The sequence below is a fragment of the Lepidothrix coronata genome, unplaced genomic scaffold (genome assembly GCF_001604755.1).
Source record: "Lepidothrix coronata isolate B3197 unplaced genomic scaffold, Lepidothrix_coronata-1.0 Scaffold228, whole genome shotgun sequence".
Lineage (NCBI taxonomy): Eukaryota > Metazoa > Chordata > Aves > Passeriformes > Pipridae > Lepidothrix > Lepidothrix coronata.
In genome coordinates this window covers 805,164-877,252 of record NW_016690408.1, presented here as the reverse complement: position 1 = coordinate 877,252, position 72,089 = coordinate 805,164, and positions in this window count along the sequence as shown.

The following is a 72,089-nucleotide window of genomic DNA, read 5'->3' as shown; positions in this document are numbered from 1 at the left end:
AGAGAAAGATTTAGGAGCCTGGATTGGCAGAGGGATAGGGAAGACAACTGCCCCGGGGAGGAGATGAATTTCAGTTGTATTAATTTTGCCCCAAAGGGTCTAATTTAATTTTTCCCTCTGTGTTTTATCACTTCTTCTTGAAGCTACAGTGAGAGGTCAAGATTTAATTCCATCAAATCTTAAGGTTAGAAGGGTTATCCCAGATTTTGGAGTCTGTTCACCAGACCTATCTTTCTGATAGGTCTCATCTTGGCCAGGTTTTGATCTTATTTATGCCACTATAAAACTCAGAAATTCTTTATCCACGAATCTTTCGACGCTGGAGATACTAAAACCCAAGTCAGGGACATAAAGTGGGTTATCAGCTTCCCAGAGGTCACATTTCATGGAAGGTTTTGAAGATATTTGTTGGTTCTTTTAGGTGTTAAATCTGATGTTCCACTTAAAACACAAAGTTACTTTCTGTCCATTATTGTTGCAAGCAGAAATGAAAAAGTTGTTTTCTATTTCTGTCACGAGCCAGGACAAACCCAACAGGACAAGACACAAGGAGGGAGAAGAAAAGCGGGGAAAAGCTCAAACTCCTGAGCTGGGGAGGCATTGCAATTGCTGCCTGGGAAAATTATGGGATCTTCTGGGACACGGGAGTGACAAGGATTGAGCACCTGCTGCTTCTTAAAGGAGATTTTCCCACATGCTCAAGGCTTTTTCAGCAGTGCCCACGGATGGTGGCACAGCTCAGCTCCCAGAGTGAAAGTTTCTTCTTCAGGAAGGGCAGAAAAGGGCCTCCTTAGCAGCCAAAAATAAAATAGGCAATGGTTTTATGAGAGCTGGGAGGCAAAGGGCAGAACAGCAAAGGGCAGGCTGAGGTCACCTGGTGCCTTGTGGTGAAGCAGATGAAGCCTCAGGATCTCTTCTAGGTTTTGTATTTCCAGCTGAAAAGACTCACACGGTTTAAAGTTTCTCAGTTAAAACACAGTTGTGGGATTTAAAGAGTGTTTAATGATTAAGAAGTTGAATTCCAGTTAATTTAAAGAACTGTTACAATCCAGACTGGGCTCAGTATCTCTCAGGACCAGGATGTATTTGACACATGGGCGATAATTTCTGGCCAATATAGGGAGGGGGAAAGCTGACCATTTAATTCTACTTTCATTGTATTTTCTACATTTTCAAGTAAAAGACTTGACAGCTTCACTCATCCCAAAATCACCCTTCAATGGGCAAAATAACGTTTTCAGGGATTCAAAGCTCTTTCAAGTTTGTGCACAGAGCTCCAGGCACACAGTCCCAAAGGGGCTGCTCACCTGCCCTTACCACTGTTCACCTCTGGAATACCCTGAAATGTTGAATATCTGGGATATTTAGCTGATTGCTCTGTTTGGTTTCTGTCAAAACTACATGTCTGGGTGAAGGGGGGGATTGGGCACAGGGGGAAACCATGGGCCAGGAGGGCTTTTCCAACCTCAGGGATTCTGGGAGTCTGTGACTCTGGGATTCCGTGACTCTGGGATTCTGGGATTCTGTGAAGCACAGAAGCCTGGGATGAGGCTTCTCCCAGCAAATTCTCCAGCAGCAATCCTCACTAAAGCCTGATGCAAAATTATTTAGCTCAGGCAGACACCTGAGACACCTACGAATGTAGAAATTAGTTAGGTGATAATAAATATTAGTCCTAAACCCTAAGGAGTGTACTGAAATAGTGCACATGGCAACAGTGCCACGGGGCTGAGTTCCCACTTGCTGTCACTGTGAGGGCTCAGTCATTTCTGAGGTCTAAGACATTTGCAGAAGTGAGCAATGAGATGGCAAAGGCAGACATGCCTGTGAGGAGCATGACACTTTGAAGGGGCAGCACATTCTGCCAAGTACTCCAGGCCACTGACTGATGAAAAAACACAAATCCAAAATAACCTGGATCAGCAGATGAGATTCCCTTCTGAGGAGGGTTCAGTATGAAACACTAAGGACAACTGAGGAATGATGCAGAAAGAGAAAGGGCAGCCTGTGTGATCCTCAGCCTGTCTCATCAGAAGCTCACAAGCCCGAGCATCTTGACCTCTGTGACCAAGGCCATCAGTGCAAACTACAGGACAGCAGCTGCACAGTGTTGAATCCTCGCTGGAACAGTTTCTGACATGTAGTGATGAGGTGTAAGAAGAAATTGTCAGCATAAAGTGTGCAGTTAATGAACTACTGCAGCAAAGTTTAATTCTACAGTTTTAAACTGGCTTAAAATATCCAGCTCTCCTAAATGCTCCCATGACACGACCCCTGTGCATCCCTTCAGCTGCCAGTCTCAGTAGTTTAAAAACAAATCTGATTTTTGACATAAAAGATAAATCCATCTTTCACCTTCTGGAACCCGCACACATGTACATTGTACATCACATGTGCATTGTGGCCACAGATATGCTGTCTGTGCTCTTAGTCCCCTTTGCTGAGATTTCTGAAATCACTGGCAATGTTTTATTAAAAGGAATTTACAGGATTTAGCTCTATGGGAGCACTTCTGCACTTCCCATTTCTTTTCTGTTTTGTGAAATGACTGCATTTAGCTGATGTTTAGACCACAAAGACAAACAGGATTGCCCTTTCAAAGAGCCTTGACTGTGACAAGTGAAAGAGCTTCTTATAAAGCCCCAGGTCTGGAATAGAAAAGGTGAGGATTAAAGAAAGAAAAATAAAAAAAGCCTTCAGGAATGATCCTAATCTATAAGCAATATGAGTTGATGTGGCTCCTCATGGCATGGAAAATTAGCAAAATGAAAAAAAATTTTTGGAGGTAAAACAGGGAAAAAATTCCCGGAGAAATATTTGTCCCAACAGTTGCAGAATTATCCACCTGATCCACAGGCACAGGGAAGATGGACATGGCAAAAAGGACAGGAGCTGGGAATTAATCTTGAGCTTTTCCCCTGCTCTGACCTCCTCCCACCCAGCTCGAGCTGGCACTCACCCCTGGGAGGCAATTAACATCACTCTGATATCAGAAATATTTTCCTGCTAATTAATTTCATGGAGAAATGTCAAGATTTCTGCAATACCCAACACAACGTTTTTTTTTGTCCTGAATTACATCCAGCAGTTTGTTAAAATGGCACTTCAGGGTTTTGGAGAGAGATTTGCAAAGGCTCAAATGAGATATGACTGTTACTCTAAATGACTCTTTTTTTTTTTCCTTTTTCTTTTTTTTAGGTGCTTTTGAAAAATAACATTGTCTCTGCACAGAATCAATTAGTTTTCACTCTGCTACGAGTTCTGTTAAATTCATCTGAACATCCAGAAAAGCATTATTAGACATGTTGCTCAAAATATAAATTTCTTATTAAGCAAGTAACAGATGCAGGAAAGATTAAAAAAAAACGGGGTGCTTTTAATTGCAAGAAAATTAATCCTTCACTAAGGTTCTGCTGATTTTTAATTCCTGATCAACTGCAATGTTATGCTCGTCAAGGAAAGGTAAGCTGACTTTAATACTTTCAGAATGGCAATGTTCTAAAGACATAGTTATTTCCTTTCTCTCCCTTCCCAGCCTCAGGAAATCCTGTGGGTGATCTTTAAAATTGAGAGTCCTTGCTGTGTGAACCTGAAAGAGCTGGGAAAGAAGGAGTAACCATATCTCCCAAGCTTCTGGCACAGAAGGGTGTCAAATCAGCATATTATCCTGACCTGCATCTCCTGAGGAGCTCAGAGCCTTTTGTAGGGTTGGTAATGAGATTTAAAAGTGAGAGTTACTCACTGACTACCTTCCCATCAAAACCTTCAGGCTTAGATGAGTTAAACACCTTTGGGTTGGCCTGCAGAAGGTTGCATTTCTGCCCCAGTCCTGCTGGAACACCTCTGAGATGTTTTCTAGGAGAAGGGACTGAAATCACTTGAGGTTTTCAGAGTACTAAAGCTTTGGTTAATGGAATCTTCTTATCCCCATCTGCACAATGCAGACCCAAACCAGTATAAATAACAGCCAATATTTACTTGAAACTCCTCTGGAACTGCAATTTATCAGCCTTCAGCACTTTTATCTTCTAGCTCATATGAAGAAACAGTTTCTAGGTAATAGGCAAGAGAGGCATTGGGTTGGGGAAGGTGCAACACGAGACAGCAGTTCAAAACAGCTCAGCCTGTGTACTTGGAAATGATTGATAATTGTTTGGTTTAGCTATAATGTGATACTGAAAAACAGATTTGGAAAAGTCTCCTCACAATCTAATGATGCTGCTGTGATGAATGTTCCCTCAGTACATCTCTTTGGAGAAAGAATAATCCCCTGTTGTCCTGCTGGAACTACCCTGTTTTACTCTAATCAAGGAAGACAAACAATCCCATGAGCTGTGATGTCAACAAGGTTCTTTGTAATAAGAAAAGTTTCAGAGTGCTTAGGATCCAAAAAGTAGGACACTGTTAATTTAATTGCTGGGAGATAAGTTTGATCAAAGCTGAAGGATGTGGACTGCATCCTCCAGTATAAGAAGCTTCATTTAGAAAATGGACTTAAAAACAAGCACATTTATTCATTCCTGGAGACTTGTGATTATTAATATTTGATCCAAAGAATGCCTTATATTTAGGGCTCTTTCACTATTTACATTTATTATCCAGTTTTCTCCTGCCATTTCTTTCTGGCTTCGCTATTGCTAAGAAATAATGTAACCAAGATAATCACATTATCTGCCATCAGTGCTGCAATCTGCTTAACTGGAAAAGCCAAACACAATATTGCAGAGCTGCTGCTGACAGTGGATTTAACAAGAGCTGATTCTCCTCAGAGCAACTCGCCCTCCTGACTTCCAAAGGAAACGTGCTAAAAACCGGGAAGTTCACTGCACTCCAGAGGGCCGGAATTTGACTTCTGCTCCCAGCCCCAAAGAGCCACACAGGCTGAGGAAACTAAAATCCATTTCTGTCTGTGTCCTGTGCTGAGAGAAACATGGAATTGTCATGTTTGGAGAAGATCTCTGAGAGAAACATGGAATTGTCATGTTTGGAGAAGATCTCTGAGANCTGAGAGAAACATGGAATTGTCATGTTTGGAGAAGATCTCTGAGAGAAACATGGAATTGTCATGTTTGGAGAAGATCTCTGAGATCATCAGCCCAGCACCACCCTTTCTCTTCTGCTGAGACCCAGTTCCATCCCTCCCTGAGCACATCCTGGGACATTCTGAATTCATTATTAGCCCCAAACCCCTTTAACCCCTCGGCATGTCCCGTGCAGGGCCAGGAGTTGGACTCAACGATTCCTGTGGGTTCCTTCCAGCTCCGGATATTCCGGGATTCCATGATGTCCAACATGACTTCGGATATAATCTGTTACCTCTGAACTGGAGAAATCATTTATTGGCACTGGAATTAGTTTTCTCTGAGGGTTCCAGCTGTATTGAACACTCCTTGCTGCCAATAAGGACATGAATAATGAGTCAGGGCAGAACTGCTGCTCCCACCCAGCTCTGCCACCTCATCAAACCCTGATTGTGTTGGGAAGATCACAGGAAAATAGAGCCCAGTGCCTGCTTTTAGGAGTTCTAATAAAGAACCATATCTATATTACATATAGATGTATATGATGTATATATATATATAAAAGAATCATATATACGTGTATATATGATTCTTTTATATATATGATATATATGTATATATGATTCTTTTATATATGTTGTACATATATGATATATATAAAAGATTATATTATATATTTATGATATATATTATATCTATAAAAGAATCATATGTACTTGTATATATGTTTCTTTTATATATATGATATATATATTTATATGTGATTCTTTTATATATGTTGTACATATATGATGTATATAAAAGAATATATATTTATTATATATATTATATATATAAATGAATAATAATATAAAAATACATATTATAATAATATATAATATATAATATAATAATAATATATATAATATATAATATAATATATATTATATATTATATATAATAATAATAATAATAATATATAAATACACACTTTAAAGAAAACCAGTACCTTGACATTGTCCTTCCAACCTTATTCAATTCCTCACAATGTCCTGGAAAAAGGTTTTATCTGGTTTGTTACAATCTATACCTCAAAGCAGATGAAAAAATAGTTCCATTCACATGAATGCAGACTTTTCTTTACATTTGTTTTAAATTTGTTTTTCTACAGAGACCGTATATCTTTAAAAACACAACAAAGCTGAAGCCCACTGTGGGGAAATTCTCTGTCAGGAGGTAAAACACCATCAGCAAAGGCAGAGTTTCAGTGCAAGCATTATAACAGTTTGGTCCACAAGTGGACTAGAAGAGACAAACATAAATTCTGAAGCTGCCTGCACCAGCTTTGAAAAACTGTAATTAAGGAAAAGAAAGTCCAGGGGAACGATCTCTGAGGAAATAAAAATAATGAATGAAAGAAGAAACCATTTCTCCGAGTACATTATTCCACAATAACTAACATTTTTTTATCGCTGCATATATATCTCCAATTAGCTGTCTGCAGGCTGGGGTCTGAGTTAATTGATTCTGTTAGACTCGTGTAAATCCCAGCTAATTCCATGGGCTTCGGGAAAGCTGCTCTGGTGGAGCTGATGGCAGGGTCTGGTCAGACATATGGGCTGCCTTGATCACCCTAAGCTGCTCATTTGTGAGTGCACAGGAACTAAGACAGAGTGATACAAGTCTTTAGCTGCAAGAGAAGGAAAATCAAATGTTCCCTATCCAACTGCATGGAAAAAAAATCATTCTAATATATAGATCCATAATAACAAAGTGGAGGGATAAGTTTGGGTTTGGACATTTGTCCTTAAGCCAGCACACTTCCCTATCAGAGCTGACCATTTTTAATTTTATTTTTATTTTATTCTATTTATTTTACTTTATTTATTTTATTTTATTCTATTTATTTTACTTTATTCTATTTTATTTTATTTATTTTATTTTATTTTATTTTACTTTATTTATTTTCCTTTATTTATTTTATTTTCCTTTATTTTATTTTATTTTACTTTATTTCATTTTATCCTTTAATTTTTATTTTACTTTACATAAGGTTTTTGCCATTCCACTGTTTATTCTACATAGCAAAGACTGAGAAGAATACAGAAGATGGTACAACATAAGAAAAAAAAATATATATGCATACATATATACTGGCAAAACTTAGCAGAAAATATCAGGAATATGCTTTTTCAAGTTCAATCAATGAAGTAAAATTGACCTTGTCTTCAGCTGATACCGATGATTGATTACATTTCTTGGAATTCAGGAATTCCATCTGTTGCTCCTGAGAATGTGTGGTACGATGCTTTGATGTGGTTTTTCTCATCTTACAGGATTTTTAGATGCTTTATGAAACACAAACTGGACTCTTGTTTTCCTCCCAATTCTTTTTTCTTACATTACTTTTGCTGTTCTTTCCTGGGAAGAACCCTCCTTTTTGAACCCCCCCTAACCAGCAGCAGAATTGATTTAGAACTAATTTACAGCACTGGGCTTTGCCATAACTGGAATTTTGAAGCCAGATTTAGTAATAATCATCTGGGTTTATAAAGCTGCTCTTCAACATCTTGTTATACAAGTGCCTTTTCATGACACATATTCTTGCTGAGGATGATCCAGTTATGAAAACCCCTTTCTAATTTAGTAGGTTTTTTTCCATTTTAAAGGGAAAAATGCACTTGCTCATGTTTATTTCAGGAGAATGTATTACAGACGTGAAAAAAAAAATGTAGAGCTATGAAAGCAAAAATCTGACTGAGGGATTGCTTTTGAATAACTTGCATATGATATCAAAATAGACTCCCCAAAAAAATCTGCTGGAGGTTGTTTGGAAAATAAATAGAACAAAAGGTAGAAGCAACTTCCCAGGGAAGAGTTCTAGAGTGTTCCAGCTGGCAGGAAACCACACATTTATGGACCCACCAGAGACTACACTTTTCCAGGGTTATTTGCAGCTGGGAGTGGTTTGCCTGTTAAAAACCAGGCAGGTCTCTTCTCACAAAGCTCAAAGGAGAGGTTCAACAATAAGGAAGGATGCCAACATAGTTTTTTTCTCCTGTTTTTTAACAGTTCGGAAACTGTTTAATTTGACATTTTTGACTTTGTGGCATCCAGAGCTTTCAAAGCTCCAAAACTCGGGATTGCAAGCTCAGGGACGTGGATCCCTTGGACCAGGAGTCCAACGTGGCTTAGATAAGACGACAAACACATTCATGTAACGTCATAACACAATATTTTTCTTTTCTGTATAAGAAACAGCAAAACCCAAATGTTATCTGGCTTCCTAAAGCAGCCTCTGAAGGAGGTGACAGATTTCTGCTGTTCTCCTCCATGAGGAAATGGTCCTTTGACTGACAGAGTGCATTAAAAATTAACAGTCCTGTTAATTTGAGACCTGGTGTTTCAGATAAAGCTGGGATCCAAAACATGGGCCTCGGTGCGTGTTTGCTGAGTATCACTCTGGTATCTTTGTTCCCCTTGTCAGACTCTGTTGTACTTGGTCTTTCAATGAGAAAACTTCATGAATTATCTATGATTTTGACTTACCCTGTAGAAAAAATAAAAAGCACACCAACCCCCCCCCTCCTCCCCAAACCCAGCCTCTGTTTATTCCACAGGAATTCAAGTGTTGATCTGTCAAAGGCCAGGATGTATTTGCTGAATGTTTAATACATTCACAAAATGCATATATGCACAAGTTCCAGACCAAATACTGTGTTATTTATTTATTTATTTATTTATTTATTTATTTTTAATATGTACTAAGTCAGCATTTTCCCAGCAACAGTCAAAACTGAACTGAGCATCCTCCCTAAGCCAGGGGATGTTTGTGATCTTTAGGAAAGATGATACGATCCATCGGGAAGAAGAAATGTTTTGCAGATACAAGATCCTTCTTAATCCAAGCTGATCTATGGGATCTCAGTCCCTGGAAGTGTTCACAGCTCTCCAGGACAAGGATCCAACAGATCTGGGCCAGTTCTGGAGCTGGCTCTGCCCAGAACAGGAGGTTGGATTGGACAGGTCCTTCTGAGGTCACTGCCAGCCCCATTTATTTTGGAATGATGTGGTTATTTTTTAGAAATTAGAAATGATCGTTTTTGGAAATTAGAACACTACTTGTGAGCAATTTTAGGGTTTTTTTTCCAAACCCTCTTTTCACAGGTCTGTTGGAATTGATGGGCTGAATATTCTCTTGATAAAATCCACCAACTTTATCATGTTTGTGGTAGAAAGCAGGAGCTGATTTATACCAGCTGATGATTTCACCTTTTTGGTTTTTAATACAAAGGTGCCCTTTCCCCTTTGGGATGTGATCCTTACCTTAAAAGTGGGCTGTTTTATTTATTCACTGTGCTGGCCAGATGGCAGAATGTACCATGCCCACCTCCCTGTGTAGGTTAACTGCCAAATAAATGCCTACAGATCTGTTCCCTGGGGTTATTTTTCAATACATAAAGAATGCCCCAATTTTTACGCAGTTATTAAAAATTTACTGCTTTTGGGAGAAATATCAGGTCATCATTATCCACTTCTGTCATTGAGATATTCACAAGGAGTTGTGTTATGTCATGTTCAGCCACAAACCCTAAATTACCTCTCTTCTCCAGCTCCCTCTGTCCCCAGGTGTTCAACTGGGGCACTGCTGCACAAGAGAGAACAAGAGACAATTTCACACCAGGTTATTTAATCTATTCTTTTATTCTTTTCAGGGAATTATGCAAAATGAAGAGCAAACCTTACAGGCAGTGTGAAGTACAGAGAAGGAATTACACCCAACCCACCCAACTGCAATAACAGCTTGATCTTTTTCACCATTACAATTTTAGGGGTTGTTAGAAACTAAGATGTGAGGAACAGCTCCTGTCACGTTTTAGAGCTCGCCTGAGTTGTGGGTATGAAGAGGCTCATTTTAGACATGTTTTGGACGGACCAGGCTTCTCTCAGGTTACAAATGTGTCCAAAAATCCTCCCTGGAAAGCTTCTCTGAGCCCCTCCCAAAGTCTGACTCGTTTTTTCATGCTGGATTTATTCATCTCTCTGATCTGCTTGGTGAGTGTCCAACCTCACGATCACCCACAGCTGTGCCCTCGTTTCCACACCCCCCAAACCCTCCATCTCCACTTTTTGGGAATGCAACATTCTGTTTCCATTACACAGGGCCATTAACACTGGAATTATTTGTCAGTGCTTCCAGGAAGGAGATGATGGTAACACAGCCTCCTAAACACACACCTTGCAAAATTCACGGTCATAAACCCAACATCAAGATGCCCTTTTTCTCTTGGGCTTTTCAAAGTCATTTCTTGTTGCTTAAAGCACCCAAGGCTGTTCCAAAATGAATATCTGAAACTGTTCTCAGTCACTTGCAGTGGCAGCTCATGAACCTCGAAAACATCAGAAAGAATTCAATTTTATTTAATTATTTTCCCATAACTCTTTTCCCACATTGTATATTTTGAGGCAAGGAAATTAAAATAATATAAAAGAGGAAAGCAAGACTTTTTGATCTTTATTTTTCTTTTTTCATGGAGAAGAACTTATAAGCCAGGGAAAACAGAAAGCCTTTCTCGCCTTCAATTGCTTAAAGTATTTATCTTTGCTTTTTACCTAAAAAGAGAGGTGAAGAGTGGAAGGGGTCTTAATGGACCTAGACAACAAGAGCAAATTTCTTACTGCTCTGTGAAAACTAGGTATTAAAAACCAACATGCAAATTGGTTAATGACACCCTACCCTCAAAGCTGCCGTGTCCTTCTGCAAAAATCAATAGTCAGAAATAATTTATTGAAACTGTTTCGTCAAAATATTTCAACTACTCCACCTCCCTCTTGAATGCAGCAAGTTGTCATTTTACAGATGGAACTATTTAGTGGTCAGTTGGTCTGATGGAAGCTTATAGGAAGAGTTTCCACTCTAGTCCCCAGCACAGCAAGGACATGGAGCTGCTGGAGAGAGTCCAGGGGAGGCACCAAGATGAGCAGAGGGTGGAGCAGCTCTGCTGGGAGGAAAGGGGAGGGAATTGGGATTGTTCAGCTGGGAGAGGAGAAGCTTTGGGGTGACCTAAATGTGACTTTACAGGGTCTGAAGAAGCTCCAAGAAAGATGGAGAGAGACTATGGACAAGGGATGGAGGGACAGGACAAGAGGGAATGGCTTCAAACTGCCAGAGGGCAGGGTTAGATGGGATATTGGGAAAGAATTTTACTCTGTGAGGGTGGGGAGGCCCTGGCACAGGTTGCCCAGAGAAGCTGTGCCTGCCCCTGGATCCCTGGAAGTGTCCAAGGCCAGGTTGGACGGGGCTTGGAGCAACCTGGGCTGGTGGAAGGTGTCCCTGCCCATGGTAGGGGGTGGAACTGGATGGGCTTTGAGGTCCCTTCCCACCCAAACAATTCCATGATTCCTGCCCTCTTCATTTACCTCATCAAGGTGTCTCACACAGTTTTCTCTAAGACAATTTATTTCCCTTTCATTACTTGCACCAGAGTTTCTTAAAGTGGTTTCTTGCAGGAACTGCTGTCGCTCGTTGTGCTGAGGGACCTCCTTCTAGACAGAGGGGTAGAAAAGCAAATAATAAACAAACTGAATATTCTTTAGTAGAAACTGATAAAAACACACCCTTTTGTCACTTGTAAGTGAACATGAAGTTACATGTTTACAAAATAGAGAAAGTGATGTGCCTTTTCTGGGGTACAGGAACCACTGGCTTTGTTTTCCTCTTTGTTCTTCCCACAGAAAACCCCTTTGTGGGTTTGCATTTGGTGGCTGTTTCTGAGAACAGCCCAGACCCGTGTGATTTGTACATCCCTCACTCCTAAGCAGTTTTTAAGGAAGACCACAACTGGCAATATTAATATTAATTTTAACCTCACCTAATTTATAATTTCTCTCCAACTTCTGAACTATCTCCACAAGATTAAGTCAGATTGAAATACGATGCACAAGGCATTAATAATGAGGAAGTGTCCTATGTTTCTTTTACTCTATAATATAACCTTCTTAAACTCAATTTATGTGATAATCTTTCTAATACATCTCAAAGAAAATAAGAAATAAAAGCTTGAAAGCTAAATTGGAATTTTTACTGTTTTTAAAACCGTGTTCTATTTTAAGCCTGTAGTTCTCTTAAAATTGATGGCTCAATATTTTTTTTTTTTCATCTTGAGCAGTCCTTAATTACAGTCAGAAAAAATGGGAATTGAATGTATTCTACATAAGCAATGAAAATAGAGGACAAATTTGGGAGTATATTTGGACTAGAATTAAATTTATGGTATTCTAAATAAATCACTCCAATTTATCTTTAATTGTTTTGAAGGGAAATATGAGGGTATGTAGAAGTTTTGTGCTCTGGGTTTGGATAGTTTTCTTTTTATCATATCAGCCATCAATCCATCCTGAAGCTGCTGAGGGGAAACAGGAGGTGTGCCTAAACCAAAAGGCAAAATTTAATTTAGACCATGTTTCATCACAAAGTAATGATAATAATAATAATAATAATGATCATCATGATGATGAAAAATTTATAGTTACTGCTTGAGTTAACTTTTTTTGACATGGTTTGGAAAAGCAAAACATTTATACTGTGCTGGAATTGCAGTAACTCCTGAAAAAATTGGGATTGTGGAAGGAAAACAGACTCTGTGTGAATCCATATGCAGTTTATGACCTTATCTGTGAGGACATGGCAGAGATTCCGTAACTTTTCCACGCCCTGGGTCTGATTCTCCTGTTGCTGCAGTACTGTAAGGCAAAACCAAAAAGAATCTCGTCGTAGCTGAAAACATTCAGAGCTAAGAAACCAATCCTCCTACTCCAGAGAAACGAATATTGTTGTTAAAATTCAGGTGAAATTCAATGACCACCCACTAAACCCCAATGACTTTGTGAGAAAAAAAGGTTTTTGTCCTGCACATGGAGATCTTTTTTTAGGCAGATGAAGTTTTCAGACCATCTTTAGCCATGCCAAGGAAATTCAGAAAGCAGAACTCCACTTTATGCCACCTGCATATGCTGCACGTGCTGCAGCACGACTGCTTAGGCTGCTTTTGGGGATGAGAAGGTCTGGAAAGCAAAATTCCAGCTGAAGAGCTCTCAGAGCTCACTGTTTTCCAGGATAAAAGGTGAAATTTTCCATCTCCTCTTCCCATTTTGGAGGGCTGAGGCTCCATATGGCCTCACAGATTTGCAAATCTTGTCAATAATGACAAAACTGAATATTCTCTGTCCTGTCCCTCAGACCACCATCACATATGGGCTGCTTCAGAGGAGAAACAATGAATTATTTATTGGCATATTTTTTAAGCTGCCATGTGTGTTTAAAGCTGTTGGAAAGTCTGAAATGGCATAAGCAGCTCTGCAGGAGATGGATTGGTAGGCAGAATGTAAGCAAAGCTGCCCAAATTATGTGACGAATATGCTTTATTGCTAGCTACTGATTTATTGTATCATTTTCACCAGAACTGGCAGAAAATCCAGAGGGAAACTGGTTAGTGTGAATCATGATCTGGTCAAGAAAAGAAAAAATCAAAGCCACTCCTTCAACCCCAGCGTCCTGATAAATGTGTGGAGTGCAGAAGGACTGAAATTCTATTGGAGTATCTGGGTTTGCTTACCACAAAACCCCCTGAAACAGGCAAAAATGAAACAAAAAAAATAAAGCTAAGAAGGAAAGGAATGGATTTAGCAAAATGTTCTGTCTTGTTCTCCAGAGCAGTAACCCAGGAAGCAGCAGCATCTCCTGAAAGCTGAGCTTTGGGAAGTGTTTGCTGGCTCCCGGGTTTGAGGGCCAGGACATCCTGCAGGGCCACATTTCAGTAGCTCCCAACAATGCTAGAAATTAATATTTCATTGCTCATGAAGACAGTGAAGGACGTTGTGATACAACACTTGGAGTACAAATGGTTATGGGATCCCAGAACCAGAGAATATCCTGAGCTGGGAGGGACCCACAGAGACCATCCCATCCAACCCCCGGCCCTGCACAGACACCCCAACAATCCACCCTGTCCCTGGGAGTGTTGTCCAAACAATCACAGAATTAGAGGATTATAATACATAAAGTCTTGTTACAAAGGCTAAACTCCTTTTATAAATGCAGCTTTCAGGGGAAAGTTTGCTGAACACCCAGAGAGGAGAAAGTTTCTCTGCAGGTTCTTACTGAAGATAGTCCTTAGTGCTCATTTTTTTCCTTGACAATGTCCAAGGTTCACTGCAGGATTTATTTTGTCTTATCCAGCTGGGGGAATGTCAATAGTCACATTCCAACACTTTTTCCTGGAACTGCTACGTGAACTTCCTTAATTTTGCAGTTCAGAAGAGCAAATTGGTTTCATCCATTTGCAAGACACACATTTTACACCCAGTTCTTAGAGGAGCTTTTTATCTTTTACGTTCCAAGCTCTCATACGACCTTTCCTCAAACATGGGCAACTCCTGCTCTTTCTGAATTATTAAACTTGTAAAATAGGACATGTTCCATGAACAGGAAAATGTCAATTTGGGTTGAGACCTGATTTAAAGAAAAAAAAAAATCCCCTTTCACTGAGAATTTAGAACTTGGAAAACCAATTTTTATTATTTTTGGTATTTATTGCTGGTGGCAGATGCTTCCAAACCTACCCACACTTTCTCCTTATCATAGTGTTGTTAACACAGTGTGATCATTTTAAAATTCATTACCAAATATGTTAACTTTCCATTTTAATTTTCTTTAGTTGTCCCAAAATATTTAAACGAAGAAAGTATTGTAGATCCACAATTATAAACAATAACAAGAAGCTATGCAAGATAATTTCTTAGCCAGTAACCACAGTATATCTGTGTTTACTCCTCATACAGCCATACAAACAGTGTATGGGGAAAATGTTCAAAAATAAAATACACCTGAAATCTCTACAAGTAAATTATGCTACTTTGATGAAAAGGAGTTGTGATTTATTTATGAATCTTTCATCTCTGCTTGGGAAAAGAGAGTCTTCATGACAAGAGATTCTGACTTGTTCCACTGGACTCCAATTATTATTTTTAGAAGTGAGAGAAGCAGATACACAAATTAATCACACCTAAGGAGTTGAATACTTTGATTTTATGGTTTAATATAGAAATCTATAAATATAAATAATATATAAAAATCTAAAATATATAAATAATATATAAATAATATATAAATAATATACATAGATAGATATAATATATCTATATATAGATATAGATATAGATATAGATATACATAGATAGATATATAAATAGATATATAAATTTATATAGAATGAAAAAGGTAGGTAATGTAGGTGATTAAGGTTTTCCTAATAAGTCAGCCAGGTAGGGGGGTGGTTTGTGATCTGTGCTGCTCTAAACTCTGTAAAAGTCTCAGTTTCCTACAATCAAATCCACTTTTATCCAGTGCACCACATCCAAGAAGAGCTACTTGGATACAGTAGTAGGAATAAGAAAGGAAGGGATTGGATGACACTTCTGCTTAAAAAACACAGCCACAGTTCAGTGCTTTTCTGCTGATATCTAATTATTTTCTGCCAGTGAAGCATAAGCAGATCAAGTTTCATCTTCTCTGTGTGCTGAAAACGCCGTGAACTGTCTGCAAAGCTCTAAAAAATTAATTTTCTCATTTATATGAGAGGCCAAAGTTCTCTTAACTACTTGTAGTGGTGTAACATCTCTGTAAACAATCTTTCCACGAGTACATAAAAATGAGGGTTCCCAGAGTGCCCTGGTGAATTAGTAGGCAGGAATTTATTCCTACAGGCATTCAGAAATTGTAAAATTGTCTGGACAACGGGTTAGAAAAAAAGAAAGGACAGAAATCCTGCCACTTTGGCAGCAAAGGTTTGAACTAAAATGCTCTCCCCAGTCTGTTGTTATCTGAGGTTGGAGTGAGGTGGGGCTCAGGGAACGAGTGAGAGGCCCCAGGTTGTGCCTGGGCAGGTTTAAATTGGCTGTTGGGGGGAAAATCCTTCGTGGAAAGGGTTGCAAAGCCCTGGAAGAGACTCCCCAGGGCAGTGGTGGAATCACAGCCCCTGGAAGTGTTCAAACCACGTGTGTGGATGTGGCACCTGGGGACAGGGGTTAGTGGTGCCCGTGGGGGTGGTGGGTGGATGGTTGGACTTGGTTGGACTTGGTGATCTTAAAGGGCTTTTCCAACCCTGACAATTCCATGATTCCATGAGCGAGGGCTCACAGGGCCTCCCAACTCTGCTTTGGGACTCCCGGGCACTGCTGACAAATGCTCATTATTCTTGGCAAGACCCCTGAATTTTCTCCTTTCACAGCAGAAAAAGTTGTGAGCAAATCCCAGTTCTGCTCACATGTTATTTGCTTATGATTATCTGGCTTTATTAATAGAAAGGAGTTACCCTCCAAACTTCTCTCACCCACTAAATGAATCATTTAAATCTTGTGTTCTCTCCTGGCTGCCTCTACTTTATGTCTCTTTTGAAAGGCATCAACAGAGAATGGAATCTGAATCATTTTAGGGGATGTTTACAGCAAAACAGCCCCCAAAAATCTGGAAAAAAAAAAAAAAAGCTAACTCAGATAAAAACAGAGATAAGCAAAAGAAGGAGCAGAGAAAAATAACGTGTAAGGATCAAATGCTGCTAAGGAAACAAGGTGCTTTTTTTCTGAGTTATTTGTGCCTCCTTACTTTTTGACCCATAAGTTCTATAGAATTAAGGAAACAGGCATTTTTCACCACTTCTGTGGGGACAGAGGGATGTGGTATTTTACCAGAAGATGAAAATAATTAAGAAGATCTGCTGAAAAAGAAAATAGGGCTTTCAATATCGAGGTCAGAGAACTAACTTTGCTGGCAAAAACATAAATTCCAGCCTTTTATCTACTCTCTGTGAGTGCAGTGACAAAGCAAACAGACACTGATGCAGCTCTTCAAGCATCAGAGTTTCTATTTCACTTCTGTGGGTTAAAATTCATTGGCTGGCTAACGACCAAAACCTTTAAATAAACTAATAAATAAAATATGTTGTAAAAATAGAAATAATTGAATATAAAAGAGGGAAGGAGACACACGCTGTGTGTGAGGAAAAAAAAAACCCCACAATGTTTTCAAGATGGTTCAGGTTCCCCTGAATGAGAGATGAACAGACATAAAAAAGAAATAAGCAGTAGGCAAGAGCAAATGTGTTCTAGGAAATGCTATCATGAAACCCATGACTGTAGCAGTCACATATTGTGGGAGGCTGGGAAATTGTATTTGCAATTCTAAATGAACAAAATGCATATGAAGCAGTATAGAAGCCTCTTCTTTTCATCATGTTAGGCACTGTGAAATGAAATGAGGGCAGAATAACCATCATTTGAAAAAGATTGAAATAAAATAAAACCTGAAGAAATAGGTGGTGGTGGGGGGGGGAAAGTGTTCCAGGAAGAAAGATGGCATTCAATCATAAAAAGCATTTAACAGTAAGAAAGGAAGATAAAATGCTCGTGAAATGCACAGAGAGAACTAAAAAGGAGAAGGAAACCTAAAGTATGTTTGTTATTTGATGGGCAAAATGTCCACATCTGCAAATATTAGGAATTTGTGCCTCAGATAAGCAGGTGACAGGAAATACAAATTTTAATGAGATTAGGTTTTTTAAGTGCCCCTCAGCCAGGGCCACCTCCACCACTTATGTCTCCCTTGCTCCACACATTTCCTCCTCTCTCAGGAGCCTGGGCTACATAAAACTATGTTTTAAAATCGATGGATCAAAGAAGTCATTGCTCTAGAACAACTTCTTACTTTATCACAGCTCGTGCCAGCACAGCTCTACAGGATACCAATCAATAATTGGCAATTTGGACAATTGAAAGGGCTGTGCTTGCCCAGCCTGAAGAAGGGAAAGCTCAGGAAAGCTCAGACTTTCAAAGACCAACTAGATTGCACCAGATTTGCCATTTGTCACTATTATTTCCATGGAAATATTCAAAAACCTGTGATAGCCCAGATATATCCGAAGTCATGCGAACAGTTAAAACTCAGGAGCTGTATTTTCTAAAATAAATCAAGATATGCCAATCCAGGTATAAATTATATTTAATCCTTGCATTATGAACGTGTTTAAAGTCACGTTGCAACAACTCAAGCCTCGAAACCTTGGATCTCATGCTCTCATTTCATAGCCCCGAAGGTGAGTCTCGTCCTGTGAATATAACAGATTTTTAGGAAATTAAAGGGAACTTTTGCCATTAATTTTTATCAGAATTTTTTCCTCTTTTCTTTTTCAGTTCCTGCAAGCCAACACTCCAATATTGTTTTGTCTGGGTGGTGGAGAACAGAGGAGAGCAGAGGATGTGCCAGGCACCGGCTGGATTTAGGGCCGGAGCTGAGATAAGCCTGTCCCCTCCAAATGAAATGTAAGATTACAGCCCAATGCTTCACTGCAGCTGCAGATAAGAAGGGTCATTCAGCTTTTTCCTGTCCCATGTTAATGCCCATTTTTCACTTTCACTAAAGGCCAGCCTGGCCATAATGTAACAATTTGGAAACACACTGGCCCGGGGGAGTTTGAGTTACTGCTGTGCAAGGGGGTGTAAATCCAGAGATGGGAAGTATTGATGGCTGTGCTTGAGGAGAGGCTGCTGCAGCTCCTGGAGAGAACTGGGAGCAGTTCAATAACTCAGGGATCAACACTTCCTCCGTTCCTGTTTACTTTTATTTAGTTTCGATTTTAATTCCTTTTAAGTTTCATTCGACATTTTTTACCTTCTACACACATTAAAATGCCACTTCATCTCTTAGCACAATAACTTGGAAACAGCTACATGCATAAACTATATATGAACTACATATAGACTGCTTTATATCTTTTTGTTTTCCTTTTTGCAGGGAGGGGGGAAAGAGAAAAGGAAATGAGACAGAATTCGTGTTGTCATAATATTTATTTTCAAAGCCTTGCAAATAAACTTTATGTTTTGTAAACACAATGAAAAGTTCTGAATTCACATATATTTATTGTTCAGGAACTGCATGTTCTTTTACTTAGATGATTCTATTCAACTTGTTAAAAATATTGAAGTATTCAAAGACTAATTTAATAACATTAATGCTTGTTTAAATTTCAGTCCTAATATCAAAACAGTGACACAAACTACTTTAAACATTTTCAGGTAAGTTAAGCATCAAAAAGAATTCAACATCCCATCTTCACAGAGAAAGTTTTTTATCAAAATGACTTTTGGCTTGGAAAAGTGACCAAAGACCAATAGAATTCAAAATACAGAATTAGAAAGGAGACATAATAGTAATAATAATAATAGTCATAAACTCAGCACCCAAGAGACAAAAACAGAAGAATATAATACAACAGCAGACAACATTTCTGTGATATAAGAAATCCAACTGGGTTTATGGAAGCTTATTAGATTTTCTAGTAAAATACAAAATATAACAACTCCTAGAAATATGAAAAAAAAAATCTTTTCAGAAGGTCTTTTTATAAATTGATGTTGAGACATGACTTTGAATTCTAGACTTGGACTGAAAAGAGGTTAATTGAAGAACTGCTTTTGCACTCAGAGAGTTTGCTGGCTCCAGTGAGTCCCCACATTTCTCACCTGATCCCAAACCCTCTGAACCACAACAGAAAAGAAATGGTTGTTACTGCAGAAAATAAGGAGAGGCCAAAAGACAATGAGGAAGATTTTGTTACTTTCTCTTTGTTTCACAACCCAGTTAGGAAAGCTGAGAAGACACCAGAATAACAGCATGTGCTGTTGAACATAATAACTGAAATATCTGCACCTTTCCTCAGTTAATTGGGCTAATTCCTAAAACTTCATTTGACTAAACTCTTGTTTCAACAGTCATTGCTGCATTGCAGCCACTGATCCAACATTTGCTCCTGAACTGTTCTTTTCCTGACTCGACCTTTACAAATACGCAACATTTTGGCCATGCTTTCATTTTTAGTGGTGGCTACACCCTGGTGTGATATTTCAATTGAATATGACAGTTTTACTGTGTCTCCTTCTGCCCAGAAGTAGAGTTTATGGACACAGTACTAATAAAAATTGTATAATAAAGCAAAACCAAAACTGGGCAACTCTGTCAGTGAGATGCAGTAAATTGCTTAAGACAGCTCCTCTAAAAGACAAAACTGAACGGAGTAAGAAATTCTGTATTATGTATTTCTGGTGCTGTAATATTAATATTCTTTTTATTATCCCATACATATTCATGGCTGGAGCATCTTCAAGCACTTGCTGTTGCCACAAGTTGCAGCCTGTTAAAGACATAAAGGGGAATTCAACAAAAGTCAGAACACTGGTTTCAACAACCAGGAGTCAAAGGACACATCTCTCACATGGAGCTGCCTTAGAGCCAGTTTCTTCTCTCTTATTCCAACAAGACAATCATGGAATCATAGGGTGGCTTGGGTTGGAAGGGACCTTAAAGATCACCTTGTTCCAAGTCCTTTTGCATGGGCAGGGACACCTTCCACCAGCCCAGGGTGCTCCGAGCCCCGTCCAGCCTGGCCTTGGACACTTCCAGGGATCCAGGGGCAGCCACAGCTTCTCTGGGCAGCCTGTGCCAGGGCCTTACTACCATCACAGAGAAAAATTCTTTCCCAATATCCCATCTCTCCCTGCCCTCTGGCAGTGGGAAGCCATTCCCTGTGTCCTGTCCCTCCATCCCTTGTCCATAGTCTCTCTCCATGTTTCTTGGAGCCCCTTCAGGCCCCGCAAGGCCACAATCAGGTCACCCCAAAGCTTCTCCTCTGCAGGCTGAACAATCCCAGCTCTCTCCCCTTTCCTCCCAGCAGAGCTGCTCCACCCTCTGCTCATCTTGGTGCCTCCCCTGGACTCTCTCCAGCAGCTCCTGTGCTGTTCCCCAGGGTTGGATGCAGCACTGCAGGGTGTCCCACGGGATCTCCAGTGCCTGTTTCATGGAGCAGCTGAGGAGGTGATGCAGGTCAAAAAGAGAATACTCCTGGGCCAGACCTGCAGCAAACAGGACTGACATGACTCGAGTACTCCGTGGAGTTCCCATCCTGTGGGACAGAATGGATTCATGAGGCTCCACCATGGGAATCAGAGAACTGAAATATCTCTGCTCACCAACCACCCAGATCTCCCCAAAATTCTCTGCTCTGCTTTTGTCTGAATTCTGTCTGAATAAAGGGAATTTGTTGTAGCAAACACGGACTCCCTAGGGTTTTATAATGTCCCATTCTTATACTCCAGGCACATTGTTTTCTTCCAGGTCTCACTAATTCTGAGCTAATTTACACAGACAGATGGAATTTGCTCCATCTTCTCAGCCACCAAGTAAATCCCTTCACATTTCTGAGTCATTGCTGGGAGGTTCTCCTCGGTTATAAGAACAATCACAGAAAATTTATCAGTTGTCTGTGCTGATTAAAATCGAGATGACACTTACAAGGAGAAACTTTAGGTCTCAGAAAATTTAATAAATATGGTGATTATTAAGGGACTGATGCAATTTCCCAAAATGAATGACTGAATGGAAGTAAAAATTGTATTTAAAAGTTTATAATGCTAATTTAAAAAATAAGTAAAAGTGGTGAAAACCAGAGAAGTCACTTTAGATCCCTGTATTTATTAATAGAGAACAAGAACTCTTTTTGTGATATTAATTTTATCTTAATGTGTATGATCATTTACTGCAAAATGATTTCAGAATTAAATAGCAATAATCTCTGGCTGTTAGTTGGTTTTGAATGTCTCTTTATTAGAGAATCAGTGATACTTCCTTAAATAATGGATAAGAACACAGAAAAAAAGTTCTATAATCTTCTAGATATTGAGTTAGGTGTTTTTATTGTATGTTTTATGTGTTTCTTTACAAACAGCTCAATGGTAATGGCCAAGTACAAGATTAAATGGAATTTCTAAGTTGATGAGAGACTTCATAGTACTGAAAATGGGAAGTGTTCAGATCATCCACTGCTACACATTATGGGAAATATTTAGTGTTTTCCCCAAACTGAACATTTTCATTTTTCATTTAAATCAAATTTATATTTGTTCTATGGGTTGCACATTATCTTTCACCAAATATGAGAGACAGAAGTAAACCATTTGAAAATAAATGTGTTTTCACTGAATTTCAATTAAATCAAGAACAGCAGAGTCATTTTAGCTCTTGTTGCTAAGAAGAACCTCAATTTTTTTGTTGATAGATGGTTATTAGGCCAATATCTTTTCATATTTTAATGCTCTAAACTACCCTAAACTTTGCTCAGGAATACTCTTCAGGACAAGCAGGCTTTTGAGGTGGAGAGAGGAAATTTGGGAATGCCTGATATCTGTGCACCAACCACGTGCTCCTGGGGATCCCAGGGTACGTCATCCTGTGCCAAAGTGGTTTGCAATGGCAGCAAAAGGAATATCAAAAAGGGAGATGCAGAGTGAAAAGAATTTTAAAAGTATATTTCTTCATACAATTCTTTCCCTGAGCAGGATTTTTTTTCCCTTTTAATAGTGAATATCTTAAAAAAAACTAACAAAAGACTGCGTGGACGGGTTAAAATCGAAATCAGGCACTGATGAAACCAAAACTCAGCTAAAACCCCAAACAGAAACACCTGACAACTGATGTAATTATGAGATGGACACGTGAACAGGGCAAGGCCTGAATGCAGTGGGAAAAGCAGGATCAATAGAAACTGTCAGAATATTTAATATTTGCAATTACTGTTGTAATGGAAAGAGATCCAGCTACAACTCCAGCTATGACTGGATTGAAGAGAGACACTGCTGCCCTAAACATGGAAAGGATCTTTCCTTCTTCCCTTTTGGATTTTTATTGGAGGGAAAAGGGATTTGATCCAATGTAAATACTGCTTTACCATAGGAGAGACAGTTAGGGTTGTGTCTATAATGTATTATAATATTTATTTGGGTAATAATTGTAATATAATTCCCTTCCCCCCATATTGAGCCTTGTGTTGTGCCTGGAAAACCCCTCTCACGCTGGGGTGAGTTGTGGGAGGGGGGCTTGGGCTTGGGAATTGGATTTTTGGGAGTCTCAAAGCACCACAACTGTATTTGCATTTCAGATGCATTTGTTAACCATTAAAGCTTTTTTTACCTGCGTCGAACTTGTCCAGCTGCGGCTGCAGCAAAACGGAGGAATTGCAGTTTTGTGTTGGGGATAGCACCTTGCTGCTCTGGGAAAAGGCACACTGACATCTCACCACTGAGGAAAAGGGCTTGGAAGTGTTCCCTCTCCTCAAGAAACGCTCGTGTGAAGTGAAATGTGGCTGTGTTTGCGAAGCCTCCGTGACAAATTCTGCCCAGTGGCTGCATGTAAACTGCATTATTCACTCCCACCCCTCAGCAACCCACCCAGGCTGTCATCACTCAGCTCTCTTGCCCTTGGGGCTCATGTTAAAATTATTTTATGTCGAACCATTTCAATTAAGGGAATGGAAAACAGGTAAATCTCTCCCTGAGCAATGGATTTTGCATAACATCACGATGCATCATGGCTTCACTCTTCACCTGCAGAGAGTTTTCTCTCTGCAACTTAGGTTGGGAACTAAATTGAACACCTATTGACTGCCACAGACTTGATCTAGGAATTCATCGGTAAATGAGAATTACAAGTCTGATAGATCCAGAAAGGACCCCCTGGCTTTCCAAACTCCTCCTCAGAGAACAGTCTGGATGCAGCTGGATCCAGTCCCAGTCCCAGGCCTGGTCAGTGGTTTCTGTCTAAAGGATTTGTGCAGGTGTAATTGAGACTTTACACAACTTTGCCCCGCAGGATTAAGGATGGCAAATTAAACACATTGATATAAATAAAATAAACGATTTATTCAAATTCATGGTGATGATGATAGTGATTAGACCAAAAGATCTTAATCAGAATTATTTACTATACATCACAGGTAGCTCTAACTACCAGCACAGTGCACTGGTTATTGCAGCAAGGATATTAAAGCAAGCAGAATAATTATTAAGTAGAGACTGATGTTACTCAACCAAACCAACAACTGTGGGCAAATCTCTCTCTCTCAGCCTCCAGGAGTGACCCTGAGGGGTGTCCCCACTGCAGGAGGAATCTTCCCACGCTCCCAAAGGGGTGTCAGAAGTTCCCTTCCCAAAGCAGGGCTGTGCTGTTCCAGCCCCCAGAGCCCGAGGTCAGTCAGGCAGCTTTGGAGCAGGGACAGCACTGTCACCTTGGGTTCCTCTGGCAGGAGCTCAGGGAACACTGTTCATCCAGGGGGGATGGACTTTGGGCTGGGTGAGTCAGGGGGGCTCAGCTTCCTTCAACCCCAAAAGCAGCAGGACCCCCCTTCCCATCCCACAAACAGGGAATGCTGGAGCTGTTTTCCCCCACTCAGGCAGAACATCCTGGTCCAGCAGCTCTTAAACCAGCGTTAGACAGTTCTAATTGTTCTTTTAATTTGCATCAGGGAGCACTACCAAGGTGTTACCACCAGAGGAGAGGATGAAACGAGGACACAGTTCCAGCTCTGAGGCGAAAAAGAGATAAGGATTTTGTACAGGACACACCATCAATGGTGGATCTGGGAATAGCCTTCCTGTTCTTCCCCCAGCTCCATTTCTTTGCTGAATTTCTGTGCAAGCATTGTCTTTTCATGGCATAATGATGGAGTAGCATCCCTTTGCTGGGAGGAAGGGATTTTGGCTGCCAAGTGTTGGCAGTCAAGGTGTAATTTAAAAGCTGTAACAGCAACAGCACGGAACAGACACAGCATCTCCTGTGCTGATAGTTTTTATGCTTTTTAGGAATATTTTTGAACACTTCCAAGGTGGTGTTCACACCCAGGGCAGTGTTGGAGTCCCCATCCCTGGAAAAGTTTAAAAACCTTGTGTCTGTGGCTCTTGGGAACATGGTTCAGTGCTGAGCTGATGGTTGCACTTGGAGGTCTTTTCCAACCTTAACCTTCCTGTGACTTTGTAATTCCAAGGTGGTAGAAACTAGCCTTTTGCATCCGTTTTTATTTTAGTTACACTGATAAAAGATATTAATGTTAATCATGAATTCAGCAAAATAACTTCACATGTGATGTACAATTAGAAAGACTACTGCTGTTTTTTTTCAAGATACTTTCATATTCAAGTCTATGCTTGTGCTTATTTATAGACATTGATATGGAACAACTGCACAGCACAGTTCTTACTTTTTTTCATAAATCTGTGCCACCTCAAGAGAGTAGCACTGTAGGAGTCTAATTCTCTTACAGGAGCCACCACGTGAGCTGAATCAAAACCCAATTAAAATCCAGAAGAGGATGAATTCATGAGGAACATCACCTCATCAGATCTTCAGATCCCTGTTCTGGAATCCCTGAGCACCCAGAACCTCCTGGAAACACCTCTTTCCCAGTGAAGGAATGTAATTCCTGCCCCAGAGAATGTGCCTGTCAGGCAGGGAGTGTTTCCCAGCTCCACTCAGGGGACGTGTTTCTTAAACACTTGGGATTTACTACCTAAAGTGCTTCCCAAAAATCTCATTTTCTTTCCTCCTTTTCAAGATAAGCAAAGGAAATTCCCCAGAGAAATCTCCAGAGAAGGTCTAGATTACATATTAGGGGAAAAAAAATTCACTGAAAGGCTTGGAAAGCATTGGAAGGGGCTGCCCAGGGCAGTGCTGGAGTCCCCATCCCTGGAAGTGCTCAAAAAACATGTGGATGTGACACTTGAGGACACGGTTTGGGGGTGAACATGGTGGTGCTGGGCTGATTGATTGGAACTGATGATCCTAAAGGCCTTTTCCAACCTTAACAATTCTGGGGTTCTGCAATCTGTTACCTCAGAAGTTTTTTCACCTCCACATCTTTCAACTTGATCAATCAAATCCTGGTGCAAAATTAAAGTGCTTTGATCTCCGGAGTGAAAATCACTGGTCAGGGAATGCTGACAATGTCAACAGGTAAACAATGGGAAAAAAATAAACCCCCTTTTCCCCTCTCTAGTCCTGGGCCTTCCAAGTTTTTTCCCAGGTTAATGTCTGGAATGTGTACCTTGTGCTCTGCTGCAGAGATGCAATCAGAATTCCTGACCAAAGGCAAAGGAGAACCCCCCCTTTGCTAAAATGATGAATATTTCAGCAGCTCTAATAAGAAAAGGAACAAGTTATTCACAGAAGTCTGAACAAAGAGGAGCTGCAAAGCCCGGGTTGGTGCAAGTCATTTGAACAGAGAAATAATTTATTACTTGAGGGGACAAATGTAAAAGCAACAGGGTGTGAAATGCTCACTGCCATGTTCATCCAGTGTTCTGCTCTTCCAGGCCTGTCGGGGAACAACCAGGACTAATGATTTAACTCAAGATTAAAATACTTTCCCTTGCAAAGTGCCATGAGGAGGCTGCCCTGCGTGACCTGGTAAGAATGAGATTTTTCACTGCCCCCATGAAGTGTGTCACCAGACCAAATTTAATACATTAATTTCAATTACATGGTAATTTTATATAGGATACAGTGCAGTTACTTTGTGGAAGGATTGTTTTTTTGTTTGGTTCTTTTTTTTTTTTTTTAAATTAACTTAAATTCCCAGAACTGGAATTATATTTCTTTGACATATGCCTTTCATTTGGATTTGGTATTTTAATTTTTGAAATAACTGTTAGAATCGAGGTTACAGGACCAAGATTTCAATTCTACTTTATTTATTCCCAGTAATAGAATTGCTTTCTGGTCAAAGAGTATAATTGCAGAGTAACTACTCTGAAATTTCTATTTGCAGGTTACAGTGCTGAAGGGAATATTTTCACTGCTTACACAATTTTGGGTGGTGACAATAAGAGGCAAAAGAAGAAAAGTAATTTAAAACTGAGTAAATAAGAGATTATTTCCACCCCCACGTGCTCTACTGGTCCTTAAAGAATGAATGAACAGAATGCTCATTTGATCAAAAGTCTGTTGGAATTAATGTAATATAAGAACCTGCAGATTTATAGGCAAAAAGGAAGAGAGGGAAGGCTCTAAATGGCAGTGCCTGTCTTGGAATGGATTGGAAAATATTCCTCAGAGCGATTAAACTGTTGTGCATCCATTGGTTCTTGACACACAAAAACATTTTGATGCTAAAACCATCAAATCCCAGAATTGTTAACTCCCTGTGGCTTCCTGTGATATTAAGAGTTCATCTGACCTGAGGTTGGCCACTGGTTTTATCAGAAGTGACACAGGACAGAATTCTGTCCCCAGAATCACAGCCGGTCTGTTCTGTTAAAGAGCCCAAGTGGGGCTCAGGTCACTGTTTAAACCTGGGCCAAACAAGAGCAGCTGAAGTGGAAATCTGGAGTAAAGTCTGAGCTGCTTTGTCTGGATCCATACCAAGATATCCCTGGAACTGCAGTGTTCTGTCCTAAAATGAATTTTATTCCGTGGCTGAGCCAAAAGGCACCAAGATTGGCTATTTTGCAATTTGCAATGAGCATAGAAGAGGAGTCATTTCATTTTTCTATTAAAAAAAAAGACTTTATTAGTACCAAAATGCCTCTTTTCATTGTACAGATCCCATCAAAGTGGAAGCTGTGCCTGGGGCCTTCATCCCTATTTGCTCCTTGAGTGATAGAACACGTTTTAGGAACGTTATTAAGAAGTCTTCCTCCAAAAGTGTCACATCTGTCACATCTGTCTGACCTGTCTTTCCCTCTCTAGCTGGCTGTCATCTGCTTTTTGAAGTGTCAGCTCATGAGGCAGCTGCTTCCACGGGCTGATTTTCACACTGGAACGAGCAATGTGTAGCTAGATTTTATTTATTTATTTTTTTTCAATAAAATAAATTTTAATATCTTTTCTTTCTCCCCTTCATTTAAATAGTTATTCAGGTCACTGCAGATTTTCTGAAAACCAGGAGCAACTACATACATATATATATATATGTGCAGAAATTACCACAAAAAGAGGCACAATTTCCCAGTGTGGATCAGCAGAATTTCAGAATTTACTGGGAGAAGAGAAACTGTAGTAGGAAGGAAGAGGAGGAACAAGGAGTATGGTAAGGGTTGCCTGCAGTTATTTTTACATTATTTTCCAGTATGTTTTCTTGCAGACAATGTAATATAATAAGGTATTTAAACAATACTGTTGTCTTCCTTAAGAGCCCCCTTGGTTTCAGTTATTCATTATTACTCCTGTCTTTTCCTGTCATGTCATAAATCATGTTTTCTGCCTGCAAGCCAAGCAGAGCTGGCTGAGAGCTGCTTGGAGCCCAGGGCACACTTTGCAGTTGGATTTCACTGCTTCTGGCTTTGTTCCCAACACTGAAACCCAAAAATCTCCGACTCCCAGAACACCCTGAGCTGGGAGGGACCCAGTGGACGGCCCATGTGGGGATCCAAACCCCAGCTTCGGTGTTATCAACACATACATTGTGCTTGTAGGTGTATCTGTGTGAAGGCATCACCTGTGAAACCTGATAATAAAATTCCCCTTTAAATTTGAGTGGAAAGTCTCTTAACACCGTGAGACTTCACCTGTTGGTGCTCTTAGTTAGTCACAGGTCATAAATCACTGCAGGATCACTGACAGGCTCCATCACTAACATGCTGTACCTTGTTCTGGGGCTTAATTACACCAGCATCCAATGGCAACACCTCTGAAAGGGGTTTGTCAGCATTTTTCCTTTTTTTCCAAGGTGGACGAAAACTTAATATGTCAGTAATTCCAAACTTGTATCTGCTCCACCAGACACAAGAGTTGTCAGCCAGGATTTGATTTTACTAGCCCAGAATATGTTCTAGCTTTACTTATTTATTTTTTTTTTCCAGCAGGGCTTGAGAATCACACAGCAGCTCGTGGGAGTTTGGAAAAGTTCTTAGAAAAAACCTGCTGGGTATTTTTTCCCTTATTTCTAATTATAGGCGAGATAAATGGCTGCTGAATGAGGAAGTGTTAAATATATTCAGTGTACATACGGAAGTGCTCTAGGGTGGGAAAGAAAAAGTTATCAAAAATAATTACCTGCTAGCTCTGGCCTCCCGGGAGCAGTGTAAGGGAAATACCATTGTGATTTTTTAGAGAAATTTGAGACAGTGGTGAGAAACCCAGGAGTCTTTCCAGCCACATGCATTGATACAGCCCAAACTTCTTCAACGTTTGCACCTCAGGCTGTTATTCATTTTGGATTTCTCCCCTGCTAATTTTTTTTCCTGACATGTTGAGGAATTTATATTACTAGAATACATACTGTAGGTGGTTCTTGTTCTAGAAATTAGTATTTAAATTTTCACTGTGATTAAAAACTTCAACTATTTCCAGGTTGGCTCAATTTTTTTTTCCAAGTGTGACGATAGCTGCGGAAGAGAGGATGGATTAAATCAGGTAGCAGAGATTACTTTATTGCTAAAAATCAAATTAATCAAGGAGACTCATGATTTGACAGGTGGAAACAGCGCTGCTGGTGGTGAATAGTAATTGCTGTGTGGTGGTAGTCCAGGGAAAGTGTCACTTATGGCATCAGGAGTAATAAAAGGAATCATATGTTGGACATTTTGCTGCCATTTCATTCTGCAGCACCAAAGTCAATGAAAAGCATTGATGTAGTTAGCTCTTGGCTCGGGATAACATCCATCTGGAGCACTCTGGCTAACTCTGTTTTGTACCTGGGTTATGCTCCAAATTCAATTGAGCCAGAAAGACTTCTCAGCACATTTGGAATAACTGCTTCTGCCACCTTCCTCCATGAATTTGCCCTGTGTGCATCTCTGCACAGCTTTTCTTTCTGTGTATTTTGGGCTGTCAAGATATTTTCTTTCCTCACGATTGTCACACCATAGTAATGAAAATATTTCTGATCTTTTTTTTTTTTTTGTGTTGTATCTATTTCTTGTGAGAGTTGTGCTGCTCTTTGTCTCACTGAATTCTTCCCAATGTTGAATCACCTTTCTCGGTCCTCTTCTCACCATATATTTAGTATAAATTGGCAGAAATTAAAAGCTTGAGTGCTTATTGTGCAAACAGGCATTGCAGCACCTCAGTGCCTGTCCCTTGATGCTCAGGGTACCAGAATTTCCCAAATTCCCTCCAAATGCTGCCTAGGGTAGCCTCCAGGTTGAGCAGTGTCCAGAGCCAGGCAGGGACAAACAGTGTGTTGGGGGAAAGTCTCAGGTTCCTTCTTTCCTGGACCATTTTTCTTTGGATGAGCCCTGTTGAGGAGGCTGGAAGCAGATTTTCCAGAGCCACTAGAAGCAAACAATAAGTGTGAGAGCCATAATAACTCCTCAGGATGCAGAGACTGAACAAATGCAGGTTGCCTCTGGCTGCTGTGCCAATGCCCACCCCAACCCAGAACTCAGACACCCCCTGGATTCCCCAGTCTCTCCTGAAGAGAAAGCAGAGGTGCATTTGATGGCAAACTCATGCAAACACTATTTATCACTTCTGAACTGTTCTCTAGAATTAACTCCTTCCCTACATCCACAAAGGACAGAGTCAACAACATATTTTTACTCACCTCTTCACCACTGAGGTGCTAAGTGTGGGAGGAGTGCTCAGGCTCTTTATAACGTGCAGTTATTCCTCCTGGTGATATTTCCAATCCAGTCAAAGGGACACCCAAGTTCAATCTTACTCCAAATCTAATAAAATCCATCCCCAAGGCCTGCAGGTACCAATTTTCACCCCTCTCCAGCAGACAGCAGAGGTGATTTGCATCCACCCTAATGAGCTGGTCAAGGACCAGAAATAAACCCAAACCCATCCCATTTTAAACTTCACTTTCTGATAAAGGACACAGGAGTTGCCTTCACGATTCTGTGAACAACTCTTGTTTCTTGCTGGTGTGTGGAATTACTCCTTTCCTCCAACAGTAATTCCATTAGGGCAAAATATCACAGAATCCTACAGTGGTTTGGTTTGGAAGGGACCTTAAAGATCAAGAGTCTTTGGAGTGGAAACCATGAGTCAGGATCTGCCTTGACTTTCCCTTTGTACTCTGAAGAATTTCTGTCCTTCTTTTCCTGTTTGTTTGTTTGTTTGTTTGTTTTTGTTTTGTTTTGTTTTTGTTTTGTTGTTGTTGTTTTTTGTTTTTTTTGTTTTTGTTTTTGTTTGTTGGTTTGTTTTTTTGTTTTTGGTTTGGTTTGTTTTTTTGGTTTGTTTTTTTTTTGTTTGTTTGTTTGTTTGGTGGTTTTGGTTTTTTTTGCTGGCCCAACTTTCTTTCAGGGATGTTCGGTAAGCAAAAAAAAAAAAAATACTTTCCCCCATGTAACATATTTTTTCCATGCAGATGTGGCCTCAAAGATCCCAATTCTGCTCCAAGTCATACACTGTAAACTGGCAGCACTCTGGTGAACTGATGTGTTGATTCCAACTTCCTGCTGCAGCTTCCAAAGGCAGAATTCAGGGAAAGGATTCACTTTTTAAAATATTAAATATTTCCTTTAATATTTCTTCTCAAATGGGTAGCCATGTGACTTGATAATCCAGTTTAGTGGGTCAGTCAAATGTTGGACTTGATGATCTCAGAGGTCTTTCCCAACCTTAATTATTCTGTGATTCAATGATTTTAACCTCTCTTGGTTTCACAGGTATTAATTTTGTTCTCTTTTGCACTTATATTCACACAGGAGGCCATACATTGGCAATACTGTTGTCTTAGGGAAATTTATTCTGTTTGAGAGGCCTCACCTTGTCAGCCAGAATATTTCATATGTTAATATAAGGAAAGGTAGAGCAGCTTTCCAAAAAAATGAAACTGTGACAAAGATTTCAGCTACCCAGCTCCAACCAGGCTTCCTGTAGTTTTCCTCCCTGGCAGTAATCAGCCTCCTGAGGAGGTCTGGGAAACTTTGGCAACACATTGAGAGCCCAAGTAAATCCAAATCTTGACAAACCACGAGGGATCTCGTTGCAAGGCTTGTTACAACTGGACTGAACGTGTCCAAGCAACTGAAAAATCAAATCGAGTCCTTGTGGGGAAAAAAAAAATCATCAGTGAAAATCCTAAAGAGGAGCTGCACAGAGCAGCACCAGGTTCTGCTGTCAGAATACCTTCTGGGCTTCATAAAAAAATTGTCTATTGCTTGTTTCCCAGAAAACTGGCACCTCACAAAAAGGGGCAAATTATATGATGGAAAAAAAAGCAGTTAATGACTGGAATTGTGACACAAAATCAGGTACAGGAGGCCAAGGAAAAGTCTCCCTAAATGAAGTTTATCTCACGGGAGGATATAGAACTGTAGGTATTCTCACTTTAGTCCCTGATGCTGCTGTTCTGTTTCAAAGTTCTGATTCAGTTTTACCAGTTTCCCAAAGCGAGGGCCAAAAACCCCAGCTCCCATTTTGCTCCTCAGCAGCTCCTTCTGTGGCTTCTCCTCCAGATCCTTCACCATCCCCATCCACATTCCAACAGCTCTAGATCTTTCTGACCTTGTGGTGCCCCAAACTGCCCCCAGGATGGGAGGTGAGGCCACCCCAGCTCAGACAGAGGGGACAATCCCCTCCCTCCCCTGGCCTGACGCCCCCCAGGACTGTTGTGAAGATCTGCAAAAAGAGCCATCAATTTATTTATACACTCTACACTTCCTCCTACTTCTTTTAAAAACACCAGTGCAGTGATGCTTTGTTGGTATGAACAGCCAAACCTTGGCCATATGATGTTTGTACAAAGGCAGTATTTCAGAGGAGCCCAGATTTCCAAGGGATGAGCCCTCCCCAGATGAAGCCAGGTTTTCCAAAGGAATCAGATTCTCATTTAGGCACCTAGGGAGGGCTGAAGCCTTCTCGCAGTAACCCTCAGCAGCAACCCCTGCATTTAATTAGGCAAATCTCCAAAGAGCTCTACAACCTCAACATGAGCTGATCTGATCATGCAGGAGATCACAGCCCCCCCTGGAATCAGTGAGGATTTGGCCACTGACTGCAAAGGAACCAGTTCCATGAAAGGATTGCATCCCTTTAACTGATTGGAGATGCTGAGCTTGTGGAATATTTCTGGCTTTGGTGCTTTTATCTGAAGATCCCCCCGAAGATTTATGAATTATTTCCATTATGATTCTTCACACTAGGAAATAAAAATCTGTAATAATCCTGTAAGTGTTAGAGCTATGAAATCAACCCAGCTCTGCAGAACTGTGGCACAGCTGCATAACATGGATTATGAATCTGTCTCAGAGCACAGGTTCTTAATCCTGTAGGAACCACTTCGAGGTGATTCTTCCCCTCTCCTCTGCTCTTGTGAGACTCTACCTGGAATACTGTGTCCAGGTCTGGGGCCCCAAACACAAGATGTTGACCTGCTGGAACAAGTCCAGAGGAGTCCACGGAGATGCTCCAGGGGCTGGAGCCCCTCTGCTCTGGAGCCAGGCTGGGAGAGCTGGGGGGGTTCCCCTGGAGAAGAGAAGGCTCCAGGGAGAGCTGAGAGCCCCTGACAGGGCCTGAAGGGGCTCCAGGAGAGCTGGAGAGGGACTGGGGACAAGGCATGGAGGGACAGGACACAGGGAATGGCTTCCCACTGCCAGAGGGCAGGGTTAGATGGGATACTGGGAGGGAATTTTTCTCTGTGAGGGTGGGAAGGCCCTGGCACAGGTTGCCCAGAGAAGCTGTGGCTGCCCCTGGATCCCTGGATGGGGCTTGGAGCAACCTGGGCTAGTGGAAGGTGTGACTGGGTGGGCTTTAAGGTCCCTTCCCACCCAAACCATTCTGGGATTCTATAATTCCATGATATATCTGATTTTCTTTCCTTGCAATAAGCCTTAGAGGAGCCTCCCTGAGCCCTGAACCTGATTACCAGTCAGCCTCCCCACCCTCTGCCAACGTATTCAGTGCAGAAATAATCATTTCATGTGCCAGACAAGGAAGATGGTTCTTCAAAGCTGTTCTGTGGGCAGGAGCAGGGCTGGATCTGAGCCAGCAGCCTCAGCTCCTTATAACTGAGACTTATTTTAGCCACTCCAGCACAAACTCTGCTTCAGCCCTGCTTCTAGAACTCTATTTAAATCTTCCACTTGGGTATTTTACATAAGGACTGAACTTCAGGCAAACTCAGCCCCAATGCCCAATTACAGAAGGAATCAATCACGTGTCACCTCTGGAAAGGCACAGGAGGCCAGGACAGCACATTCCACAGCCCACTGAGCTGCTTCCAGCAGGACACAGCTCCAGCTTCACCAGGAATTCATGGGGAATTCCCTTCCTCTTGCCAAACCTAATCTGTGAATGCCAAGCACTCCCGCAGTTGTCGAAGTGCACCAGAACTTTATTTCATTATTTCATTAAGCAGCGTGTCATTAATTACCAGGGGCACGTTTCTCCCATGCACATTTCACCCGAGGAAGGCAATAAATTGGGAATCTAAACATTAAAGGATGCAAATGATGGCCTGTGTTATGGTTTGTCAGCGTTACAAGGTACACGGGGCCATTACACTGCCTGTTAACAATTCACAGTCATTTGCATCTCACTACAAACCCTCTGTTACAACCCAGGGCAACAGAATTCCCTGGGGAATAAGTGCAGGAGGAGAACATTTCTCCCCAAGCTGATGGCAAATCAGAGATGTCTCACACTGCATCACCACTGAATGTAAAGTGAGTTTAAAACACAGTCAGTGCAGATAAGGCACCGTTTTTGAGCTCTGTAAACCACAAATGTTGTGTAGCACTGTGAAATCAGTATTTACATTAAAAATCTCCCATGAATATGTAAGGAAAAGGTGTCAGGAATCACTCAGCATTAAGAAATTACTTTCACCTGCGAGAAACCTTATCAGATGGGTGTGACAATCTTGTCAGATGGAAATCATTATTCAAATACAGATGTACAACTTCTGGTTGCTGTCTCTGTTTCTGCCCAGCCTATTAGAATTTGCCAAGTGCAGCAGTAAGAGGCAGCTTTTATGTGTCCTTAATCCTATTTTTAGTTAAATGGTAGCACAAACTACAGGATTACTTTGCAGTCAGTGTGCTCCTGGTCTCACATTTTCCACAAAACCTTTCAGTTTATTCCCAGACAACAACAAGATTGAGAAACCCAGGTTATTCCCAGCAATTGTGGGACACGCAGTTATTGAGAACTATTGAGGTCACCACCACAAACTATATATCAAAGGGAAGAGCAAGGTCTTCCAATTTACCTCAGGGCACAAACATTTTGAGGCAAAATAGGTTTTTTTCTTTTCTTTTCTTTCTCTTTTTTTTTTTTTCCTGGGTTATTTGGAAGTTCCTGAGGTTCATCATTTTGAAAAGCAGGGTGAGTTATGAAGATGTTACTGGTTTATGTGTCACTACATCAACATATTGACAGACTTTTCAACCATGTGGATTTGCCTTGGTTTTCCAGAAGGAAATTAAGAAGCAGGCAGAGCTGAAATCAGATGGCTGGGTCCTGATATGCCTCGTGTTATGCAGTGGGACAGAGCCATGAAAGGTTTTCTGAAGTTCTATAAACAAGTTTTGTCTTCTAGAGAACAAATTATTTGTCTTTGATGGGATGATCATCCTCTTTGTCATGAGAGGCAGGGGAGGGACAGGACTGAGCTCTGCTCTGTGGGGACCAGGGACAGGACCCTGGGAATGGCCTGAAGCTGTGCCAGGGCAGGGTCAGGTTGGATCTCAGGGAAAGGTTCTTCCCCCAGAGGCTGGTTGGGCACTGCCCAGGCTCCCCAGGGCAGTGGGCACAGCCCCAAGGCTGCCAGAGCTCCAGGAGGGTTTGGCTGATCCTCTGGGGCACAGGGGGTGACTCTTGGGGATGGGTCTGTGCAGGGCTGAGGGTTGGACTGGATGATCCTGGTGGGTCCCTTCCAGCTCAAGGCATTCTGTGATTCATTATTCCACCAATTAATGGAATAATTTCAGATCTGAGCAGTAGAACTGTACATTAGCATTTTGTAGCAACTACCTATAAATTGACTTTTAAGCTCCACTGAACTTGCTGAAAGCAGTGGCAACCACTTAAGGAATTTGTTAAGTACGTTATGAATTTTCCTACTCTGGATGTGCACCTGTGCTCGGCTCCAAAACAGGAGAGGGGGGAGATCTCTCAGTGAGAAGTGCATGATCTGAGAACTGCAAGCAGTCTCCTGGTTTTAAGCTCCCTCCAGCCTGAAAAGTGATTGACTGCTTTACTTTATCATGGCTTATTAATATAATTTATTAATCCAGTAATTCAGTTCAAGCTGGCACTGGATGTTGCCAAGAGGAAGAAAAGAAAAAGAACATCATGATAAAATACGACCATCAAGCCACGGCTGCAAATGGGAGTGACAGGAGGGAAGTTGTCACTGCTGAGCTGTTCCCTGTCTCACACTGACAGGGTTGCTGTGGCTTTAGGCCACCGAGGAGGAAAGAAGCAAAGGCTTTAAAAATATTAAACTCTGCTGCAGGACTGGGCTGCCTTGTCTGGGATAAAAATGCAAGAGTGAAATGACCAGGGCAGAGACAGAAATGTCTGCATTTCATGGAATCGTAGAATCCCAGAATGGTTTGGGTGGAAAGGAAGTGAAGAGCCTCTAGTCCAACAGCTTCCATCAGACCAGGTTGCTCAATCCCTTTGCATTCCTTCCTTTCTCCTCAGCCAGATGGTCTTTTTGCAAATAGGAAGCAAAACTTGGAGTCATATGAAATGTGATATTTCTCTATTGATTTTTGTGTGGACCAGATATCAAAGAGGTACCTTTTTCCTTCTATGCAAAAAAAAAAAAAAAAAAAAAGCCCAGAGGCTTCAGTTGCCAAATCTGGAAACCTCAGAGAGCTGCAAAAATACAGCACAATTTCCCAGAAATTCTGCAGAGCCTGGATACATCACCAAACATGATCCAGAGTAGCTGAAATGGCCCCTCAGGTCGTTTTTGCTGTTGGGTTGGAACAGATAATCATAAAACAAACCCAGAGTCCAGGTACTGCAACCACAGCCTTGCTGATGGTTTTGGACTCCAGGAAGAGCAGATCCCAAAACTTTGGAACTGCCTGATATTGGAATATCCCAGAACAAGGAATAGTGTACCAAAACTAGTCTTTTTGGTGGATACTTCTAGTCCCTGCTGCAGAGCTTGAAATTCCCCAGGACTAACACAAACTCGAGTTTCCCAGCTGTTTAGACACAGGGATCACATTTTATTTCTGAAATACCATTTTGTAGCATTTCCTTCGGGGAGCCCTAGTTGGAACTTTTGAGGTGTGAGAGGATTTTGTATTTAAAAAAAAAAAATAAAATTAATGCAAACCAAAATGATGATCAAAAAACCCCATGAGGTTGCTTCCAAAATGTGATTCCCCTCCATTCAAGTCATTCAGTCCTTTATTTATTGTATTTAACAATGTCCATGGAAACAAAATGAGCTTGTGAACCAACATTCATAAAGATTTACCAGAAATTGTTGCCATTAATGGGGTAGAATTACTCTATCCCATGGCAGTCTATGACTGGTTCATGCTAATTTACCATCTATATGATTATTTAGGCTTAAAAGAAGAAAACTATGGATTGAATTTTTAAAAAATAAAACCTATATTTCTTTCCTCTACCATAACAAAGTTGTGCTAGTTAATCAATGGGATTAACAGTGATAGAGAGACTTATTGAATTCTGATATGACCATAACAATGATAAATCCCTTATTGACAATAAATGGAAATTCTTCTGAAAAAAAAAATTAAAACAAACATTGAGCACACCCAGAAATAGATCAGTAAATCAGGCACTCTGCTGACAGCCCTTTCCACCAATAGCATTGCCAATCTCCCTCTTCTCAAGTGTATTTTTCTGCTGTCAAAACAAATCATCTGGAGAAAATAACCCCGTTGGTTTGGGCAGAAATGCAAGCCTGTAATAGCATAAATGACATATCTCTGGATTGCCTCTTGCCTCAGAAAATAGATCTGCAATAAAGCCAGTCTAATCCTGGAGAATTTATTTGTAGGAAATCCATCAGGTGTAATACCAGAAACCCTCCATCCACGTCACACATAAAGCAAGGCCTGGCTCAAGCACATGGAATCAAAGGCAAGTCTTCTTTTAATAACAAATTCCTCTGGCTGAGGAGCCAGAAGGCAAAACCTCCAGCAGATTTCGACTTTGGAGTGGTGAAAAAAATTTTCAGTCCACAAATGGGAGAATTTCTGTTTTCCATTGGCTCTGTCTATTTATGGGAAGTCCCAAAAGTTTCTGTTAATTTTTATGTAGATGACTAGCTCTAATATCTCACTGATTCAATTAAACAAGTATGTTCATGGAGGGAGAAGCTCTGTGAACATTTAGTCCTTTCAAAAACTACTTAGTCCTTTCAAGCACTTTTAGTCCTGAATGAGAAGGTGGTGTTTTGTTGGGATAAAAATCACAGGAGATGGAATGTTTTATCAAATCATCTATTTACTTTATTTGATAAAATAATGCCCACCAAAGGGTAACATAACTTTCAAAGGAATGCAAGACAGCACATATATATGTATATATATATATATATATATATATATATATATACAGAGAAAGAGAGAGAGATATACATATGTAAAACTCTATTACATTATGAAGAAGAAAATAATTTAAGTCTCAGTGTTCACATGAATAAGTTTGGGGGGGTTTTGGTTGGTTTTCTTCTGTTTTGTTGAGCTGTTTGGTCTCTAGGCAGTGTTATACCACTGATATTTGCACCCATTCAGCAGCACCAGTTTAAAAACCAGTCCTGTTCTTTTTGGGCAAGTCTTTTATTCAGTAGCAGAGTGGAGATTGCTTTAGCTTGGCTCTTCGTGTGCTGAAATTATTCAAGTAGCCCTTGAGATTCCTTAAGAGCAGTGCATTTGATTAAATCAGCCAACAACAATTAATTACTTCTGAGATCCTAAAATGCCTGAGATACCAGAACAAAGGAAGTTCTTGTGGTCAGTTCTTGTTGCTTTATGCTGAAAAGACCTTTTATTTTTCTTTCATGCATCATCATGAATTTCATTAAACAAAATATACTGAATACACTGACCTCTGTTTCAGCGAAGAAATTTTTCCTAATGCCCAACTTGAACCTCCCTGAAACAACTTGAGGCCTAATAAAACACAGTTTTTGAAATCAGGCTTTTTTTTTTTTTTTTCTGAGATCATGCTAAATGAAATACAGTTTTTGAATTTTAAACTAAAAATGGGTTTTAAATTGAATTTGAACCTGCAAAGTAGACATAATGGAGAAACCTGAAAACCAAGACAAGAACATCCTACTATTTGTAGAAACTTGGGCATGAGAGTTCTTATCTCTGCTAAACAGGCTCAGCAGTGTCTTATTTCCTACAGTCCAACCTAAATTGTGGAGAGTTGTTCTCACTAAAGGCTGTTCACTTCAAGTCGTGCCAAAAGCTTCTCTAAGCCCCAAGTTCCACGAGGTTCTACTGATGCTGTAGCTCCAAAGGATGAGCAAAACTTCTGAGTGCAAAGCTTGTCCTATTTTACATATCTGGTCTTATCCCAGGAGCACAAAGCCACTGGAAGCTCAAGAACATTTACTGATTAACAGGGAAATCAAAGAGATCACAGGCAAAGTGCTTTGAAAATGACCATTTATTGCTAAATACGTTCTGAACTTCAGCTGAGATGGAAGTTGGAAGCAAATCCTCGTTACCAGATATCTTGACAGGGTTGGGAACGTTCCATATGGAATTCTAGAAACACATAGTGATGAATACATAATTTTCCTCCCCCCCTGCACTGGCATCTAAGTTCTGTTTCATGCTGGAGGCTTTATCCTTATGTTGTTTCCATAACAACATGAAATGAAGCCCAACTGAACCGGTTGTGTGAGGGTGTGGAAGGAGAGTGTTGCTCCTTTAAGGGTATCTGGTCAAGGGCCTTTTTCAAGGGAAATGAGAAAATCAGGAAGCCACAAACAGGAACACACGAGGATACAAACCTGACTGACAAAAAAAAAAGGGAGTTGTTGATGAGAAACACTTGGTGAGGGTGTCTGAGAGTGTTTGTTCCAGTGAGGTTGTCTCGTCAGGGACCTGAGAAACTGAGAGGTTGAGGGAAGAAGTAGAAACCAGAAACAAAATATAGAGAGGCACAGCCCTGAGAAAACAGTGAGAAGAAACGAAGGTACACACACACTGGAGGGAAATCATGGGCACTGCTTCCAGGAAGAGCAGCCTGGATCCTGGGGAGAAATCCTTCCCTGGGAGGGGGGGGAGGCCCTGGCATAGGTTGCCCAGAGAAGCTGTGGCTGCCCCTGGATCCCTGGAAATGTCCAAGGCCAGCTTGGAGCAACCTGGGCTAGTGGAAGGTGTCCCTGCCCATGTGTATCTATAGGTGTGAAGGAAAAAAAACAAACAACCACCAAATAGCCTCTTCATTTTAAATCTGTATTGATGTCTGGGCAGTACATACAGCACAAATCCTGTGTTTGGGATTCTGAACACTGAGGACATTTAGATGGAAGGGCAGCAGAAAAAGAAATGCACTTTTATTCTACTTTTCTCAAGCCTGGGCACTGATTAACTACGACCTCGTGAAATGTTGTCTTTCAAAAGCATTCAAAAGGTATTAAATGTAGGGGGAAGTCTACAAAAGGAACAGGAATATTAATCCTGTTAACAGGATGTTAATCCCTCCGTGTGCTGAGGAAACACAATTACTACATTACAATAGAAATAATCACTGAAGATTCCAACATAACTAAGGCAGCATTCGATGATTATTTTTTTTCCTGCAAAAAGCTGGAAGGCCCCAGTTGAATCCCAAGTGTTATCCATCTTAAGGCAAGAACATTACATGCAGGTACCCACTGAGGCAATAAGATTTTGAAATGTCCTTCAGACATCCTTAATGGGAAGAGCTGATTTCTCTGTGAGACAGTTAAACCTCAGAACATTCAGCTCAGCACTTAAAGAACAGGAAGACACAATTACTCACTCCATCCAAAACATCTGAGTTCCTTAGCATCTTATATAATGCAATCATGGAGAGAATACAGTTCTCATGGCATTTACTGCTGTGTTTGAAAATCTCCCCTCTCTTCATTTATTTCCCTGATCATTTATTTAGTTTTTCAATAGTATGAAAGATTAAGTCAATATACCACAGTGTTCCCTAGAACTTTACAATCTCACAGCCCACAACCCCATCCTGTGTGCACTTGAAAACTAGAATGTTGATATAAAAAACTTACTCTAAAAGCAGAAAAAGCTCTTTTCTCCTTCATTCACTTTTTCCTCTCCAATGTAGTGCAGATAATACAGCAAATAATTGTGTACTCAGTTCATGTATCAGACCCTGCATCCTGAATGATTTAGTGCAAGTTTAGACTCAGGTAAAATCCTGTTCAGAAGAAAGAATTTCTGATGTTTGAAGTCCTCTGCTCCTGATTTTTCAGAGGGCCAATATTTGGATAACTTCCTATTGATGCCCTGTTGGAAACAAAAGGACGTGGTGAACACAAAGGATGAAAATCAGCCTCAATCCGTAACCAAAGTGAAAAAGGTCTTAAAAAGAAAAGGTCTTGACATTATTTCATTGTGCATAAAATATCCTGTTTATTGATCATAATCTATTTAATCCAGGACTCTTTGTTTTCAGAGGCTTGGGACAGAACTTTGGAACAGGGATTCCATCCTAATTCCTTACTTCTAATCATTGTGACAGAACTGGACAACTCACAGCAGTGCCTTCCACTCAATAGCTGTAAAATCATATTAAATTAGTGTATTAGAATGTTTAATAAACAGGCACTTTTGCTGCCCAAGTGAGGAGAAGACAACAGTACCTTTCCTTTCAAAGAAAATCAAAGGAAATAAAAGTAATGACCGGGACACAAATTCTCTCCCCTCAGACACATCAACAGAATAAGAAACAAAGAAAAATCAGGTTGACACAACAAGATATGGACAAGACAATGTGGGCAAGAATGAATTTCAGATAGAAATTAGGGGCAGGACTGCAGGAACCCAGAAAGAACATCTGAAGGGTCTGCACTCTGAAGTCTATGTGTAATAATTGATAGAACAAGACCATTAACATCAAATCTCTCTTTCCAAGCAAAGGTGCAGCTAATTCTGCTTTATATTTTGTTGAGTATTTAGGAAACAGTAACAACTGGGAGGGTTTGAGGCTGGTGAGTGTTACAGCTCTAAGTAGTTTATGTTCTTATTAATCCACCTGACTGTTGAACACAATAAATCTGGGTCTTTTTTTTTTTTGCAGGAGATAAAGCAGTTCTCTCTCTTCTGCCCATTCTGTAAATTCACCAGTGAACACTGAAGAGCTGCAAATTGTTATTCCTTATCTGAAATGAAGCCAATTTCACCCCCGGTTACTTCCCTGTTGCTGCAGCAACAGAGGAAATAATGAGTGCTCAATACACTGTCCTTGTCTGGAGCTTGATTCTAGAGGCCAATACAGAACTTATCTGTCTTTCCTCTCCTGTAGCTGGCAATTAAACAATATATTTGATTTAAGATACTGTGTTTCTTTGGGAGATCAGTCTTAAGAGGTTGAACTTTGACTTAACATGCTGATCTTTTCCATAGGTGTATTTCCAAAACCTTCATTTTAGTTACAGTTTGTGTAAATAAATTGTCTATCTTTGCACCCCTGGTTTATCTTCCTGTGAGTAATGTTTCCTGTACTCATCACAGTAATGTCTTTGAAAAAATTACCTTTTGAATTGAGAATTACAAGAAAAATCAAGGAACGTATTTGACAGCCCAGCTGGGCCAACACTACAAAATACACTCAGGAACACTTATTTGAAGGAAAATAATTTTAATGATAGTATATCTGACAGTCTTCCATGAGTTTTCAAAACCACCTGAGAATGAAAATATTTGTTTGGGAGAAGATTTATGGAAAATTCATGAAAATATTCATGCTGATATTTACTGAGAGGAATGAACAACCTGCTCTAGTGGAACGAGATGATCTTTGAGGTCCCTTCCAACCCAACCCAATCTGTGATTGTATGAATTCATCTCAGGGAGATCATTTAAATGCATTTTTTGCAGTGTCACTCACCAACAAGCCTGAGTATCATAAGCAGAAACAGGGCAGCACCAAGGGAATCCAGGATGCAGTTTTTGTTATCCCTGAAAGGATCAATTCGAAAGCCTGGTCTGAAAATCTCTGCCCAGAAGGAGAGATGAAAGTGCTGAGGCAGAGTCTGTGAACTGAAAAGTGCTCCTCAGGTTTGCTGAATCCCCTCGTCCTGTGGTCACCCAGCCTTCTTCTTGCAGGGCAAAGCAACCCCTTTTTGCTGGGGAATTGAACTTTTACCTGGAAAAGGGTTCCTGGTGAGAAACACAGTGTGATCCAGCACAGCCCGTGGAGTTCTCCCCATCCCAGTCACCACTGCCAGCTCCAGGCATTTCTATTAAACCAACAGAATTCTTGTTTATGATCAGAATTTCTTCTCTCAGAGCACACAGGTAAAGCTCATTAACTGTCTTTCCCAGGAACATTTCACCATCAGCTGGAAAAAGCAAGAACTCGACTGCAGAAAGGCTGAGGGATCTTTTCCACCGCACAAATATTCTCTGTGAAAACAAACTGCTCTAATTCTTGTCGAGTGAATGAAGCCCCTTGAGGCCACCGGGGTTTGTACAACCCACAGCTTGTGCCAGCTAAAGAAGGGCTGTGAAAATTCAGAGTGTGCCCCTTCCAGAGGGCAGAGCAGAGCTGTGCTGTGGTGATGAAAAGCCTCCAGCACCTCGGCTGTTCTGCTTTGGGCAGTTGAGAGGCTGATGAAAGGATTCCCAGCTTTATGATTCTGACTGTATTGATACAGTGGCTGCAAAGACAGGACTAAGATGCCTTGTTTGGCAAAGGTTCCACTGACTGAGCTGTGGAAACCCTCTGGTGTTTGCTGTAGGGCAGGGCCTCTGACACCGAGCTCTGCCATTCCCACCCCCCTCAGCTGTGCCACAGTATTGGAAAACATTCCCTACATTGCTTATCAACCACCTGGAATAGGTTTTAACCAGCAGACAGTGCAGTTCCCAGCTTTTTAGCAAGGTAACATTTTCTGTGGTAGCTTCATAAAGCAGATCCAAGTGGATGTGCCCAAATGCCTGAGAGACTTTCAGGAATAACAGAGAGTCGAAAAAGAATTGCTCTTCTTTTGTGTTTTTTAATGAACTCCAAGCATCTGAATTGAGTGATAAAAGTATTATGGAATTAGAATTACAAGATTTTCACTCATTTGCATCTGTATTGTTTTCAGCTGCATGTTTGCAAGTCACATTTGGGGAGCGCTGCCAACGCTGCAATAGCCTGAGGAATATTTTTGGCTCGAACTCAGTGTGTAAAAATCCGTGGAGCGTTTTTGGTTTTGTGTTCTAAATTGCCTCTTGCAAAATCCACTAATCCAGCAACTGAAGAAATGAAGGAATGTTTGAAAAGCCATCAGCAAGTCTTACATGGCTGTGTTACGACACATCATCCCATAACCTCTTCCATTGAAAATAAAGCGTTGGAATATAAAAGCAGAAATGTTTTATGCCCATTGTTCACTGTTAATTCTCATCATGTATCACAATTACATGAACACCTGTGCTAAAAACCTTTGTGCTGGTAATGCCTGAGAGCTTGCAGGGTGTTCAATTCCACTCAAAATATCTAATTCCCTGCTATTCAAAATACTCTCAGGGTTTTTTTTCGCCCTGTTCTTTTCAAGACTGATAACATTTTTTTCTGCTTATATCTTAGGGCAAACACACAGATTTTCTGATGAAAGTTACACATATCAGACATTTGAATAGCTTAATTGGCACATCTATAAATAATTCAGCTGCTAAACTGGTTGAAGGGAAAAAAACCCCTCAATTATCTTAATCCACTTCTACTTTTCACCACTATTACTCTCAGGAACAGCTTTATTGGATGTAGCTGCTTGAACTTTAAGATACTTTTGTCAGAGCTGGGTGATGCTCTCAAGGTGCCACCTCAGCAAACCTTGCCCAGCCTGGCGGGGGGTTCCCACAGCACAACCAAGTTACCTTGGGCTGCTCAGTGCTGCCTTCACAGCAACAAGCTGTGAGTTATCCCTGAAGGGTAAAACTCCTCTTGCACATTTTCAGGAGAGCAGAGCTCAGCTTTATTGTTCTCCTCTCTGTCTGTCCACAGCATTCTGCTTCCTTGTCCTCTACGGGCAAAAAAAAGCCACAGCACCTGCTTTTGTCTGCTAGATTTTGACATGAATTTGTACTCCTGGTCTGCAAGAAAGATCCCACAGAGTGGTAAAAGACTCTGCCAAGGCTTGCAAATACACAGCCAGGAGCAAACAGCTCAGGAGCTCACCCAGGTGATGGCTTTAAACATCCTCTTTCTTCTACCAACCATCCCACGAGATGGGCTGTGGTGTTTCAAACACAGAATTCACTCTTGAATTGCTCAGACACCTTGTCAGAAGTATGAAGCTCTGTGGGTAAATTTTTGTGCCCACCGTGGCAATTCACAGGTGAAGCAACATCCTTTCCATCTTCAGCAATTGCTGCTTGAGAAACCTGGAATAGTAGAAGGGGGGTTGGAACAAGACGAGCTTTTAAGGTCCCTTCTGACCCAAACCAGTCTGAAATTCTGTGATTCTGATTCTATTATGGCTATAAATCCTATGATTCTGATTCTATTACGATTATAAATTCTATGCTTCTGATTCTATTATGACTATATTTCCTATGGCTTGTGCATGATTTAATTAATAGACCACAAGTTCTTATTTTCAACCTCTTTTCAAGCTGGAATGAAAGCAGGTAGTGCTGTCCACCCTTCATTTCAGTTTGTCCTTAGAAGAGGGTTTACTACCTATAACTGTTTTAAATACCTGTAATTGTTTAAAATACCTGTAATTGTTTTAAATTAGTCTTAGGATCTTTAGCAGTTGCTGAAATCCTTCAACAAGTGTTTCCTGTGCAGCACCCTATTGATTATAGGGGATTAAACGCTGAAAAGCACAGTAGTGAAAAGAAATAATTCAATTAATTTGCATTCAGGTGATGCCAGCACTTATAGCAAAATTTCTGTCAGGAGTTGGACTTTGATGGTTCTTGTGGGTCCCTTTCAGGATATTTTATGATTCTGTGATTCTATGTCTTTCAGGAAAAGAGACCTGAAAAGGAGGGAGTTCACACCCTCTTTACAGTGTAAATGAAGACACTGGATGAAAAATATCTTTTGTTTTTTGGTGTTTTTTTTCCCTTGTAGGGCTCATTTCACTTGATCAAGGACTTCAGGGAAGATTTTCAAAAGACCTAGATGACCAAAAGCAAGTTATTTTGGCCGATTACTGAAATATTGATGCTTCTGAATATGTAACTTCCTTTTTTTTTTTTCATTTTCACTGACACTTTAATCAAGAAAAAATACCCTACAAACATAACGATATTTAGTCTTACCCTGAGTCCCAGAGAAAGCAGTTAGGTGGTGTTAAAACATCTCATCACAGGGCATTTCATACTGTTACCATGAGCAGCAGCACTACAGGGAAATCAGCAAAAATAACTTCTAGGACTGATGAAAAAAAAAAGGAAGATAAAAGTGTGTTCACTAATGAGATGAATGAATTAATTCAGGGTGTATAATCAATGAGGGGACACTTGCTCACTCCTCTCCCTGTCCCTTGGTGTTCTGTGATCTGGCTAACTCAGCACTTGGGGCAGTTTTGATTGATTTTTTGACACTCCTTGGATTTAATGGCCTGATTCTCATCATATCCTGGATATGTTGAATTTACAGTCTTTTGTTTCTGTCAGATTGGTGTGGAGTTGTGTTCCTGCAGAGATACATTTTTTTAAAGTTCTGTAATATCTCTCAACAAATTAAAAGCGGGGCAGGTGAAAAATACTGGCTGAAGAGTTAGAGATCCTTCACAATAACGTGTAAAATGATGAGCCACAAATATAAAACGCAACAGTCCGAGGTGAAACAACCAAATCTGTTCTCACAGAGAGAGAACTGGAGTTGGACAAAAGGGAAAAGAAAATGATCCACTCTCTTCAGGTTGGTACAGCTGCAGGTTTTCCTCAGGCTTTACCTGGTTTTTAAATATGTATGTATTAACTACTAGGATTATGTCTCCCAATAAATGATTAAAACCCACCAGCTTGCATTTGAATTCACTTCTTGACTTCAACCATCAGCTTGGCTGGCAAACATAGCCTAGTTTAAGGATATGAACAATTGTATAAAGGGGTTTGTGATATGTTCACTGGAATTGTCTGGACAAGAAAACCAAACAGTGATAAGAAGCAGAGTCTATAGTATATCGATTTTTTTTTTGCTTCAAATAAGCTTTCTTTTTTTTTTTCCGTAGAAATTAATTTCTGCTCCATGAATATTAGTCACCTTGTTAGGCTTTAGATAATAGGATATTTTAGAAATCCTGACCGCTGCATGAATAAAATCCAAAAATATCTTTTCATGCAAAATGTGTCCCACACCACCTTAAAAATGGCTTTTCAGCTATGATGGAGACATTAGAATGAGCAAGAGAGGAACAGTTACAGCACATGTTTCCTCTCCCATCTTCATTTAGCTGTCCAGTGTTTGCTTTCCTTGGCAGAATTCTGCTTAAAGACCTAAACACAGGCATCCTTACCACCAGGAAACACCACCACAGAAATATATATATATATATCTTTCACTACCTGAGTGTGTCTCAGGAACTGTGGAATTCTGGAGACTGCAGAGAATACAGCTTTTTTGGTTGGTTGGTTGGTCTTTATTTTCCAGGGAAATTATGATGTTGATGGGTGTTATGTCTGTGAATGTATCAAACAATAAGGAACAAGAAGATAAAATTTGAATATGACTCTCCTGACGCTGCTTCTTCAGGGTTAAATAGAACAGGAGGTGTTTGGTGCTTCCTGGAATCCACAGGTTTGCCTGGGTTTTGTGCAGAGTTATTACATGGAAGTGAAGAGGGACAGAGAAAAGGAAAGCAATTTCCCTTCACTGATACACTTCAAGAACTCTGGATGACAAAATGATCTCCTGAAGATCTCTATACTCTAAATTAGATATAGAAACATAATTCCATGTGGACACAGAGATATGTCTGAGGAGAAGTGTTTGAAAGATTCAGATCTAAGTGCCACCAGTTTTTGGAGGTCCTGGATGACCTTCAATCTCATTATTAGGCTCTGCATCATTTATTTAGCTACAGTGGCATTCTACAATGTCCTTCTGTATTTTGTTAGACTTTTCTGAGTGTTTCTCTACTTACTGTAGAATTTTACTGAAGACAATTAATTGGAATCACCTTTTTCAACTGTGACAATAAATTAAGTGGACACTGCTGGATATATTTTCTCTTTCCCTAATTCTGCCAATCAGTGGAACTTTTACAAAGCTGTAATATTCCAGAATTCAGTTTTCAACTTAAGACAACAAAACAGTAGTTTTTTACGTAAGTAAGATGCTCACATAAATATTTTCAACAGAGCTGAAGAGGATTAGGAAGCTTTGGGTTTGTAGTTATGCTGTGTGCTGTGGAAGGGTGATGCAGCACTGACATTCAATTATTCCCCAGCACCCTTGAAGGTCCATGTGATGTTCTCATAAAACATCAGTGCAGATCACAATTTGATCTTTTATGGTGCTGCAGTCCAAGTCCAATTTTTACTATTCTCCATCTCCTGTGGCAACGACATCACACGTGCAGAGACAGAATTACAGGTACCTGTCTCTGGTTTATTCGTATTTTAAAAAAACAGTTAATAATCAAATATACTCAGCAATTTTATAGCACTATCAGCCCTATTGCTTCCCATTAAAAATAACAGGCTGCAGCAGTGTCAGAGGTGACCTGTTCCCTGGGACAGGCAGACCCTGGCCCTGGTGAGTGGAGCCATCTGGAAGTGCTCTGCCAAAGCAAATCCCACATTTTTAAGATTCCTGCCACCAATTTGATGTCTAGTTTCCCAAGGGCAGCAAAAACTGACAGCTAAGCCCAATCCAGGGGTGGGAGGGATCCCTGATGATCTCCAGGATTTCATTTGATTGATGGGATGGAATCTGGACATGCAAGAGTTTTGCTGCCATGGAGTTTTAGCAACTTGGTGCCAAAATGTTCTTTTATTTTTATTTTTTTTTTAGAGCAATTAAGAGAAGGAATATGAGGGAATTTAGTGTTTATTCTTAACCCTGTCCAGCAGGTGGGACAACCTTAGAAATTCAATTTGTGGCCTCAAATTGATACAGAAGAAGGAATTCAGAGCCACAGAATGGTTGAGGTTGGAAGGGAGCTGCAGAGTTCAGCTGGCCCTGCCCCTCTGTTCAAGGAAGGTCATTTAGAGACAGGGGCTGAGGAAATTTTTATGAATGAATTAAAAAAAAAAATCTCAAAAATGCGAGAAAAGGGTTTCCTACCCATTGCATTTTCATTGGTTTTCAGAAAATCAAGTAATATTTGCTCAAATGAGAATATGATAAAAGGGATCAACTGATTGGGGTGAGATCTACTTTCACACTTGATTTCCCATCCAAGCCTGTGATCCCAGGGTACACATTAAGCTCCTGTGGTTTCAAAATGCATTTTTACCTTGAAAATCTAAAGAGGACATCAGACCTGAACACCTGTTGGCTTCAATTGAATCCTGAGGAAAAAACTGGTAAGTGACCTTTGATATTCCTATTGATTCCCAGCATCCCTTTCCCTCTGTCACCTTAATTTTATTTTGTTTAAAAATAAACCAAACAACCAAAAAAATACACCAAAACCCCAGGCGAGGTGGAGAAGGGGAGCGAGGCATTTCCTATTTTACTGCTGCCTAGGAAACTAAGAGCAGACCAGCAATTAAAATCAATATCAGGCCTAGGAGGTGATAAAACATTTGGACGTGTCCTTCTCCAGAGGAACAAGAATGCCAGGAAAAGGAGCTGCATGTGGAGCCTTCACTTCCATTTTCTCTGCCTTCATTTGGCTTTGTCTTCAGAATGTTGAGGTCTGACCTGAGTTCCTGAGAAGCACAGGAAAATCTCAGTTTCTCCTCTTTGAAGGGAGAGTGTTTCCCTCGTTTCTGATCACAGCAGACATCCAGAATTTTCTGGCTGTCTTACATTAGGCCAAAACTTGGAATCTAGAAGGAAGAAAAATAAGTGTATTATTAGAAAGCTTCAACACCTTCCAATTAAAACACCTTGACTCCCCTCTCCCTCAAAATATTTTTAAATAGTTAACAGTTTTAATTAGTTTGCTATGACACACAATATAGCTTTTGGTGCATTTTCTATAGAAAAAGAAATAGGGAATCTCTTCATCTGTTATTTTTCATGGTGGATTTCCAACAAAATAAACACTGATATTGGAAAAATAAAAAAAAAACCCACAAAAATACCCAAAAACCAAAAACCACAAACACACAAACTAAACTAAACTAAAAACAAAGAGAGAGAGTAGATGGTTTAAAAAGGTTCTCCAAGGCATACGTGAGGTAGGAGGAAAATCTGATAAGGAAAGAAGCCTTGTAGCTTTCAAATAACTTAAAAATCTGGTTAAACGTGACAAGTGTGGCTGTTTTAAGAAAATGCCAATGGGAATTGGCTTGGGATAAATATGCTTTTCCAGTAGGTAATTTTTAAGGATCATGATAGATTAGTGCCCTTAATTTTCACAGAATCCCAGGATGTTTGTGTTAGAATTATAATAAAGAAGAGCTTTATTGTTTCTGGCTGAGTAATTTATGATGTGTTCTGCTATCGAGAAGGTTGTATTTACTATTATCAATCCTTAATTTGTGAAGCACAAAGGAGTTGTTAATCCCTCCCTATTTCCTCACTTTTGCCCATGGAATTCTTGTGGAACTTTGCATTGAATTGACTTAGTGAACTTTTCCAAGGCACTAATAATTCATCCAACAGAGGTTATAAATTATTGTCACTCTGAATTTGATTTCCTGATGGTAAATGTTAAATTTCATTTGAAGAGAAGCAGAATTCGTGAGGAAAGGACTAAATTTTCCATCATGGAAACTCCCGTTGTTTTCATCTACTTCATTTATTATTTAAAGTGTTTGACCTCAAAGAAAGGACTGAGAATGCAACAGGTCCATCTTATTATCCAGAAATTATATTTCAGAAATATAATGGCAAAATCTCTTCCTGGGAAGTGAGAAATGAAGGAGGGAAAGATTGGAGAGTAGAGCCTGGAATAGTGATTTCAGCTGAGACTCAGCTGTGAATAACTAATCCCAGGATCAAGCCAGAAATAAAAATTGGGATATTCAGCAGAGTGAGAATAGACCACGCAGTGACAGGAGTAATGATTCTCTGCTGCACATTTCCATTGTAATCAGGGATTTTCACATGGCCGAAAAAACAGCGAGGAAAATTCACAATTAACTGAAGATAGGCCAGAAAGGAGTGCAAAAACCCCAAACTACTGAGGGCAGGAAATATTAATAGCATGGATGGAAAGAGTATAACAGGAAAAAAATGAGCTCAAAAAGGGAAAATTCAGTATAAGACAGATTATAATTAAAAGAATTGCGCTGAGATATAAAAAAGAATGATGGAATTTGCACTCTGTTGATGATTTGCTGGTTCTGTGGTACTCAGAAATGGGTTTTATGATAAGATCAAAAACTTCAGACAAGCAGAAAAAAAGACAGAAAAAAAAGGAAAAAAGTCCAAGCAACAGAGACAAGAACAGGAGTTCACACCCTGAGTACTTTGCAAGGAACTGGAATAAGTTTCTTCATTTATAGATGGAGAATTCAGTGAGGTCATTCCCAGCTAAGAACATCCATTGGCTTTTTTTACTTTATTGATTCCCCAGCTGAGCAGCCTAAAAACATCAGAGTTTTTGCAAAAGAAAAGGAAAATGAAAAACTGAAGTGGATGGATGAATTCTCACCAATCTGCCCCTAGGGAAAATCTGGTGGAGAATCACGAGGGCAATTCTCTGAATAACAGAATTTGTTGTTCCCACCCAGTGGTTTCTTTCTATTCATGGGGGGTGTGTATAGATATGTGCAATCAGCTGCAAGAATTGTCACCAAGGACTTGCAAGGTGGGGTTTTGAAGAGATTCAGGGTTTAGCACTTCAGGAATTTTTTGAAATCTCTTCTTTCAGCTGCTGCCAGTCCCTGACTTTAACTCCAAACTGCAGCTACTTCCTCATCATAAGCTACCAGTTAAATAGGAAAGAAAGAAAAAGAAAACCACTCTGAAGCAACACAAGGAAAAAAACCAAACCAAGCCAAGAGAAAAGAAACAATCCAGATTAAAAATAGCCCTTGGGTTAAGCAGGGTTTTAACCTGAATCAACCTGGTGATGTGGGAGAGTGTGGTCTCTCAAAATGGCAATAACACTTTGGGGCATCAAACAGGGGCCATGAGAGGATCAGACTTAGTTTTGTTTTACTGCTGGAGGTTTCATCAAATCGCTTTTTCAGAAGGAAAGGCTCTTGTTGGCATCCTGCAGAACAGCTGTCAGTAAATGATTCCTCTGTAAATCAACTCATTGTGCTGGCTGACAGAATAGGAAAATAATTTGATCCCCTCGAGTAATGATAATTTTTTATTAAAACGTAATGCAAAGATCACTCAAAATACAAACACTAAAAAGGTATCAACTTTAAATCACTAAAAATTGAGCAATCTACAAACTGACAATTTGCTTCCTGAATCTGAGGCTGATCTAAGGCTTGGAAGGCTCTAAATCATGGAAACCAGTAGGATTCTTAAAAATCCCCAAAGGAACCTTAATGGCAGTGCTGTGAACGTGTCACTGTGGCTGTTACACTTTGGAATGGGCTGAAAGTTCTTTATTCTCCTCAGAACCATCCATCTGTGTTTGGCTTTCTCAGCATGAACAGCTCATATTTTATGGCCATAACGTGAAACAGGCCAGGATTATGTTCCATATTTTAAAATGAAAGGGAGTAAATATATTTATTGACAAGCCTGTTCCTTTTTTTGATGTCTTATCATCCCTTGTATAATGCACCCCAACGACAAATGAGATTTAATTCCGAAGGTGAATTTAATTCCAGTGGTCTATAAAATACTTATCAAAATAATAATTCTTATTATTTTTTAAGTCTTCACTCTATACAACATAAGTAACATGGTAGCTGTCATGATATTCTCAAGTATTCTTTAAAATCCACTCAACAATATGATTATTGGTGCCTTCTGGAGGCAGTGGGTTTCACTGCTTAATTACGTACCATAAAAATGATGTACTATAAAATAGTATTATGTACTGTAGAAATAATAGTATCATGTGCCATAAAACATGTCTAAACTTATCACTGATTAATTTTGCCATGTTTTATTAAATGTCTCATCACATTTCTCAGAGTGCAAAACGGGTGAGGGCATTTTTTGGTGGGCATGGTTAAGTTTGAACAGAAATAAGAAGTAATTTTTTCCTTCCTTATCTTTCATCTTACACTAATTATAAACACTGGTTTTACTTTTTTTAAATTTTATTTTTTTTTAAATTCTATTTTATCACCTCTCCCAATCAGTTGCATTTCTCACTTCCTTTGTCTTGGATTGTTATGACCCGTTGCCACGGAATCCCCACAATATTGACATCCACTTTTTCATGGGGGCTCACAACAAATATAAATACAATGAATCTATCACACAGACTGGTAATAGGATAGAACACGTTTAAAGGGGCATGAAGCTGTTTATAGCACAGCTTTTCCCCTGGAAAAAGGATGAAGCAAAGCCCCTGTGAGGTCTGTTCCATAGTCTGAGCGTGCCAAGAGTGACACTGGAAGGCACATTGCAACAAACACCTGCCCCTCGAGCCAAATGGAATCGGCCTGGAATAAATATTTTTCCACAGGCAGTTCAGACTGGCTTGGAAGTGTGAAATTCATTCCCAGTAAAAGAAAGGGAGTAATAAAAAGGATTTGAATAGGCAGAGTGGCTTAAGGGAAACAGAGCTGGAGAGTAACAAAGCAGAACAGGGATATCCCTGTTCCGTGGTTTTATCCTTTTCTCTCTCTGCTTTTAAGTGTTCAGGGAATGACAGTGACTGGGCACAGGGGCTAAAGAAAGGATGGCTTTTGAAGTGTTCAGCTCAGAGGAACCAGCCAAGGAGCCATCCTTGCTTTAGCCCCTGTGCCCAGTCACTGTCATTCCCTATGGAAGTGTCTCATCACAGAATCCCAGAACATGCTGAGTTGGAAGGGACCCACCAGGATCATCCAGTCCAACCCTCAGCCCTGCACAGGCCCATCCCCAAGAGTCACACCCGGTGCCCCAGAGGATCAGCCAAACCCTTCTGGAGCTCTGGCAGCCTTGGGGCTGTGCTCACTGCCCTGGGGAGCCTGGGCAGTGCCAACCAGCCTCTGGGGGAAGAACCTTTCCCTGAGATCCAACCTGACCCTGCCCTGACACAGCTCCAGCCATTCTCTGCTCACACAGAGCACAACTCAGTGCCTGCCCCTCCTCTGCCCCTCCCAGGCTGTACCTGCATTTCACGTGGCCCATCCAGCACCTTCTGCCTCTGCATCCAACAGCTCCTGTGGAGCTGGATGGGTCCAGGAATAGAGGTGGGTTACACTTCCAGAGACCCTCAGAAGGAAAGGAGAGGCTTCTTTACTGGGCAGTTGTGTAGGGTGGGAGTGAGAGAAGGGAAGACTGACTTCACCCCAGCAGAGAAATCCGTGCTGGAAGAGCTGATCTCTCTGCCAGGAGAGGTTTGAGTCCCCCTGCACTCCAAGTTCCACAGCCAGTGTGACAATGCTGTAACCCAGAGCAGTGTCAACACCTGGGTTGACACCCAGAACACCCATCCCTACAACCCTCGGGCAAAAATCCAGCAAAAAAAAGTACCACGCCCGTGAAAATGAGAAATTTTTGACTCTGGAGAAATGAAATATTAGAAAAATAATCCATCCATTGAGCCAACCCCCCTCCTGCTCTCTGCCACGATTTTCCATAAAAGTGGAATGGTTTATAACTGGGCAAGGTACCCTATGTAAAAAACCTGAGGAATATTTGTTATATATAACAAACATTATATATTTGTTAAGATTTGTCGGCAGTTCTCTCCCCAGGTACAACCATCCCTCTCATCCAGCAGCAAAATGTGCCTGCAGAAGTTCATTTCCCATTTTCTTCAATTCCATGCAATATAATTTCACACTTCTTCCCTTCACTGGGATATATGTGATTTTACACTACCATGAATAAGCTTTTTCACCACCTTTTTCAGGAACTGTGAAGCCTTGAGCTGGCTCTGACAGTAATTCCAAGGAGTCTCTGGCATCCAATCATCCCTAATTGCCATGTCACAAGTCACACATCACACAGAATAAATAATAATCCTAACCAGAAACCTTGAAACCAAGCAGGCCTAAAAAAGTTTAATTAATAATATGAAAAAAAAAAGAGAAATCCACTCTAGTATTCTACGATAACTTTAAAAACTATTTTATTTATAAGGCAACTTTTTGGAATTACTGCTTTGAAAGTCCTGACCTTTCAAAAAGAGCAGGGTTGTTTCTTCAACGTGCTGAGCTCAGAAATGTCCCAAAAAAAGCACCTCCATCCCACTTTTACCTGTTTCCCCTGGGAGCTGGAAACCCACAGGGTGGGAAAGGGGGAAACTGAGACTCCCAATTTGAATTTGAAAGACAAGCAGTTGTTTACATTGGAATACTTTTCCCTTCTATGAGGCCAAATCTGAAACCAATCAACATCACAGGAAAAGCTCCCCCCAACCTCCCGCCTTAAAAGGATTTTTTTAAAAGCCGGATTTTTGTAAGTCAATGGGTATCTTTGATTCATTTGAAAGAAAAACCAGGGTATTAATGTTTTAATCTTTAGTCTCATTATAACTAACATGTGCTTGAAAAGACACACTAATTCCCAAAAGCAGAAAGATGACATCTATTTTATTATTCATTCAGCAATAGCTGCTTTTTAGTAGCTACACCAGTGAAGCATCATTATGGAAAATAGGTAAATAACAGATAAAATGTACCCCTTCCCCCTCCCTTCCCACCTTCCTCCTCCTCTTTCCCCCTCCCTTTCTCCCTCTCTCTCATTATTTCCAGCAGAAGTGCAGCACTGAGCATGTACAACCCCATGAACTAATCAATTTGGGGATGTTATCAAAGAGTGACCCAATCATCCCTAATTGCCATGTCACAAGTCATAACTAGAAACCTTGAACCCAACCAGGCTTAAAAAACCTTAATAATATAAAATAAAAAAGAAAGCTGCTCTATTATTCTTTGATAACTTTAAAAACATTTCGTTATATATTTATTATTTACTATTTTAATGTTATATTTAATGAATTTATTATCTATTTATTTTCAATTATCGTTATTTATTACATTTTATTATAATAATTTATTATGTGTATTGTCTTATTATAATAATTTTATTTTATTATAAGCCAAAAAATTGGCCTTGGCCAGTTGTTTAACCAGCTCAAGTGAGCCCAGTTAAATTAAAGATTATCACAATAAGGCTTTTCATCTCCTTGATTGATTGTATGATCTGTGGATCACCAATGGAAACAAGGGATTTTAATGAATTAAAGAGAAAAAAGCCGTTTCCACTGCCCTGGTGCAATAAACTCTGTATTTGCACTGTCTCCATCAGGTTAGATGGGAATATGTCTTCCCAACATTACCCAAAATTGATGGGACAGGCTTCTCCCTGCCTGTTGAGATCAAAGCATAGTCTTTTATGCCAAAAAGATTTCTTGTTAATATTTTTCCAGGGGTCCATTACTGTTTGTCGCAGCACAGTTTGGATAAGAACCTGAACACACACACACGTTAGAACCCAAAAATTCCTGTCCCAAAGGAGCCGGGACCCACTGACAACACAAATGGAAGGAACTGAAACAAAGGTGGACATTAATTGTAAAATTAAGCCACAGAGCTTTTTTGCTTGTTCCTACCAGAGAACCTGCAGGATTTCTTTCCCCAACCCCTCCTAAAGGTCTGCAGGTTTGGGGTTTGATGAGGTGCACATATTTACAGAGACAGCCTTTCATCCTCACAGCTGAATTCCTGGGTGGAAACAGAAAAATAAACATTTATAGTATGAAGCACAGAAATCAAATGTTTTCCCTCTCAACTGCCCTGAAAAGCTGAACTCGGTTCTGAGGAATGAGAAGGGACTCAGGCTCTGTCACAGAGATCATTCATATAAAAACAAAAGTTGTCAGAATCTGACGTGGCTAAAGACTTTATATTGCTTTTGATGGGACAGTGAAGACCAAAACAAAGGTTACAGAAATTGTAGCCAAGAGGTCTTGTCCTTGGATGGGGCAGGGGAAGGGTCAGGAAATGAAAATTACCTCCCCACATCCTTTGCAAACACCTTATTGTGCTCACCAGTGCTGGATTTATCCCTCCTGATCTGTCACAAATGCAACGAGAACATCCAGGGATTCAGACGAAAACGGGAGAAGAACCCAGACCTTCATTTTCAGCTCCCACTTAAAGTAATATAATTCATCATCCTCTCATTCCAGCTGGATTTACCTTTCCTATTTCTTTTTCCCAAATGCAATCTTGAGGAAAGAGACACAAACTTTGTGATTTAATACCTCTCCTACTTTCTTTCTGTGTACTTTTGTAAGACTGCCAGTAGCAAGTTGTCTGTTTCTTCTTTGAACTCATTTTAAACTCTCCATAATAAAGTTTTCCTCTACACCTTTATAGAAAATAAAGAGTTTTAATGCACAACTAGCACAAAAAAAAAGACCCAAATTTTGTCCCTTTATTCCTTCTTTCAAGGAAGCAGTTTAATTCTCTTCCCTTAAAAATTTGGCTTTGGACTTCAGCAGCTTAACAATTCCAATACGTAAAACTGAAATATTTGAAGTTCTTTTTCATGCTTTTGACTATAGAAAGCTGACACTTTAAATTTCTTTTTCTCCAGAAATAGTTTTAAAGGATTACAAAGGTAATATTGGTCCGTATTTGAGCAACCACCACTGAAGTTACTTATTTCAGAGGGAAAATATTTATTTGATTTCCATAATTCTGACTGAAATTTAGACTCCCATTATCAAAAAGACAAATTAAGCTCATTAAGAAGATTTTTTGGAGTTAAATTACATGTGATCTCACAATACAAGTACTGTTTTAACATGACCCTATAATATTCTGTATTTTTTGGCTCTTCAACAATGAAGTGTGGTTTTCATAATTATAAAATTAATATTTTATTAGTTTAAAAAACTAGAAACCCACCAGCTCCCTTCTTACTGCTTAAATATGCTGCTCTTTAACCAATTAAAGAGTTTCAACTGTGACCTTTTGCACAAATTTTTATTCTATTTTTATTAAATAAAAAATTCTCATTGGACATTATTTTATGCAATGGGGTGAAGAAATACAGCTTTAAACTTATATTCTGAAACTTCCAAAATCCTGATTTCCTACAGCACGTTAAAGAACTGTGAAATATCCTTCTCTTTGCTTTGGCAGCTCTGGAGAAGGGTGGTTTATACTTTTTGATTTGTGTCTCTTGGAATTCACTCCAAAGCCACAAATTACCCTAAACTACACTATAAATAACCTGTCTCTTAGTCCAGGTCTTCTAGACTTAAGTCAGGCTTTTGTTGCCCAGTTAAAAACTATTCACTGCAGGACTTCACAAATGCATCAGGAGAGGCAGAATTACACCCCAAAATCATTAAAAATCTCCAGTAGTAAAAAAATTCAAACATGAGGGAGAGTTAAAAAAATCCCTGGATACTTCTAGAAATGTTTCTTTAGAAACTCCTAATAACGTTCATTGTCCTTCAGCCTTCCTGTTTGATAATAGAATCAAAAACTAACCCAACAGTCATATTAAATTACTGCCCCAAATTATCTGCCGTGTCTGAGGCCTTGTTGTTGTCACTGTAATTTGCTGTGATGGAGAACAATGGAGAGAATATTGGAGATCTGAGCTCTCCCTCGGGTCCTGATGGACAGGGAATGAGAGGGACCTCTTGGTATCTTCTTTGCATGATCTCAGGACCTGTAGGTGCACTTCTGTACAAGACAAAGGCCAAAAAAAGGACTTTGGTTCGGTTTGGGGTTTATAAAATAAATCCCTCTAGTAAAAGCTTCGTACTTAATGTCTCTCTTCCTGTAATGCTGTTTAACTAACAAGGAAAGCCAGGGAAGAGGAAGGGAATTTTCTGTCCTTCAGAAAGGAAATCTGCATAAGCTCCATCACCAGTTGGACTTGTTGTGACAGTTCCTGGTAATTAATGTCTCTGCAGAACAGGGATCAACAGGCTGTAAACTTCAAAGACAATCACATCTGTGTAAATTCCAATTTCTAGGAGAACAGTTGATAATTAATGCTCCTAATAAGCATGAGCAGCTTAGTGGAAGAACAGAGTGTAATTTATAAACATCTTTTTTCTTGAAGGGACTTTTAGCCCTGCTCGTGATCCATATCAGCACCTAAAAACCCCCAGTAGCCAATCTGATGGAGAGAAACTGTTTTGCAGTTCAAACTCTATTCTACAAGGCATGTTTATTTTATTTACTTCTCTAACTGTTTTTTCCAACTGCATTCAATTAGTACAGGAAAATAATTGCTTCGGAGCTTAAATACTTAAAAGCCAATATGGTTCAGTGGAAACCATTTGTTCTTCACAGCACATAATTGAACACAACCTTAAAAAATAAATTGATGTGTTCATTCAATATGTTCTGCAGTGATTTGAGGAGTGAAATGACAGGCACAGCCCCAAGTTTCAGGCAGTGGAACCTGTAAGCCTGTGAAGCTCAGAGGACTTCTGGGACGCTTGTGGTGATGGAAATGCTCTCCAGTCTCCACCCGAGTGACACCAAACCATAGTTTATCTTCCTTTCTTAAAGCTGAGAGTCTCACCCCAGTCCTTCAAGTCATGTGTTTTATGATTGATTTGATTGATTTGATTGATTTATGGATTTCTCCCCGTCCCTGGAAGTGTCCAAGGTCAGGTTGGACGGGGCTTGGAGTAACCTGGGCTAGTGGAAGGTGTCCCTGCCCATGGCAGGGGGTGGGATGGGATGAGCTTTAAGGTCCCTTCCAGCCCAAACCAGTCTGGGATTCCACAAGTTTTGTGATTTTGGTATTCTTTCTGAGTTTCTCGGCCATTATAACCTGGTGACAGGGATCAGTCACATTTTAGGAAATTCTGGTTTTACCACTTAAAAAGGAAAAAAGTTCCATTGTGTCTTCCAGGAAATGCAACAGTTTTTCCTATTTTTTCAGGCAGTGTCTTCCACCTGCTATTCTAAGAGCTGGTATTCTGGATCTTTCTATTTCCTGCTTGTGTCACTCTGCTTTCCTCCATCTGAAGAGCTCAATTCCTGTACTTCCTTAATCCATTGTTTTGTCCACCATCTTGCATGGCTAGGTTGAAGGGTTTAGATTCTTTCTGAAGGAAATGGAAATTTCCTTCAGGAACAGTTGAATAAAAACTGGTTCTTTCGTATCTAATTCAGGAAATATTTGGCACCTCTCATTCACTTCAGAAAGATTATTTCCATGGAGGCTGAAAACGTGCTGGCTCTTGAGGAGGAACACACAAACCAGCATTTGTAAATCAAAATCTTCTGCAAATATAAACAGAAATCATCTCTTATGTTTATAGAGCAAAACCAATTAAAGAGTTTCAACTAATCTCCCCAGGAGCTCTGTCCTTTCGAAAAATGCTTGTCTTTTAAGTGTTTAAAATGGTCAGTAACAGCTGGATACACCTTTTGGAAACTCGATGCTCCCAACAGCAGGGTAAGCTGAGTGTGTCCTTCTGTGATTTTCTTTGTTCAGTTGCTCATTACTCTGTGAAAGAGTATTAAATAAAAAGAAGATTTTTAATGCATCAGAGCCTTCTAATCAGAGCAGCTTTATTCCATTTGGGTGCAGTAAGTGTGCTAATGAGACCATAATGTGTTTGCACTGCCATGTGATTCCTCTGCAGTTTGTTTGAGAGCTTAATTGTGCACAGCTGCCTGGGTGTGCATGATGGACAGCTCATCCTCACTTCTCCCTGCTAATGGAGGGGCCGGGAGGGACCTGGGCTGGATTGTTTACTCCAAATTAGCTCCAGCAACAGGGACTGTGCCATCAGCAGCCACTGTTACACCTAATGAATGGCTGCTGGGACTGTGCTTTGTGTGCCAATTAAAAGCTGGATGAGTGTGAGCCGCTGGCAGTTTTGTGGAGCATTTGTTATGCACGGTAAATAAAGTGCATTAGTGGGAGTGCTGCGTGTTTGTGGAGCTTCCAGTGGGTGGGCATCTCAAACAGGCCGTCAAAGTTGGGGGTGTTCACAGCCATCAGGATGCTGAGGGGGAACTGAGGGACACTGGAAAGGGACAATTTAATTTTATACAACACAAATCTGAAACTAAAGGCAGGTCTCCCGAGATCAGACTCCTGCTTCAAACATCAAACTTATGTCCAGAGTCCAGGACCTGAAGGAGAGACAAGAAAGATGGAGAGGGACTATTTACAGGTGCCTGGAGGGACAGGACAAGGAGGAATGGCTTCAGACTGACAGAGGGCAGAGTTACATGGGATATTGGGAAGGAATTCTTCCCTGGGAGGGTGGTGAGGCCTCTGGTTGCCCAGAGAAGCCGTGGCTGCCCCTGGATCCCTGGAAGTGTCCAAGGCCAGCTTGGACAGGGCTTGGAGCAACCTGGGCTGGTGGAAGGTGTCCCTGCCCATGGCAGGGGGTGGCCCTGGAGGTCCCTTCCAACAGAGGCCTTTTTATGATTCTATGAAATAAAACTATAAACAGTGTTTCTTTACTAATGTGTGATTTATAAAGAGCAGGGAACTCTTGTCTAGTCCAATGCCCAGGTCCAGTGAGATTCCTGCACTATGCACCAGGTCAGCCATGGAGACTGATGACAAAGCCTTTAGCCAGAGATTGGTAATTAAAATATTTTAGTTTAAACTCCTACCACCGGGGATAGAGCACAACATTTCACTTTGGGAGGGGCTGGGTATGACTGCACAAGAACAGTAACTTGGACAATGGTCATAACTCAACTGCAACGTGGACCTGACAGTGTCTTCAGGGGGATATTTTTAAAACCTTAAGTACTGATGGAAATAGTTGTCACAATTGTCTTTGGTTGACGTACCAACTGAAGTGGACTTCAGCTGGATCTTCATTTAGAACACACAGACATGTAGAGGGGTTCATCTTCTTGTGGGGTTGGAGCATTGTTTCAATATCCTTCCTCAAAGAACCAGATCCATCTGCCTGCTGAAACACCACTTTCCCTGAAGATGTAACTCCTCACCATATTTAAGGTGAGTTCTGGTTGAAAGGAGAGCAAACAAGTGTAAAGCAATGTAAGAAGTGCAGAACAAGTCAGCCAAGCACAGATCCATCAGCCTGTCATGAAACTTGGAACACTTCTACTACAGAAGGAATTGGGGTTGGAACTAAATGGTCTTTAATGTTCCCTTTCAACCCAAACCATTCTGGGACTGTGTGATTGCTTCTAACTACTCAAAAATATTGGATTGACACAGAACTACTTCAAAATGAAGCCAGGGAAAGTTAAAGAAAATGATAATCACTGTATGTTCAGTAGCTCATTTGACCTGGTGTAACTTTAAGGTTTCAGTTTTCAGATGGAACCTAAAACTGAAAAGTTCCAGTGCTGATGAAGGACTGCCAAGATCTCATTCAGATAAGACCTTAATAACACCTGCCCATCTCTAACTGGCTGAGTTATTGTATTTTGGAGCTCATCTCAGCAGTGGACAAACCTTGCACTTATTTTCTAAGACGTTCAGGAAGAACACTACAGGGTAGGAGAAGCTGCGGAAGCAACTAATAATTGGATTTAAATATGGAAAAGTTAAAGAGGTTGGATCAGTTGTGGGATGAGCAAAGCCATGTTGACAAGCTGATGTAGAAAGTAAGAATTCTTGAATAAAATGGCTCCTGGGAGGGGTGGAAGTAACACACCTGTGGGCCTGTGAAACTGTTTGGATGTTTGTACTGGAGGTGTGAGCCCTGTGTGAAACGATGGAGCCACCAGCCAGGGCTTGGCACATTTACAAGTGTCCCAAACCCTTCTGGGGCTGTGGTGCTGGTCTAAACTAAACCAGTTGAGCAGGGCCTTGTTGGTGTGTCATACACGTGTGTGTGTGTGAGAGAGAGAACATAAATGGCATCTTGCTCTTGCCCAAAAGTGAGGGACATTGTGAGAACAGAAATGATTCCTTTTGCTTTGGAGGTGTTACAGCCGTGCTGACACATCCCTTGGATAACAGGGATGGAGAGATTTGTGTTTCAGTCTGAGTCTTTAATATCAGTTTGATTCATAGGGGAGTGGACGCACATTGAAAATGATGTGTAAATAGGCAGCACCAGAGGAAACGGTCTCAAACTGCATCAAAGAAGGTTCAGGTTGGACCTCAGGAGGAATTTCCTGCTGGAAAGGGTGGTCAGGCCTTGGCAGGGGCTGCCCAGGGAGGTTTGGAGTGCCCAGCCCTGGAGGTGTCCCAGGAAGGCCTGGCCGTGGCACTCAGTGCTCTGGGCTGGGGGACAAGGTGGGCATCGGGCACAGGGGGGATCCATGGGCTGGGAAATCCTTTCTGACCTTCATGACTCTGTGAATCCATGAAATAATGCATTGGCTCTTTTTGTAGCTCTCACTCCAGTTCTAAAAATAGCATTAAGTCGCTTCTCAAGCCTGCACAGAACTGGAAGTTTTCCCTGAGATTTGGGTTCGGATGCAAATTTGTTGCTCTGTGGGGCCGGTTTTGAAGCTCATTTCAAACCCTTTAACCCCAATCACATTTGTTTCTGCCCCACACCTTGGCTCCAGAAAACCTCTTGTTTAACATCCTGCCTTCAAACACAACAATCATTCCAAACTTGTTATTCTCCCCACGTAACTATTGAGATGTAAATGAGAACTGTCTGTATCTACCTGTGCATCTGAGTTTCCTTTTTGCATATTCTAATTGATTAGGTTAAAAATAAATCACGGTATTCTATTTGCTTCAGCAGACTGGGCATATTAATTCACTTATTCTATAACACTTACTGGTAAATAATTATAATTTACTTTGCATGTGCATGGTAAAATATTTGAGCAGCTTTTGGCTACTAATGAGCACTCTTGAAAGGAGTTGAAACCGGTCAGTAAAGCATTTTTTTTTCCTCGCTGACAGTTCAAGTGTCATGAGCAAGCACTAGTATTTATTGAAATTCAGCTTCACAGCTCAAGAAAGAACCAGTGTCTTAAAAGGTACAGAAATGGAGCAGGACCTGCTCCGTTTCTGTACCTTTTAAGACACTGGTTCTTTGTTCCTTTTGTCCTGGCTACGTGTGACATTTTCTTTTTAAAGCTGGAACATGGGAAGGCAAATGTCCCCCGCAGCCCCTGGAGTAGTCAAAGAGCTGCTTCTTTTTGTTGTGCCTTCCGGAAACGCTGCTTTGAAAGGAATCACTGTTGTAGAACCAATTAGGTTCTTTAAGTGGATCATTTCTCAGCCGCTGGAATAATGAATTCCCATTTGCTCAAAGGGTTGCATTCACCCTTCAGTGGCAAAACAAACACGAATTCATTGCCACAGCTAAGCAACCAGAATTACTTATGCATTCTTTTCAGAATCTTCCTTTTTTCATCTTTATTCAATTCACCATGAAGATTATTGTTTAATGAGGGGGAAGTTCAATTGGAGCCAAACGAAAAGGCACAAGCCTTCTAAGCCAGAGTGGATTTTTCAGAAGTGCTTTATTTGTCAGGCTCCTGAAAATTTGCATTTGGGGTGGATTTTTTTTATTATTTTTTTTTAATTATTTTTTTTTTTTTTGGTTAGTTAAACCACAAATGAAAATTTTGTTTTCTGGCTTTTTACGTGTTTTAAGTTTACTGGACAGAGAAAAATGAGACAATGTTCCTTAAAATTAATAACGTAACTTATATAGATTAAATACATATCAAATTATATATATGATATAAATTAGATATATATTAGATGTATACCATAGTATATATTATATATAAATGCTATAATAAAAAATATAATGTCAAGGTGTTCACAGGATGAACCACCACTCTGGTCCTCAAACCTTTCTGCTTTTTCCCATTGTAGCATTGATAATAACATAATGTATCTCTATCTCCATGATAATAACAAAATTATCTACTATATCTGCTTTGATTTATGGGGGGAAAGGGACCTTTACGGCTGTGTCAGGGTTAATTGAATCATAATCAGTCTTCTCGTGGAAATCAGATTTGTGCCTAAAGTGGAGTCATCTGCCCATCTGTAATAGCTGGCTAAATGCTCCAATGAAAATGTAATTGTGGTGTTTGTTTCTTTTCAGCTGGTTGTTTCTCCGTATCATTTGGGAGTCAAAGTTCAGGGGAGATGCAGTTACCAGAAAGATCACTTTATAACATTTGTGCCTTTTCCATCCACCTCCCAGCTGAACTTCGCAGTAAATCCACTTAGGGAGGGGAGCTCCAGAAAATACAGCTAATTCTATTTGTTTTCTAATAAAGGGCAGCTTAATTTGGGAAACGATGAGAAATAACACTCTGTTTATGCTTTTGTATGGTTTTATGTTGTGTTTCACTCATTCTAATTTAAAAGTGTATTTAGATCAATGCACTCAGTCCAGTTCATAGGGAGTTTCGTCCCATTTTCTAGCTAGCTGTCTGGGATATGGTTGGCACTACTAGACTCAGCTTAGAAAAGTTAGATGAGCCCCAAAATTTGACTGGGAGCACGGTTTATGATTTATTCAACTCATACAGGAAAACTTTTAAACTCTGAATACGATCCTCTGGTGTCAAGTTTTGAATTTGTCCACCTCCAAATTATCTGCCAATACTTTTCTAAAATTAAACCGAGAAATTCAGGAGCTGTGGAAAGATGAATAAGCTTTTGAAGTCCACCACTGCTCTTCTTTCAGAAATACTTTTTTAGCCCAGACACCGTGGAAAGAACGTTAGAATCACAGAATCCTTAAGGTTGGAAAAGACCTCCGAGATCATCGAGTCCAAACCTCTGAGCAAACACCAACGTGTTGTCCAGCCGCACTGGGTACTTTGCCGTGGCAAACAAAGAAACGATTGTAAACCTTTTTCCTTTTTTAATCTGACATTTTAAAAAAGTTTCAAAGCAAACTTCTGGCAGGAAAGAGTGAATGTATTTTTTGGTCGCTGAGTAGAAGTAAGTAGAGGACGGTGACCTCACCCTCTTGCACTTCACCCCACGGAATTTCCCCTCCCCAGCAGGGCTGTGGCAGCTGCATCCTCCTCACCCAGCAGCCTGTAAGTGTGACAGTGACCTGACAAAGTGTGTGTGTGAGTCGCTGTCATCCTCCATCACTGTCCTTCTCTGCTTCCACCCCAGGGAATTATTTTCCCAAAGTCATTTACGGCGTTAAACAACCTCCCGGAGTGGAGCCGTTTGCCAATTAGAGTTTTAGTTGCCCTGTATTTGTTGCCCATCAGTCCTTTCTGTGCAATGACCCCTTGCCTGGGAGAGGAGTAATTGTTTCCTCAGCCAGTCCTGATCAATGAAGGGCTCCTGCCCTGCACTCTTGATTAGGCATCAGTTTTCTAATTGAAAAAAAAAAAAGGGCTTGATTTCCTTTGCCGTTTTCACAGTATATTAGTGTGATTGAACTAAGTTAATAAGAGTGAGTTATGAAGCTGGACAGCCCTGCTCCAGCACTCCAACATGCAGATGATACTGCTGACAGGTTTTTATGATGTGCACAACAGCATCCAGACAAAAGCAGCAGTTTGACTCCCATTATTAGACTGAAAAGTTCAAAAACACTTAACCCCCACCCAGTGTTTGATTACCCAGCTCTGTATCTCCCCGGGCAGAGTTTGTCAACTTCGTTTGTCTTTCAGTCTCCTTTAGTCCCTTTTTTTTTTTACTGACAGAACAAAAATAATATCAGGGATGGACTTGTAAATACCAGTAATGGTAAAATAAATGTGAGCAGTCAAGTCAAGAAACAGGCTTTGCCCAGTGGCTTCCACAGGTGGAAACTGTGTTCATCAAAAAATAGCAGATATATGTCTCTCAGGAGAATTATTTACTGGTTTTATAGAATTAATTTTGTCTCCAGCCTATGACTGGAGAAGTCCCTGTAATTCAAACAGTTCCTTCCATGTCGGTGAGAAAATAAAGCAGAAAAATCCCCATTTAGATCCCCACTGGACATCTTTATTGTGTTATCACTCTACAGTCCCAAAAAACCCCTCAATTTGTAAGTTTTCTCTCATTTTCTAGCTGTACTTTTTTTTTTTTTTTGGGTGAGAAAAGGGTGAAGCAGTGCCAGAAAACCTGCTCCTGGGAATCCTGGAAAACACACCTCCCTGCCAGGGGTTTTACTGGGACTTGAAAGGCCTAAACTGTCTCTTCCAAATGAGTCCAGTATCAGTCAGTGCAGGAAAAATAATCAATTCTCAAGGAAGAATCAAATTTCCTACTTTTCAGCACTTCTGTTTCCTGTCCTTTCTTAGGCAAATGGGAAACCCAGGGAAGAAAAGCCATAATCGGTGTCCTCCACCCGGGGTGAGGTATTTAAAATTAAATATTTTAATTTGAGAGCAAAGTTACTGGTGAATTCCAACAAAAAGCTGTGGTAGAGTGCTTTTTAAAAGTGCTGTGATGAATCTCATGGCTTTTTAAAGGTGGGGGGGGACTGATGTGAAAATCTGATGGACACCAAGATTTAATATCCCCTGATAATTAGCAGCACACGCAACAAGAGTGGGAGAGCAATTCCAGCTTCCTAGAGAATTTAATATCCTCCCACCCCCTTTGTAGGAGCTCAAATTTCCCTTTCTGCTCTATATGATAAACACATTTTATTGCTTCATCAGTTATTTTAATGTGCACATGATACAGGTAAAAAAATCAATATCAGGACAACAATAACCATAAAAATAAAGAGTCAGCAAGAATCAAACAGTGTCCACTTCATATCCATTTGTGTCTATTTTTTTTGTTTGGTTGGTTTTTTTGGGGTTTTTTTTTTTGGTAACAATATAAAATCCTGAAAAAAAAAGTTTTGAAATAGGAGTTCCACAGACTGCTCATGAATAGTTTTGACTTCAGAGATCCCCCCAGACTGTAAGGGATCAACACTACTAATTTATGATTAAACTTCTCTTTCAGTGGTTGGTTTGAGAAGAGGGTAAATAAAATTTACAGCCCATCTGAAAGTTCTTTTGACACAATCTGATATTTTTAAATTATTTTCTGTATGTCTTTATTATCCCATTGGCTTTCTAAATTTTAAAAAGGGAATTAAAAAAAAAAAAAAGAGGAGGGGGCGAGGAAACACTATTTTTCCTGTGATTATTTCATATCATTCTGTTTAGAAGAGCTCTTCCTAGCACGTATATATGAATATGAGGAACATCACATACTGATAGCAAAGCTCAAAGTGCAGAAGTCTGGTGGCAGCCTCTTCTATAAACCAAAATGTAAAGAAAAACAGAGAAAAAAATGAAGCAAACCCTCTGTCCCATAAAAATTAATAAACTACCATGATCTTTGTAAATTTAATAGTGTTGGAATATCATCTTTGAAGTTGCAAACCAAACAGTTTTCAATAGATTTCTATTAAAATTAAGGAATACACAAGATACTATTACCATAAGTTGCCTGGAGGAGTGGGAGTGGGTGAGTTGTTTGGTTTATATATTTTTTTTTTTCTTTTTGACAATTGGGAATAAGATTTATTTTTTTTTTATGTCTCCATAAAATATAAATGAATGTAACATTCTTATAAATAACAAAATCCTCAAAGGCCTCTCAACAAATTGCCTACAAAATACAATTCTTAGAAACCAGTAGATTAGTAATATATGCTGAGCTCCTATGGGCTTTTCTGGCTGGTGGTTAATTTAAAACTTTCCCCCCCACACACAAGAAAAATAAATTAAAAACAAAAATTAATAAAAAGTACCTCTGTTTAGCAAAAAAAGGTCCTTTTTTCTTTTTTCCTAGAATGATGATGTGAATATAATATATTGTTAATTTACACCAGTAAATAAATTAAAAAACCCCACACACCTATCAGGGTTTTTCTGTCACAGTTAAACAGGCAGGAAGGAATTGTGCACCAGAAAATAAAACCAGGAAAAGTTCTATCTGGAAATTAAGACTCCATGTCTTTCATGCTTAATAATCATATTGTTTCTGCTGTTTTACCACCAAAATTAATCTCACATGGATGTGATGTATCCTAAAAAGGACACCTCACAAGGTAACCTTTTTCAGAGCCATTATGATACAAGACAGAGTTGGTAGATCATGTGGCTGTAAAGAAATATTATGATTCTCATCCATGTCATCTGCAGTACTTTGCACAGACCACTACAAATAACACCTGGCCCTTCAAAAATACCAGCCACAGTCTTATGGGATAGGACAAGGGGGAATGGCTTTAAACTGCCAGAGGGCAGGGATAGATGGGATATTGGGAAGGAATTTTTGGCTGGGAGGGTGGGGAGGCCCTGGCCCAGGTTGCCCAGGGAAGCTGTGGCTGCCCCTGGATCCCTGGAAGTGTCCAAGGCCAGGTTGGACGGGGCTTGGAGCAACCTGGGCTGGTGGAAGGTGTCCCTGCCCAGGGCAGGGGGTGGGATGAGCTTTAAGGTCCTTCCAACACAAGGGACTGGATTCTGGATTCCATGGTTCCGTATGGGATATCAAGGGAAGGATGGAGGCTTGATAGAAAAAAGCAGTTGTCTGCCCCAGCCCCTGCTCTTTGGCCGTGTGTCCATGAGGCTCAGAAGATCATGACCTGAAGGAAGATCAGCCAAGTGCTTTGCACAAGCCTGGCCTTTTCCTGAGGGCGAGGAATCCTTTAAGGAATTGTGCAGAACAAACTCAGTTCCCCCAGGAAGTATTAGGCCTTCCTGGCATCACCTGGCATGTCTTTTAGCAGGGAGGAGAGGGACACTGCGGGGCAACACAGCTCTGCCCTGGGGACCAGCTCCCTAAATAAAGCCTAAAGAAATCAACTGAAACATTCCCACGCAGAGAGAGCCACTGGTCACAGGTTTGTCCCACTTTGGAAGAGCCAAGAGCACTCCTGCAAGGCTGATGTGGCCACCAAAAATCATGCCTGCCTGCCCTGAGAGAAGGGAAGGGTTTCTTTTTCAGGCTGGAGACTTCAGCAGTCCTTCTGTGCAGCCACTCAGGATTAATCTCCGCTGGGAAAGTCACTGTGGAAGACTCCAAAGTGTTCCTTTTGAGGACTGGATCCTGCTTTTCCTGGGGACATTTGTGGTTTTCTATGTTTAGGTAGATCCTGAACAATACTGTAAAATGAAGGTGTCCCTTTGATTCATAACTCAGTAAGTTCAGCAATGTGACAAAATCCACCTGAATTTACATTTCCAATGAAATAAAAAGGAAAGGATCACAAGGCATCACCTGTATCTGTACTAAATAATAAGTTTTATAGTTTCATCACCTGTATCTGTACTAAATAATAAGTTTTATAGTTTACAGTATTTTTTTCAGCAGCACTTGAGTAAACAAAGGTAAAATTTTTTGTTGAACTTATTCCTGGATTAAAGATTTTCTCAGAAGAACAAAAGAGTGATTTACAAAAAGTGCAATGAAATAAAGAAAAATGGATTAGCTCATGTATTTCTTCTTCAGTTGAAATCCAAGAAAGCAGATCAGCAAAACAGATGATGTTGCACTGTAATAATACCATAGAATTGTCTGGGGGAGACAGCAATAGAGATATTCATTAATATCTTCATCACAGAGTTAGTTAAATATAATCTGATCTATCAGATGCAGCAATCACAATGTCACAGCAAATGCTACAAAATCTGAAGGTGTTGATAGTTTCTGCAGGTTAATAAAAGGCTGAGTTATGAACAATTTAACCAAGATGGGAATAAACCTTAAATTAGTGTCATATCTGAACCCATTCAACCTCAAAGGCAAACATGATGTGCAGTGTTTGGGGTTGCTGTGCAGACTGGAAGGGTTAAAATACAGAAGTTTCCTTGTTCACAGCTTAGACACAACTGGTCAGATGTTTAAAACCCATGGGTAACTCAGTGCTGTTACAGAGATGTTGAGTGAGGCCAGCCTGAAAGAAAAACACATTAAATCAGGGGAGAGATCCTAATTCTGGGGTTGGAAGCACATGAAGTCTGGACTTGACTTTAGTAGTACTTCATTTGGGCCCAGCTGCCTTATTGAGTCCTTACTAACAACACAAATTTGGCCTAAAGAGTGATAAACCAAATGCAAGGAGCCCAATGCTGCTGGCAAAAAAAAAAAATCTTATTAAATTCATCAGGAATTACTTAAAGAAATCAGGTGGAATTCTTAACCTAAAGTTAATTTTTTTAACATTCGAGGGCTCACACAGATGTTATGTGGCACTGGAATTGCAGCACTGGACTCCAGAAAATGCTAGAATGTAAAAAAAAAAAAAATAAATGAGGCTTAAGCTGTCAAAAAAAAAAAAGTGCAGAATGTACCTACAAAATCTGAAGAACTGGAAACGGGAAACCTGGGAGGGGTTTGGTTTGGTTTTGTTTTGTTTGTCCAAGAATAGTTGTAAAGGCAGAACTTCTGATTTTATTTGACATATGTCAGGAACAGAAAAAAATGCCCAAATCCAGCAGACAATCCTCACCCATGAAATGTCAGTGTGCTCTAGGCAGCCTCTGTGGAAGGACTCTCACACGGGCTACGAGGATTTACTTGTGGCAAACTCCAGCTGAAAATATTTCCAAATTACTCGAAAAAAAAAGAACTAAAAAAAACCCATTTAAACTCTTTCAAAAATCTACCTTGAAAAACGTCTTGTCCCCAAAAGACAGGAGTTAAAGAGTAGAAAATTACACAGTATAAAGTTAAATACTGAATAAATGACCTCCAGTGTATGAAAAAGGCTGGAGGAAATCACAGAGCTGACAATCTCATTAAAAATATTACTCTAGTTATGAAGAGTAAAACACAATGTCTGGAAGTGTCTAAAACCCAAACAAATCCTCCCAATTTCAATATATACTCAGTGAGCCATTGACTGGTTGAACTTCACCCACTGTCTTAAATCAACTATGAACTCCACAAGAAAAATCTACACTGAACCAGCACAAAAAAAAAAAAAAAAATCTACAAAATCTGAATTTCTTTCAGCAAAAAATTACTAGAAAAATACACAAAATCTGAATTTCTTTTAGGAAAAAATGACCCTTTTTATCACTATGTTGGTGGGTAGATTCCTTATACCTCATGCTCTCACAGAC